General features: G+C 51.8%; 7 protein-coding genes across 8 annotated transcripts in view; all 7 read left to right on the forward strand.

Moving 5' to 3' along the window:
- The window catches only part of KRT15 (keratin 15), a 4,423-nt gene extending 2,465 nt beyond the window's left edge, over window positions 1–1,958 (forward strand). Inside the window, exons 4-8 of one of the 2 annotated variants that reach the window (XM_016215105.2) lie at window positions 1–51; window positions 145–270; window positions 447–667; window positions 1,103–1,128; window positions 1,604–1,958. The exon at window positions 1–51 is cut by the window's left edge and continues 111 nt beyond it. In XM_016215105.2, the coding sequence (XP_016070591.1) occupies window positions 1–51; window positions 145–270; window positions 447–667; window positions 1,103–1,128; window positions 1,604–1,698 (519 nt within the window). In that variant the 3' untranslated portion in view covers window positions 1,699–1,958. Of the gene's footprint in view, window positions 52–144; window positions 271–446; window positions 668–1,102; window positions 1,549–1,603 lie in introns of those variants that run through there. The other variant, XM_016215104.2, reaches the window with a different exon arrangement.
- A 7,202-nt stretch (window positions 1,959–9,160) lies between these two features.
- Window positions 9,161–13,284, forward strand: LOC107538727 (keratin, type I cytoskeletal 13-like). The gene is made up of 8 exons (XM_016215053.2): window positions 9,161–9,628; window positions 10,654–10,736; window positions 10,922–11,078; window positions 11,266–11,427; window positions 11,516–11,641; window positions 11,731–11,951; window positions 12,598–12,623; window positions 12,942–13,284. Exons 1-8 carry the CDS (start codon window positions 9,161–9,163, stop codon window positions 13,016–13,018), a joined length of 1,320 nt encoding a protein of 439 aa, XP_016070539.2. The 3' UTR covers window positions 13,019–13,284.
- Window positions 13,285–19,969: 6,685 nt separating this feature from the next.
- Window positions 19,970–23,248, forward strand: KRT36 (keratin 36). Its single transcript, XM_016215089.2, has 7 exons — window positions 19,970–20,428; window positions 21,066–21,148; window positions 21,387–21,543; window positions 22,092–22,253; window positions 22,357–22,482; window positions 22,659–22,879; window positions 23,212–23,248. The coding sequence occupies exons 1-7, from the start codon at window positions 19,970–19,972 to the stop codon at window positions 23,246–23,248; spliced, it is 1,245 nt and encodes a 414-aa protein (XP_016070575.2).
- Window positions 23,249–29,424: 6,176 nt separating this feature from the next.
- On the forward strand, window positions 29,425–33,511 carry KRT35 (keratin 35). The gene is made up of 7 exons (XM_016215085.2): window positions 29,425–29,919; window positions 30,716–30,798; window positions 30,993–31,149; window positions 31,604–31,765; window positions 31,906–32,031; window positions 32,527–32,747; window positions 33,030–33,511. The coding sequence occupies exons 1-7, from the start codon at window positions 29,449–29,451 to the stop codon at window positions 33,175–33,177; spliced, it is 1,368 nt and encodes a 455-aa protein (XP_016070571.2). The 5' UTR covers window positions 29,425–29,448; the 3' UTR covers window positions 33,178–33,511.
- A 3,094-nt stretch (window positions 33,512–36,605) lies between these two features.
- KRT32 (keratin 32) lies at window positions 36,606–43,064 on the forward strand. The gene is made up of 7 exons (XM_016215042.2): window positions 36,606–37,073; window positions 37,741–37,823; window positions 37,980–38,136; window positions 39,449–39,610; window positions 39,694–39,819; window positions 40,562–40,782; window positions 42,935–43,064. Exons 1-7 carry the CDS (start codon window positions 36,606–36,608, stop codon window positions 43,062–43,064), a joined length of 1,347 nt encoding a protein of 448 aa, XP_016070528.2.
- Window positions 43,065–52,835: 9,771 nt separating this feature from the next.
- Window positions 52,836–56,646, forward strand: LOC107538760 (keratin, type I cuticular Ha7-like). Its single transcript, XM_016215086.2, has 7 exons — window positions 52,836–53,327; window positions 53,510–53,592; window positions 54,378–54,534; window positions 54,905–55,066; window positions 55,155–55,280; window positions 55,767–55,987; window positions 56,514–56,646. Exons 1-7 carry the CDS (start codon window positions 52,836–52,838, stop codon window positions 56,644–56,646), a joined length of 1,374 nt encoding a protein of 457 aa, XP_016070572.2.
- Window positions 56,647–65,004: 8,358 nt separating this feature from the next.
- LOC107538762 (keratin, type I cuticular Ha7-like) overlaps window positions 65,005–67,053 on the forward strand; it is a 3,693-nt gene continuing 1,644 nt past the window's right edge. The window contains exons 1-3 of the mRNA XM_016215087.2: window positions 65,005–65,496; window positions 65,681–65,763; window positions 66,613–66,769. Coding sequence (XP_016070573.2) covers window positions 65,005–65,496; window positions 65,681–65,763; window positions 66,613–66,769 — 732 coding nt within the window. The remainder of the gene's footprint in view (window positions 65,497–65,680; window positions 65,764–66,612; window positions 66,770–67,053) is intronic.

A 67,053-nucleotide genomic window follows, 5' to 3' on the forward strand; every position in this document is an offset into this window, starting at 1 on the left:
GCCATAGCTGAGAAGAACCGCCGAGATGCCGAGGCCTGGTTCTTCAGCAAGGTGAGCCTGACCTCCCAGCCTGCCCCAGCTCCCCAAGTCTCCCAGGAAGCAAGCCCATGCCATGGGGCTCACTTCTATGTGTGCGACCTACAGACCGAGGAGCTGAACAAGGAGGTGGCCTCCAACACAGAGATGATCCAGACCACCAAGACAGAGATCACAGACCTGAGACGCACCATGCAGGGGCTGGAGATCGAGCTGCAGTCCCAGCTCAGCATGGTATGGCCGCCCTACCCCACCCCACCCTGGTCTATCCCACCCTCTGTGGTTGATTAAACCTTGGCCTTCCCAACCCCCACAGAGGGGGTTCTCTGCGTTCATTCAGTGCCTCTCCCGATGCCCCTGGTGCTTCCTTCTAGCCTGACACAGTGTCCATTGATCTGTTGCCCCACTAGAAAGCCGGGCTGGAGAGCTCGCTGGCGGAGACAGAGTGCCGCTACGCCACGCAGCTGCAGCAGATCCAGGGGCTGGTCAGCGGCCTGGAGGCCCAGCTGGGTGAGCTCCGCTGCGAGATGGAGGCTCAGAACCAGGAGTACAAGATCCTGCTGGACATCAAGACGCGGCTGGAGCAGGAGATCACCACCTACCGGAACCTGCTGGAGGGCCAGGATGCCAGGCAGGGCCAGGGTGCCAAGGGAGGAATGAGGAAGAGGCCAGTTGTCGGGGTGGAGAGTCATCTGTGGGGCCGATAGTGCTGCGGTGAAAGAAAACTAGGCGAGGAGGAAGGGCTCTGCGTTCTGCACTCTGGTCTCTGGCTGTTACCTTGGGCAGGTCACGTCACTTCCCTGAACCTATGTGTCTTCGGTAAATGACAGCAGTTGGGCTAATGCTGATTCCATCCCATGCATGAAACAGATGGGTGTTATTGTAGGTCAGAATCTGTCTGTATGTGTGGGTGGCACGTCAGGAGAAGCTCTCAGCCTCTAGAGAAGTCAGGTGTCGGGGTGGTAGGTGTAGGGGGCTGGGGACGACTGCTGAGCTGGCCACAGGGACCTCCCTTAGGGAGACCTGAGCTTCTGCCTTTGCTTACATCTGCTCCCCCCTCTTTCAGGATGCCTGGCGTTGGCACCAGAGAAGGTAAGAAGTGGGGAGGGGTGGTAAAAGCCACCCTTCCCCTTGGAATGGGGAGGCCAATTATTTCAGTAGGGTGGGACACACCCATTCCAGTTGACACCTCTTCCACTCTGGGACCCTCTATCAGCCCCCAGTAGAGTTGGGGTTGAAGATTTATGGAGTCCCTTCCAGGTTGAGCAGGCTCTGTCTAGGGCATAGCCCCTCAGGCCCCACCTTCATGCACTTATGCTAAGATGCCTAGGATGACTCCCTGTTCACGTGCAGTTAAAAACCCTGACATTGTTGCTCACTGCGGGGCATACCAGCCGCGGCCACCACCCTCCCCTGCGATGAGTGATTCAATACCAGCCCTCTGGCAGCTCTGGAAGGATCAGGGGTGCTGTCCGGTTCTCCCGGAGCTCAGCCAAGGTCCTGCCCCCTTGAGAGTGGAGGAGAACAGGGAGGCTCCCCCACTCTGAAGCTTGTTCCTCTTTTCTAGTGTCCCTGGGAGGTGGCCGTGGCGGCAAACTTCACATCAACGTTGAGGAGTCAGTGGATGGGAAGGTGGTTTCTTCCCGCAAGACAGAAATCTGAGTGCCCAGTGCAGAAAAGATGCCCCTCACACGCCCGTCCTCCCCAGGCTGAGCAGGGGACTGGCCGGAGGGGCTGGAAAAGCAAATTCCTTTCTGCCTTCTGAGGGTCCAGCTCAAGAGGGCTCCCTGTCTCCTAGTTCGGAGCTTTGCTAGCTCTCCCTCCCTCTGCCCTCCAGCTCTCCCCGCCTCATTTGTGTAACAGGTTCTTTCGTACCTTTTCTGTCCATGCAATAAAAAAAATTGATTTCCCTTTTTCAAATATCTCTTGGTAGTGTGTCAGTTTTTTGTGTTAGGGCCTCTGAGGAGGCCCAGGGCCCACATCCTGACATCTCCCCCTACCTTGGCTTCTTCCCGGCGTGGTGATAATTCATTCCTTGGGGTACCCAGGGTTCCAGGGACAAACCCACGCTGCTCAGGTGACTTGCTGCCTGACTTACTCCATTTGGTGATCATGGGAGCAGGAGATGGGAGTGGGTGGGTGGGTGGGTGAGGAGGTGGTTCCTCAAAGCAATTTTGCAGACTTGGCACAGAACTTGACATATTAACTAATTATTATTTTTTAATATAAATTATTTTTATTTCTATAGCATGCAAAAGGAATAAATATGATAACTGCTGACTATTTACCGATTGACAGCATGGATTGTATGGGTTCATCACTGTGTGACTGGCACTCTGCTAGGCACACCCACCCATGGGTCTCATTCAATACTCATGACTATGGGTGGTCAGGGTTGATTACTCTCATCTTAGAGATGAGGAAACTTAGAGATGAGGAAGTTGGGGAGATGCAGGGCTTGCCCAGTGGCCTCATGGTTGAATAGGAAGCATGAGGGCTGGGACTGAGCCCCATGTTTGTATAACTCCAAGACCAGGGTTTCTTCTGGGACCTCAGGCCCCAGCCCTTCCCAGTTGTCAGGACCCTCCTCCTTGCTTCTGGCCTTCAGCACATGTGCTATTTGAAATTCTCTCCTTACTAGCCAGGCACACCAGACCTCTAGGGTGGCAGAGTCGGTTCCCATCTCTGCCCCCGTGCAAAGCTGGCCCCCATGCCCCTGAAGCCCCCATCTCCTCTGCACGAAGCACTTAAAGTGCTCAGGAGGAAAAAAACCCTCAGCTCCAGGAAGCCCTCCCTGATTTCCCCAAGCTTAAATCCAAAGCAACACCAACCCCTATTGCCCTCCTCTCTCAAAATCTGGCGGCTCTCCTGACCCCATTGTCTCTGCTCTCAGGCCCATGAAAGCAGCGACATCCATGCACACCTGGTTTGTTGCCTCTGGTCTGGGGCTGGTTCCTCTGGGGTCCTTAGCCCTGGAGAGAGGGCAGGGAACGAGGAAGTGAAAAACTCTGGGTGCTGTGGCTGGGCTGGGTCAGTGGGGAGAGGAAGTACTGGTTTCCTAGCCCTGCTGGAAAGAGCAGATTGAGGGTACCTCTGTTATCCTGAGAATCAGATCATTTTGGGGGAGAGCCAAGCCTTCTGAGAGGGGCCCCTGGGTCTCATTGCGTAAAACTCCTTGCCCAGCCACCCTGGTTGGAGAGAAGCTGGCGCCTGTGCTTTCTGGGGGAGATTTAATCTAGAACTTGTCTCCTGAGTACATACTTTGAGACCAGGTTTCCCTGGGGCTGGAGGAAGGAAATAGAATTTATTAAGTGTCTACACTGTGCCAGGCTCTGGGCAGGGCACTCAACGAATGGCATCTCATTTACTGTCTCCACAGCTTTGCAAAAGCTGGTCAGCCTTTAGGGTCAGTTTTCAGAAGAGGAAACTGAGGCCCAGGGGAGTTAAATAACTTGAACAAAAGCACGAGCTGGGAAACAGTGAAACGAGCCTGGGACCTGTCTCTTTGATTCTAGACCCTGGCTTTTCTCTTGACGTCACGAGGGTGACAGAAGATGGACACACCTTTCTTACCAGGAGGTACTCATCTGAAACCCACTTCTTAGCCTCTCTGAGCAGCCTGTTCAGGTGTCATTCAGCTATTGTACTCAGAAAGATTGTCCTCGAATCTAAGCTCGGTCTCTCACGCTGTGGTTTAAGCTGACACTGAAGCCCAAAGCACCAGATGCCATGCCCCCAACATCCTGGGAACAGCCGGACTCCTTCCTTAGACTCTCAGATCCAATGGCCTGGCTGCTGCTCCTTCTCACCCACCTCCAGGCCTCTGTGGAAAAGTCTTGGGCCTTCTAAATAGCCGGCAAAGGGTTTTCTCAGCTTTTAGTTTGCAAGAATAATAACCTCTGCAAAGGTGCAGAGAGGCGATGTGGGGCGTGGCCTTCACCCCACCGCCCTCTCTCAGGGCTGGACCCTGAGCTGTGGGAGAACAAGGCTGTTTCTCCCTGGAGCGCCCGTCCCTGCTCTCCTGGGACTCCAGGAGCGGCTGTCAGAGAGGTCCTCGGACTTGCCAAGTCCTGACCCCCACCTGACCCTGGAGTGAGATGCCCACACCCAGGGGGAGCTCATGCCAGGCAGAGCCCTTAAATAGTCTGCGGCAGGGATGGCCCGCCTTCTGCCTGCACCTGGCTGCCGGCCTTGGATTCCAGCCAAGCTGAGAAGCAGGCATTGAGCCTCCCTGGGATTAAGGATTAAGGCCGTAGGCGTGTCTTTTGCTAAGGCTGGGCTTCCTAGAGCAAGCACGTGACATGCCCGCCACTTTCCCCCTGAGAAATTTGGCTGGTCCTTGTCCCTCTCTGGGTCTCAGTCTCCCCGTCTTGAAATAAAGGAGTCTGGTCCTTTGGTCTGGAAGGTCTCTGTGAGCTGATCTGTGTCCTGGGAACTCAGAGGGGAACCCTTGGATACCCGTGACAGTGGGGCTGTGTCTACACTGGGCACTGCTGTCTCCTCAGGGTGGGTGCTAAATAAACACTTGAACTAATGCATGCCCTTGCTTCTCTTTGGCTTTTCTGCGTTAGACATGGCTCTGGATGTTCACTAATATCTTGGGTATATGCCCATCTGGTGCTCACCTGTCCCTCCGTGGGCAGCTGGCGGCACAGGGGAAATCAGAAGCTGGCAGCTTTTCCCATTACATTTGGAGCTGGGGTGACCCCATTGGATTCCACTCCTGTTTGCCAATCTCCCTCACTCAAATCAGCAGACAGTGTACCCCTGGGACAGCTTCTCGGGCCTTTGTGGAAGCTTTCCTGTGCCAGGAGCAGTAAGCAGAGGTTTATCAGAGAAAGATCTTCTCCTCAGGGAATGGAAGGCTGAGTGGGGAAATACGGTAGGAATGCCACAGACTATCACTTGTCTGCTTGTGGTGGGTGCCGTGCTGGTTGCAGGGACCAGAGAGGGAGTCAGAGCAATGTGTTGGCACAGGATGGAGGCCCAGAAGAAGTCTCGGCCTGATCATCTAGCAACTATGAGCTGGCATTTCCTCATTTGTAAAGGGAAGTAAGAGCAGCCTTCCACCTGCCCAGCATCCCATGTCAGGTGTTTCTCAAATGTGAACTTGTCTAATGCCTGTTTTTCAGTAGCAGCCATTGAAGCATCGAAAGGTTGAGCAACTTTCCCAAGGTCACACAGCTTGTCAATGGCAGACATAGGGTTGAAACTCAGGCCCACTTAATTCAAAGCCTTCGCTGACCTTGTTGGGTTTCTGGGAAGCCCTGGAGGCATAAAAAGGATTTTAGAAAGCTGAGTACTGTGGAAATGCAAGGGTCTGAGGCATTGAGGCCAGTCTGGAGAAGGCTCCTTGGTACTTTTGTGTTAAGCAGGTGTTTTCGAGGGCAGAGAGTTGCCCAGAGGGCCAGGTCTGTTGTCTGGGAAGGGTCTGTCTTTCAGGAGAAGCCCCTTCCCTGTGGGATCTTGAGACCCTTTGGGAGGTGGGTCAGCCGTCCTGGGCTCCGGGCCCCTGGTGGTCCAGGGAGAGAGGAGCCTGATCTAAGATCCAAGCAAGGTACCGTGGATCCAGAGCTTGGGGACAGGGTGTAAGCCTGGGCTCTGCAGATGAACAATCTGGTGACCATGGACAAACCTTTGAGAACCAGAGACTCAGTAAGGAACTCATTGAAGGAAGCTTGGAGGTCATTTCAATGGGAGGCCCACAATAAGTTGGTGGTTAAGCTGTAAATCCAGGCATTTCTTCTTGTGTCCCACTGTCCTGGGCCTTGGCATTCTGGGCCTCAGTTTCTTCTCATGTGAAATGAGAGGGTTGAGTGGGAAAGTTCCTATGACAATTCTGCCTCTGACATTGTACGTTATGAGCGCCCTCGCAAGCCCCGAGCTTTGAAGCTCACACCGGTGACATACATTAGATAGGCTGACCTGTCAGCTGCATAGGCTTTGCCACCATGGGAAGCAGGACCATCCACCCGCTAGGCCTGGGGCAACGAGGGTCCTGAGAAGGGAGAGGTCAACAGAGATACCCCAGTTTGGATAGGATGGCACTAACACTGGCCTGAAAGGGATCTACCAGGCAGTGGTTAAGGGCATAGATTCTGGAATCAGAGGTTTAAATCTTGGCTCTGAGTTTGGGCAATGTATTTAAACTCTCGGCCTCAGTTTCCTCATCTGAAAAAGGGTATGCTAAAAATAGTCAAGTTGTTTTGAGGACCAAATGAAGTCATGTATATAGAGTGTTTAACACAATGTTCAAGAAATGTTAGCTGGTGTTATTTTATTATCTTTTAACACATAGAATGGAACACCCAGAGATCATACATGGAGTTCATAGCAAGTCTTTAAGACAACACCAAGTGGGGTCAAGAGAGCCACATGCCAAGTTTAAATCTTGACCTTGGCCAAGTGGCTTGGTCTCCCTGGACCTCAGCTGCCTCATGTATAAAATGGGGCCAATAAGCAGCCTCTCTGGTTGTGGTATGGACTCGATGACAATGTGTTAAGTGCAGCCTCATTGACAGGGGTTCTCATGAACACAGCTTTCCCTCTTCTTCCCTGGAAACTTACTGGAGAGGGGATTGAATTTGGTGTGATTTCACCAGGAAGCAAAGCAGAAAGCTCAAGACAAGCGAGCAGTGCCTCAGCCCAGCATTCTGCTGTCCCATTAGAACCGGGACCTCTGCCCAGCTTCCCCCACGAGGGCCTGGCTGTGTCCCCCAGCCCCGCGGGCCCTGGGGTTCACCATGGGTCACAGGCCACATTCCTGTGTTGAGGCACCGAAAGTCCATGCTGGGGACGGGAGGGGATGGGCCGTGCCTTGACCCCGTGAGGGGAGGCATGTTTGTGCTGCTAGGGCTTTGCAGGATCTGTGGTATTGTTCCTCTGAGAGGCGTTGGCCAGAACCTGCTCAGCAGCCCTGGGAAGATCATCAGTCCAGGCCTGGCAGGTTCCATTAATCACCTTTTTGTCAGTTTTGATCCTATACTGAGAGAGCAAGAGCTCCTCTTTGGGCTGAATCAAACCTTCTCAGAGGGAGAGCTGAGCCATCAGTTTGGGGCAGAAGGGCTGGGCCAGGTCAGGGGTCAGCCCGAATCTCTGGGTTCAGGAGGTCTTGGAGCACCCGCAGTACTCCCTGGCTCTCTCCCTGGTGCTGACACCCGCTGGGTGAAACACAGGCTGGCTTCCCTATCTGCAGAAAACAAAGGGCAAGAAAGCCCTGACTCAGAGCCCTCTTTTCTGGTCTTGTTTGCTGAATCAGCCAAGGATAACCTCAAACCTGTGCCAGCCTACCCCAGCCCCTGGCCCAGTCCCATCCAGACCCTCTGGCTGGTGTGGGCTAGAAGGCTGCTCTGGAGAGGTCATTCACGACAACCCTGGCCCCCCTGGTGAGTGGAGCTGGGAGCCAAGCCCAGGGTCCTTCATTCTTAGACCTGGAACCTTCTCCTTCTATCCCGAGCTCTGAGTGGTCACCTTAAGGCCCTTTTCTTCCAGTCTGGGTGGTGAGGGCCCCCTGGCAGGGTTACTGAGCAGCAGCTGAGTTTCAGCCACTTGTCTGGCCTCAGGCCCTGGGTCACATCCTCCAATGTGGCCTCTTGGTCAAATACTCACAAGCTGAGACAGGTGTCATGAGGTTGGGGGGCTGGAGATGGCCCCGCTCAGGTACTGCGAGGCCCTCTTTCCAGGCCTGGCTGTGCAGCTAAGGCAGCTGGTATAAAGGAATCATGAAACACGCGGGCCAGGCTGATCCAGGGCTTCTCAACCTCAACAGCACTGACCTTGTGGGTGAGAGAATTCTTGGTCGTGGAGGCTGCCCTGTGCACAGTAGGATGTTTAACATCATCCCTGCCTTTATTGTCCAGACACCAGGAGCATCCCCCTGTTGTGACAACCAAATGTTTCTAGACCGCGTCAAATGTCTCCTGGGAGCAAAGTAGCCCTGGGGCTGAGGACCTCTGACTTGACCTATGGTGACAGAAGTTGGATTGTGGTTGTCTTCAGGTTGTGGGGTGTGGGTAATTGGGAAAAGGCTCCAGTTGTTTGATGGAGTGCTGGGCATGTTCTGGGTGGTTGTTGCACAGGTGAACACATGCTTACAACTTCATATATAGGTAAAAATGCATTAAGCTGGACACATGATTTGTACATTTTATTATATGAAAGCTATACCTAAGAGATGAGCCTTAGTGTCAGACAGAACCAGACTTGGGTTTCAGTCCTGACTCTGCCCTTTAGACTCAGTTTCCTCATGTGTAAAATGGCGTAAGAGTAGGACCCACCTCACTGGGCTGCTGCAAAGATTAAACTTTATAGTCACCAGTATTAAGTTCTTAGCCCAGTGCCTGCATGTGGCGAGGGGTCTGAGACTATGATCTATTATAATGTACAGGGTCGCTACCTCTTTCTGTGCCTCAATTTCCCCAGCTCTGTTGGATGGTCCCTAAGGTTCCTTGTCACTGTGTCTTTATCTGATGGTCTTGGAGTCATTTTCTTCTCAACCTGAACACTTTCAAGGTAGTTGATTCTACAGGACCAAGCAAAGTCTGTCCTTTGAGTCGCTGGGAGCACTGGGGTAGATGAAATGCTAAGAAGGATGCAGAACATTTGGATCAGAAGTTTTAGGAATAGAAAGAAGGGAGGCCAGGGGCTGCAGTGACCTCTCAAAGCACTGGGCCACCTTGCTGCCACCTCTCCCTTCACAGAGGCTCCCTGAGAAGGCTTTGCAGCTCAGTCCCCATTACAATATCGGGTGGGGCCGAGAGCCTCTGGGAGCAAGTTCCTCAAGTGGAGAGGAAAGCAAATTCAGTTGTCAGAGGGCAGTCTCAAGCAGAACACCGTTCCCTCTGAATCATCCCTTTTGTCAAGGGATGGTTGACAGAAAAAAAAAGCCAGCACCCCCCGCCCCCAAGGCACAACCCACCCTGGAGAGCAGAGGTAACTGGGCTTGTGGGAAACAAAGACGCCCAGCTGGCACGAGTCAGAGGGTGGGGAAGGGAGGAGGAAAGATGGGGTCATTGTCCCACCTCTGTGGAGGGTGTATAAAAGGCATCCACTGCGGGAAGAGCCACAGTCCGGTCCCAGGCCAAGTCAAGCTTCTGCCCACACCCGCTCTCCATCTTCTCTCATCATGAGCTGTCGCCTGCAGAACTCCTCTGCCAGCTATGGAGGTGGTTTCCAGCTGGGAGGGGGCCGTGGCATCTCTACCTGCTCAAGCCGATTTGTCTCTGGGGGATCAGCTGGGGGCTATGGGGGTGGCATGAGCTGCGGCTTCGGTGGAGGAGCTGGTAGTGGTTTTGGAGGTGGCTTCGGAGGTGGCTTCGGAGGTGGCGTTGGAGGTGCCTTCTGTGGGGGTTTCGGTGGTGGCTTCGGTGACTTTGGTGGTGGCGATGGCGGCCTCCTCTCTGGCAATGAGAAGATCACCATGCAGAACCTCAACGACCGCCTGGCCTCCTACCTGGACAAGGTGAGGGCCCTGGAGGAGGCCAACGCTGACCTGGAGGTGAAGATCCGTGACTGGCACCTGAAGCAGAGCCCGGCCAGCCCGGAGCGCGACTACAGCAACTACTATAAGACCATCGAGGAGCTCCGGGAAAAGGTGAGCCCTTGAATGTCAAGGAGGTTCCTCTGTGCAGGGCAGAGTCAAAAAGGCCAGGAAATGTAGTATCCCAGGGGACCAGAAGATGCGGTGTGGATGGAACTCTCACCCTTTCTGCAGGGGAAAATTCTAGTATTTTACTACCAAGCGTCTCTACTCCTGATAGGCTTTCTCAGGCCATAACTCCCCAAATGCATTTTCTCCTAGTCTTCTTTTATTGTTGTTGGTACTCATGGCAATGTTTTTATTGCTTTCCAAACAGTTATGTTATTAGTGACTCAGTCTCTATAGCCCTAACCCATTGTGCTATTTGGAAACCATGACAGTTTTAAAAGCCACTAGGAATGACTAAAATCAATAGAGAAAGGGATACAAGTTCATTCACTGATCTGGAAATACTACTTTGCTTTGTAGGGGCCCCATTTTAAGTTTATTCTCAATTGGTTGCAACCAGGTGGGGAGATGGAGGCAGAGGCTTGGCAGCGCTAAGCCAAGTTCCCGCCAAGCCTGTCCATCACGCTGTGGTGCCAGCCTGTTGGAACATATATCCACCTGCCTGGGCTGAGTCCCAGCTATGTGGGGTGGATTTTAAGTGCTTTGGAATAGAAAAGTTTAGCCAAGGAATTAAAATAGATGGGTATATCTGTTAGATTTCCCCATTGCTCAGCTGGCAGGCCAGCTCCGGTGCAGTTATGAACTGCGTGCAGCCAGGTTGACTCCCTCCTGACCCAGAGGACAGGGTTCTCAAGACAGAGGCCTAGAGAGGTTGCTAGTCCTGACCATCCAAAGATATTTTTGGAGGGGGTGGTTCCCCTGAAGTGCACCTCCTGATTTTCCCCATCGTGACCAGAAAGCAGGACACAAAATGCTAATAAACTGAAGGGACCCGGCCGGCCCTTTATAGAAAAGGAACTGAGGCCAAACTCACATGGAAAAGTCTGATGACAGCTAGTCCTGCCCATGTTTTCTCAGCCCACCTCCCCAAGCTCCTGGAACCTCCAGTGGTTACCTTCTGTGTTTTGCAGATCCTGGCGGCCACCATTGACAACAACCGGGTCATCCTGGAGATTGACAATTCCAGGCTGGCTGCGGATGACTTCAGGCTCAAGTGAGTTTGTTTTTCTCACTCACCCCTCCTAGTGGTCTCTTGTTTTAGAAAATGCTCCTCTAAACAATGAAATTGGAGCCTGCCAGGAGCGAATGTCTTAGAGAAGTAGCAGGGTCCAGTGCAGAGGCTGGGGGAGTGCCTAGTATCACTTATGTGTTGCTTTTTAAATTCAAAAAATCCTTTAGGTATGAAAATGAGCTGACCCTGCGCCAGAGCGTGGAGGCCGACATCAACGGCCTGCGCCGGGTGCTGGACGAGCTGACCCTGGCCAAGACCGACCTGGAGATGCAGATCGAGAGCCTGAATGAGGAGCTGGCCTACATGAAGAAGAACCACGAGGAGGTGAGACGGGGCACGGACCTGCCATGGCTGCAGCACTTCCAGTGAGAAGGGGGAGCCCAATGCTGTGGCCAGACTCAGGCCTCCATTGCGGGACCTGGAAGGACTTTCCAGAACATTCCAGCAGCATCCAGAGCCAAGGAGAGGAAAGATGAGGAGCTTCACACCTCTTCCTTTCCCATCCCCACAGGAGATGAAGGAGTTCAGCAGCCAGGTGGTAGGCCAGGTCAATGTGGAGATGGACGCCACCCCGGGCATTGACCTGACCCGTGTGCTGGTGGAGATGAGGGAGCAGTACGAGGCCATGGCCGAGAAGAACCGCCGAGATGCCGAGGCCTGGTTCAACAGCAAGGTGCCCGGCCCTCTCACCCCATGGGGCCAGGGGGTGCCAAGCTTTCCATCTGGGCTTCCCCATGACCTTCTTCCTGCTTGGATTTCAGAGCGCAGAGCTGAACAAGGAGGTGTCTTCCAACACTGCCATGATTCAGACCAGCAAGACAGAGATCACAGAGCTCAGGCAGACTCTCCAGGGCCTGGAGATCGAGCTGCAGTCCCAGCTTGGCATGGTACGCCTGCTGTCCCCTGCCCAGTGGCCACCGCCTCCAGGCCTCCCCTGGGCCTGGCTCCCCTCATGACTTCTCCGTTGCCTCACCAGAAAGCCGGGCTGGAGAGCACGGTGGCAGAGACGGAGTGCCGCTACGCCACGCAGCTGGTGCAGATCCAGGACCTGATCAGCAGCATGGAGGCCCAGCTGAGCGAGGTGCGCGCTGACACCGAGCGGCAGAACCTGGAGTACGGGCAGCTCATGGACATCAAGACGCGGCTGGAGCAGGAGATCGCCACCTACCGCAGCCTGCTTGAGGGCCAGGACGCCAAGTAGGTCCTCGCCAGCCTCTCCCTTGGGAAAGTGACAGCAGGCCCTCAGGTGTCAGGGCAGGCGGTGTCTTAGGGATCAGGCCCTCATGTCCTGGACAGGAGGGGACCTGACTGAGCTTAAACAGCCTGGACGACGTCCCAGGATCAGAGCTCCTCTATCCTCTTGAATTAGACTGTGGGGGCGTTTCCTCAGCAGGCTGCAGAATAAATACCTTTGGACGTTGTAATTCAGGCCTCTGAATTGGATTGGCAGGAATAGGGACCATGGAGAGACCATCTCATATTGGAAAAATATGCCCAACAAAGCTATTACAATGGTGATTTAACTGCCTTCAGACCATTTGCAGAGACCAGGCCATCCTTGTGGGCTCAGGGTGGGGTGGGGGTGGGACTGAGTGAACCAGAGGGGGCATAAAACTTCCAGCAAATACCCTGCATTTAGGGGCCAATAATATCTTCTCTGGAGACCTGAGACAGACAGACAGACCTGGCAGGCACCTGCTGCCCCTGGGCTGAGGGCACAATTAGATAAAATAGCCCAACTCAGGGGCTCCAAACAATGGTGTGAGTTGTCCCACCTGAGGATAGGTACGCAGCTGTCCCCAGTTGTCTTTCTGCTCACGGCTGCCTCTCTCCTCTCTTCTAGGATGACTGGCTTCCCCTCCTCAGGAGGTAAGGACATCCTGGCGGGAGGGGCTCCTGTTCTCTGCCCCAGGGGGTGGGGAGGGAGGCAGCTGGGCTCCCTGTGTAGGGAGGGAAGGGGCTGAGGCGAACGTGGACATTTGCTCATCAGTTTTCCCTTCAACATAGATGGCTCTGCCCCACAGAGCCACTGGGCTGTCTTGGAGGGAGCCAGCTTTGGGGACAATCATACAGAGTCCCCATTAACTATCCCCTCACCTGGCCAATGGGGAGGGTTGGGGGTCCTCCTAACCTGGCCTAAGGCGAGTCTTCTCCGACCTGAGCATCTCCTGTCTCCTTGTTTCCCAGGAACCACCAGCACCAGCAGCCCCACTACCACTGGCTCAGCGTCCAGTCGCCGTACTTCTGACGCCCGTAGGCCTTAAGTCTGCCTGGCATCCCCTCCCTCTGTCTTCAGCATCCAGAGGAGGAGAGAGCTGACGGTTCCTGCAGGAGAGAGGGAGGGGCTTCGGGAAGCTGTCACTCGGCTCCGAGGCCCCAGCCCCCACGTTCCCTAGGGTGGGCCCTTGGCTCCTTGCTCTTCTCTCTGGGTCAGCTTCCTTTTCTTCCTGACCTGGTTGCTCTGATTCTCAGCTTCTCTGCTAAAAAGAAAAGATAATCCAATAAAATTTCCTGTCTTTTTGCAAACGTATTTTTGACTCTGGCTTGGTTTCTGTGGGTGGCAGCTGCCAAGACCCTGGTTTGGGGCTATGGGTGAGCAGGTCACCCTGACAAGCTCAGCCAAGGGAGCTCCCAGTGGGGAAGGACATAGGCACCTGGGTATGCCAACAGCACACAGGTGCAATGATGACAAACACAGGGGCCACAGGGGGCTCATGGATGACAGCACCCTGCAAACACGGACAACTGGGTCAAACTGAAGACATGTGGGGGCAGTCAGAGCATTCTCCTGGCCTCATTCCCAGTGCCTTGGAGCTCCAGAGTGAAGCACCTCCATCCGGCAGGTGCTGCACAGAGGTGGCTAATTGCTGTGCTGCCTGTGACTCCTGACTGCTCTGTCACCCTCCTTCTCACCCTCAGCAAAAGGCTCCTTCCTCTCCCTGAGGCTCCTCCTGGCTGGACAGGCCAGGGCACTTCTGCACTCCCCATGGGGTTGCTTGTCCTGCCTGGGTCCTGCAGGGGGCAGGCTCACTCCAGAAAGCAAGTCAGTGCCTCTAAGGCCACCTGCTGGGACACAGAGTGAAGGGATAGGGCTCTAGGCCTGGTCTACCCTGGCCTGGTCCCAACATGGCCTCATGTTGGGCAGCTGGGCACTGGGGCTAGCAGGACATGGCTGAGGAGAGAGCTGCAGCCCAGGGACCCTCTTGGGTCCCTGTTGTCCCTCTGTTTTGGGTGATAGTCTTGAGGGTCCACAGAAGACAGAGTATGAGATAAAGGTGTCCAGGTTTGCCAGGCAAGAGGAATCTTGCTGTCCCCCTCCCCCCTCTCCCTACACCCAAGGGAAGCCTGGGAAAGAGAAGAAAGAGATGTCACAGGGGGACTATGGTCGATAACACTCCTCCAACCTCCCCACTGGGCCTTTGTCACCCCCCTTCCCCCCCGCCACCTGGGTTAGTGCATCTCTGGAGCTACTAGGGACTTGCTCCCTGGTGGATGATGTTCCTGAGTCTTTTGGTGGCCGGAGGGGGGCAGGGTATGTGGATTGCTTCCCTTTGAGCAGCTCCTTTGGAAGCCACAGAGTTTGGGAGGAATCAGGTGGGTAGGTGGGTGCTGCTCTCGGGGGTGGAGATTTGGGGGAGTTGGCCAAGAGTTGGTGTTCACTCTTCTGGCCCATTTTTATAGACAGCCATAATAACTGTGTGGCTTCTTTCATCCAAGGATCTCAGGCCAGGTTGAAAGTGGAATCCACAGTATAAAGCATGGCTAATTACAGCCTGGAGCCCACAGTCTGGTTTGCAGACATGCTGTGAGAGCTACCACACACCAGCCCCTGTAAATGCAGATGATGGGACCCAATCAAATGGAGAGATTTGCTTTGTGGTTCAGTTAAGTGGTATCTGAATCAAGGGGACGCGGTACCAGCTTCTTTCTCCCCGTGGGCCTGGCCATGCGTCTCCCACAAACCACAGGTCCTCTAAGCACATCAGGGAGAGCAGTGACAGCTCTGGAATTCTCCATAAAAGCTGGGTGGGGGGAGTTAGGGACTGAATGGATCTGAGCAGGAGGCCCTGGACTCTTCCAGATGGGAGCTGTCAGCTAGCACAGCTGTGCAGGAAGAGCTCCCTGTGGGTGAGAAGGCAGAGCTTGGCGTGAGAAAACCAGAGAGGTACGACTTAAGATTGGGGTCAGGGTGGCTCTCTAGGCCTCCCCCACGGCAAGAGCAGTATGGAGGAGAATCCTGAAGCCCTGGGCACTTGCCAAAGCAATACCCTGGGGGAGAGAAAAATACCTTTGTATTTTGGGGGAGATGAGAGTTTCAGGGCAATTCTGGCCTGGCAAAGGGGGAGTTTTGAGGCCTAATCAGGGTATGGCCAAGGCCCTGTGGGAACTCAGGACCATGCACAGAGCAGCATGTGGGAAGCTGGGTGTCTGGGAGCCCTGCAGATCCTAGAGCCTTGGGAGAAAACATTGTTCAGGGCCGAGGCCTCTCCTGAGGCCCCTGAGCAGGGGCTCTGTGCTCTGTAGAGGGAGTTGTGGAAAGACCTCCTTGGCCACCTAGTGTGTGTCCAGAGTGTCCTGAGCTTGGTGAGGCCTGGGGACAGCAGGGGCAGGCAGAGGTTTGGAGGATAGGCTGGGGGAGTAAGAAATGGAGCAAAGAAGGACTTGCCTAATCTTGCCTAGGAAGCTCTGAGTCACTCTGCTCAAGGCAGCTGCCATCAGGGTGGAATGTCACTGAGGTGGCCAGGACAAGAGTGAGGACAACACAGCACTGTACATCTGAGTCCTGCTCACTGGGCCTGTGATGGCAAAAAAGGGCAGCCACTGAGAATAGGGTACAGATAAGAGAAAGGCACAATTTTCCATGGGAAGCCAGATATGCATGTCCCCAAGACCAGCCAGTCATGGTGATAGGAGGGGAGGAACAGCTGTGCCTTTTTGGGCCAAGGCTCTGAGCTGATGATGCTTCCTTACTTAGGATTGCCAAATAAAATGCAGGATGCCTAGTGAAATTGGAATTGCAGGTAAACAATGAATAACTTTTTAGTATAAGTATGTCCCAAACATTGCCTGGATTTTCATTTGCTAAATCTGGGAATCCTATCCTCAGCAGGTATGTGAATAGCCCTGAGTTTTCAGCCGTCGAAACTAAGTAAGAGAGAACTTTTTCCAGATCTCTGGACAAAGTAAATTGGTGGCTTAAAATGTCCTCATTGAAGTCTTTTCCCCTCCCATAATGCTTCCTTCAACTTTGTGTACCTGTCAATACATGCCTGTACTAGAACCTAACACCAGCTGGTGGTAGCTTTGGCACAAGCTTTTGATGTGGTTATTTGACACAGAACATATAGTAACCATGCTTGTCTGGTAGGGGCCGGGAATCACAGGTGCATTGTCACTTGAACAAATTCTTTGTTATGAAGAAAAAGCAGTTGTGTGTAGGTGAGGGAAAGAGGTCAGTGTGGGTCTCCCCATTTCTAGGTGACTGCTGGGAAGGTTCTAGAGGGGTTAAGACACAGGTCCTGGCTGGGTAGCTTGGTTGGTTAGAGCATCGTCTCCATATGCCAAGGTTGGGGGTTCGATCCTGGATCAGGGCACATACAAGAGTCAACCAATGAATGCATGAATGAGTAGAACAGCAAGTCGACATTTCTCTCTTTCTCTCTCTGTCTCCCCCTTTCTCTCTCTCTCAAATCAATAAAAAATTAATTAAAAAAAATAAAGGGGTTAAGACACGGGATCAGCATTTCTTAGATGCCTGTTATGGTGGGAAATTCTGCAGGATCTGTATGTGTGGGCATCAAAGGTGGAACAGGTGGCAGGAGACAACCAGAAAGATGAAGCCTAAGCCAGCAGGACACTGAGAGAGGCAGCCACGGACTTCTTGAATGATCTTAGTCCCCTTGGTGCCCAGTTCTAGGGGTCTTGGCTGCTCCATGGTCCACTGTCTGCTTCCTCCAATGCCTCTGGGGCACTATGGTGTGGTGGTGGCTGGCGCACTCTGACCACAGCCCAGAGAAGCAGGGAAAGAGGGACCCTGCTCAGAGAACCCATTTCCCCCTTGGGCACACCGTGACAGGCTGTTCCGGGATGCACTGGGATGCCCGCTCCATGTCCTGATGACACTGCACCTTCGAATGGGGCCTTTTGGGGAACAGCCTTGGGAGGTGGTTAATGTCACTTCTGCCTAAGGAGGACAGCCAGGAGGAAGCCCAGGCCATTGCTTTTGCCTGATGTGCAGGCCTGGAGGCCAAGGGAGATCTGAGGTCCATGGTGGTTTACAAAAGAAAAGAAGACTCCATCGTGTCATGGGAAAGAACCTTCGTGTTTCCTCTTTATTTTCTAGGTCAGCGACTGAGATGGTACAGGAACCGTGGGCAATGGTGAATGAGTCACAGACACATCCAGGTGACTCCTGGCTGTCTCCACAGGAAACACTTGGGCCTCCAGTCCTATAATGTCTGAGACGTAATGGCCTGAAGTGCGCCTGTCCAGGCCCTTCCTGTTCAGATCAGGACTCTGGGGCCCAGAGTGGATGGGGCTCACACAGGGAGCTTGGGCAGAGCTCCGCCTGGAGGCCGGGTTTCCTGACTCTCAGCCCAGTGTATTTCTGAATAATGTTAGAAGGAATGGTCTCAGAATAAGTCCTTATTTTGATATAAAACCTCATAAATAGGCAGCCCTGATTTACTAAACATTGAACAGGCGGGTTTTCTCCAGGGTGGGCGGCCACCTGGTGCTATCCTGGGAGACGAGCAGCTCTGCGAGTCCGGGTTCTCTCCTCTGATGCAGGCAGAGCGTCTGTCCCACTTGGGCCTCCCCATTCCACTGTGGTCCAGGCTGCTGGGTAGGAGAGAAAGAGGAATTCTTCCCAAGCGGCTCCCTCCACTCTTGCCTCCAAGAGGTGGCCTTGAAGTCTACAGCATGGGGGAAGGCAGGGGACTGAGGGCGCCTGAAAGACCTTCTCTGGCCTGCTTGTCACCTGCTCCTGGAAAGGTAAGTGACTCTCCCCAGCCCTGGAGACCCCTGCATGGACTCTGGCCCACAGTGGCTCTCCTGATCACAGGCTGAGAGTGGGAACAGCCAGAGCCGCAGACCCTACTTACTGCGGTCCTGAGAGAAACCTAGAATCAGTTAGCTTCAAGTATGGATTTCGCAGTGGAAGGATTAAAAAAAAAAAATTAGGAGATCAGCTTCAGCCGGAGACTCCAAACAGAGAAGAGCCGCCGTGCCAGAGGATTGGTAAGAGCTGCCTGCACAACAAGCACGCCGTGTCACAAATGAGGTAATTTGAGGCATGGGTGCATTGAGGACTTGCCTGAGAGGGCCCCACTGTGACCTCCAGACTCTGCACTAGTTGTCCTAGAAAGCAGAGGGGGTGTTTATCGGAGGCCTGGGCAGAGCCCCAGTCCCTGTACAGATAGTCCAATGGATCTCAACTGGGGGCAATTTTGCTTCCTAGGGGATATTTGGCAATGTCTAGTGACATCTTTGGTTGTCGCATCTGGGGGAGGGGACTGTTACTAGCGCCTGGTCATAGAGTCCAAGGATGCTGCCAACATTTTACAATGCACGAGAAGCCCCCACGACAGAGAACTATGTAGTCTGCAATGCCAGCAGCACCGAGGTAGAGAAACCCTGAGCTGGCCCGGTCCTAGGCCCCCCGGCAGCTCAGGGAGGAGGGCAGCTGTGAGGAAGCGGGGCTGAGGCGGCCGGGGCTCTGGAGGCTGCTGCCCCGCTCTCACCTCCAGCAGGAGCCCACCGGGCTGCTCTGGGGCATCCTGTGAGGGTGCCCACTGCACTGGGCGAGGTGCTGTGCACCACAGCCAACCCACCTGAGTAATTTCAGAGAGAAGCTTATAAAGCGTTTTAAGAGGTTGGTAAATTACAACTCCAGAAGCACATAAATGCTCCATAAATGCCAGCCTTGCGAAGCCCGTCTGTGTGGGAGAGGAGTGAGCAGATGGCCCACGCCTCGGGACAGCCCGCGTGGCGAGGCAGAGGCCGCGTTCACCTTTGCTCCTGAGTTCTCGGGTTCCCCTCCGGGCCTGCTCACTGACCTGGCAGGATTTTGTTTCTCTTGTTCCTCCCCTGTCCAGAGAGTCTGCGTTGAGCATCTTTGTGCCCAGTTCAGGGACTGGGGAGTCAGAGCAGGTTATCTTGGGGTCTTGATTCTACTCTCCTCGGTTTAGAGAACTGGGGGCCACAAAGGGAACTGCCCTCCAAAGCAGCCCCATTTGTAGTCTCACTCCCATGATCCTTTGCTGGCCCCAGCCATACACAACCACCAAAGACTGTTCTCTTAGCCTAACCAACATCTCTACAGCTCCTGATGGTTTTCAAAACACTTTTACTTCTGACTTTTGATGCAGGGTAGGCTGGTGATCTCTCCTGTCATAATGGAGACACCGAGGAGGCCAGAGAGGGGGTGACATGCTCAGCAGATTATCAGCAGAGCCTGGATTTGAACCTAGGTCCCCGGTCCCTAAATTCTGGGTAGTGGCACTTGACCTTGGTTGTGTGGGGAACAAGGGTGTGGGATTTAGGGCCTGAGAACCCTGGTTTCAGATCTAGGTTCTTTATTCACTGTCTGTTTACCTCAAGCAGGCCTTTATTTATTTTCTAACCATACTGAGCCTCAGTTTCCACATTGGTAAAATGGAGACAATATTGGCCATTTCCCAGGACTGTTGTCAGGTGTAGATGAAATAACTGTAGCCTGGCACATAATAGATGCTCCATGAATTTTACTTTGCTTCTTTTTCAGCAGCCCAGTGGCCCAGGCCCAGGTCAGCAGCTATGAGGGGTGGGGTAGTAGATGATGGTGACAAATGGACAGATTGGGCTCCTCAGGGGAAGGCACACAGACAGGGCAGGAACCAAATGTCATTCGTGAGGCCACTCCCGATTTATGGGATCTGGTGCAAAGTCTTTGAAGAGGCAATAAAATTCATATTCTGCTCCAAAGTGACAACAGCTGAGAGTCCTGACTTAGCCAACCAAATTGAACAATTTTTTTTTTTTTTTTTTACAAGGCAGGGAATTCTGGATGGGTGGCAAAAATCACGTTTTAATGAGATTAGCTTTCTGGAATAGGAATAGGCTTTCCCAAGAGTAACACACCAACACCCCACGAAGAGGGTATATAAACGCCCCAGAGAGGCCTTGAGAACCAGAACCCAGCTCCTTGCTAAGCGGGATCTTTCTTTTCCAGCATCATGGCCACGCAGATCTGTTCCTCGATCTTCTCTTCTGGGTCCATCAAGGGCCTCTGTGGCACAACAAGTGGCATGTGTCGGGTGTCCCCTGTTCGCTCTGTGGGCTCCTGCAGGGTCCCCAGTCTTGCTGGTGCTGTGGGCTCTGCCTCCTCCTGCAGGATGGGCCTCTCTGGCCTTGGGAGCTGCTTGCCTGGCTCCTACCTGTCCTCTGGGTGCCACTCCTCTGGCTTTGCTGGCAGTGGGGGCTGGTTCTGCGAGGGCTCCTTCAATGGCAGCGAGAAGGAGACTATGCAGTTCCTGAATGACCGCCTGGCCAACTACCTGGAGAAGGTGCGGCAGCTGGAGCGGGAGAATGCGGAGCTGGAGACAAAGATCCGAGAGTGGTGCGAGTGTCAGATCCCATACATCTGCCCGGACTACCAGTCCTACTTCAAGACCATCGAGGATCTCCAGCAGAAGGTAATGGGGACCTGGCCCCTCTCTAGCCTGGCAGCCCCGCTCCTGGAGGGGGTCTGTCTCATACCAAGGGACTATAGATGGGACTATGGCTCTTAGGGAATTCTCCTATCAAGGCAAGCTTTTCTCTTTGGGGCCTTGATTTCCTGGGGCCCAGACCTCTCTGCTGCTTGTAACCAGTTGCCAGCCATTCCTGCCCTTCCCTCGCTGTCTTGGCTGTAGAAAGGGCAAAAATATGCACCAAGCCCCTACTGGGCGCAGGCACTGTGCCTAACATGCTCCTTTCCATGGCTTATTTATTCCTCACTTGGAGAGATGGGCATTACTGGATCCTATGAACAGATGTGGCAGTTGAAATTAAGGAGGTTCAGCAATTGGCCCAAGATCACAAAGCCTGTCAGTGTTGGATACAGAACTGGACTCCAGCTCAGCCTGGTTATCTCCATTCACCCTAGTGTTGCCCACTGTGCCCCTGTGGGGGTTACAGATGTCAGGACTGATGGCCACTGACATCCCTCCTAGGACTGACACTCCGTTTATACCTGGGCTCAGGGCTGGGGATGCTGAAGGTGCTATCCCTTCCCACCTGCCCCCACCCTGCTGGCCTTCTCCAGCTCATGGGATGCCCCTTGTTCCCCAGATCCTGCTGACCAAGGCTGAGAATACCAGGCTGCTCCTGCAAATTGACAACGCCAAGCTGGCTGCTGACGACTTCCGGACCAAGTGAGTAGGCCTGATCCTGGAGGTCTCTGAGCTGCTCCTTTGCCTCCATCCCCTGCCCTTGGGAGCCAGTGAGGTGGGAGTGAGGCCTGCAGCATTGGCTCTGGATCCCTTCTGGGTCAAGGGAAAGGACCACGTGCTGCTGACCCCAAATCAGCTACTGCAGCTGGATAGCAGGGCAGGGGGCCTTCCCTGTGCGTGGCTCCTTTGCTGCAGACTTGCAGGGTTCTGTGTGTTGCAGGTACGAGACGGAGCTGGGCCTGCGGCAGCTGGTGGAGTCGGACATGAATGGCCTACGCAGGATCTTGGACGAGCTGACCCTGTGCAAGGCCGACCTAGAGGCCCAGCTGGAGTCTCTGAGGGAGGAGCTGCTCTGCCTCAAGAAGAACCACGAGGAGGTGAGGCTGGTGCCACATGACCTCCCAATATTTCCCATCCAGTGGGAAGTCTTGGGCTTAACAATTGTGACAACCACCTCCATGGTAACTCCAGCTGACCTTTATTTATGACTTAGTGTGCCAGGAACTGTGCAAAGCACTTTGTGTTTCATTTTCATTTCGTTTCATCCTCATAACAATCCCAGGAGGATACACTATTACAAGCTCCATTCTACAGATGAGAAAACCGAGGTACAGAGAGGTTAAATCGCTTGCCTAAGGCCACACAGATCCCACACTCCTGCCCATGACACTAAATCTCCATTTGGACTGTAGTGCCTGCTAATGATTCTATTTGCCTGGTCCTTGCATCATCTCACTTCACTCTCCTGAACCCCCTGAGGAGGTAGGCACAAGTCCTTGAGGAGGTGGAGGCTTGGAGAGGTCCAGTATCCTGTTTAATGCCACATAGCTGGCGACCAAGTGAGGAAGGTCTGAATGCAGCTCAGTCGATCCCCCCATCCAGCATCCTTCTCATCATCTTATGCCACCTTGTCTGCTCCCTGCAGGAAGTCAACGCACTCCGTTGCCAACTCGGGGACCGACTGAATGTGGAAGTAGATGCCGCCCCCCCAGTGGATCTCAACAAGATCCTGGATGATATGAGATGCCAGTATGAGGCCCTGGTGGAGAGTAACCGCAGAGACGTGGAGGCCTGGTTCAACACGCAGGTGGGGCTGGGGCAGCCAGGGCAACTAGCTCCTGGGGTGGGGTTACCCTTGACAGCAGCTTCCCTTGGTCTGACCACGCGTTGGGCCCTCTCATGTTTCTCAGACTGAGGAGCTGAACCAGCAGGTGGTGTCCAGCTCAGAGCAGCTTCAGTGCTGCCAGACGGAGATCATTGAGCTGAGACGCACTGTCAACGCCCTGGAGATTGAGCTGCAGGCCCAGCACAGTATGGTGAGTGCCCCCTGCCCGAGTGGCTGGCCACTGCTTGTGGCAAGTGGGCTCCCTGACCCTCCAGCCTCAGCACTTAGATGATCATGGGGCGTGATCACAGTGGCACGCAGAATCCCAGGGCTGTGGGTGTCTGGGTGGGATTCCCTCTGGTTGGCAGCTCTTCTTTCCCACTGCAGCGGAACTCCCTGGAATGTACCCTGGCGGAGACCGAGGCCCGCTACAGCTCCCAGCTGGCCCAGATGCAGTGCCTGATCAGCAACGTGGAGTCCCAGCTGGCCGAGATCCGCTGCGACCTGGAGCGGCAGAACCAGGAGTACCAGGTCCTCCTGGACGTCAAGGCCCGGCTGGAGTCGGAGATCGCCACCTACCGCTGCCTCCTGGAGGGAGAAGACTGCAAGTGAGTGGCCATGGATGGGCCCTGGGGAGTCAGGCTTGGGGAGAGGGTGCACCTAGGCCCACCTTTAGTGCCTCACTGGCAGTAGCAGCCCAGAAGTGGCTAGCACACAGATGAAGGGGGACTGATCCAAAGCCTCTTAATAGAGATTCCTTCCTGTCCTGGACTTTGGTGATTCACAGGGGTCCAACCATTGTCCCTGCAGCCCTCTCACTGTCTGAGGCCGTTGGTTGTTGTCACCCACCTGTCTCACTTGATCCCCTAAATCTGTTTAACATGACGTCAGTGCCATGCCCCAATGCCACACACGATCTGATAGGATTTCATTTTCCCAGGCTGCCTGCCCACCCTTGTGCCACAGAATGCCGTTAGAATTCCCTACAGCTCCAGCGTGTCCTGCTCCCCGGCTTCCCATGTCTGCACCTAGATTCGCACCATCGCCGAGGAGATCAGAGATGGGAAAGTCCTTTCCTCCAGGGAGCACATGTAGTCCTGCCCTGTAACCAGCCACCCAGCCCACCAGGGCAGGCCTGGCCCACAGGAAGGGGGACACCCCTGTGGCTCCCGTTTCCAAATGACCCCCCTTCCCTCTAGGAGCTCCCCGCTCAGCAGGTTTTTCTACCAAAATACTTCTTATATTGTGCTTCTGGACTTCACTGCTTCTATGCATGCAAAACTAGGTTTCCCTGGAAGTTAACTCAATAAAGTGTGTTCTCTTGGCATAGCAAACTCGGCTCTGTTTATTTTCACCTGGTTAGTTAGTGGGGGTGTTTGATCAGGGGTTGCACTAATGTGGGTTTTGGTTTCAGGTCTGTCTTCTCTGGCTTTGAGTGATAAGAAGTGATGGGGTAATAAAATTATTCAATAACACCGATAACTCAGGCCCCAGTCTGTGAGATCAGATACTGACCCAATCAGGGTGGGCGCTGGCCATAATCCACTGGCTTGTGGGCCCTGCCTATGGGTACCCACATGAGTTGACCACAGAAGAGGAAAAGGCTCCCAGGCGAATCTTCTTTAGTAGCCCTACCTGAATCTGGTGGTTATCTCTCCCTTCCCTTTAGCTTCTCCCTTTTCAACTCCCTTTACCCTGCTCACCTACCCTCAGGCCTGACACTGGGGACAGATCAGGAGAGGGGGTTCTAGGACCAACCAGAGAGAGGCAAACTCTAGGCTGCCAGCCTGGGCCAACCACCTCAGGGAGGGGAGCTGGAGTGACCTGGGGTGTGAAGGTGGGAGGTGAATTAATATCTGCCACACTGGCTACAGAGCTGAAGTGAAAGGTGGTGGGGATATTGAAGTGGAGGTGGGGGGGGTTGGACATGGAGCAGGGGGAGGGAAGCTCACAATGGGACAGAGTTCAGAGTGCCCAGATTCTGTTGTTTGAGCCCTGCACAACTGGGCATTGAGCTTAACCATGCCAAGCCCTGCATCCCTCTGATCAGAGGAGCATGGCCTGTGAGAAGCCTGAGGCCCTTATGCTTACTTTGTCTCCTGCCTCATTCTTTTTTTTTTTTTTTTTAATATATCTTTATTGATTTCAGAGAGAGGAAAGGAGAGGGAGAGAGAGAGATAGAAACATCAATGATGATAAAGTCATTGATTGAGCCTGCAACCTGGGCATGTGCCCTGACCGGGAATCGAACCCCGATAGCCTGGATCCTAGGTCGACTCTCAACCGCTGAGCCATGCCCGGCCGGGCTCATTCTTTAGTTGAGAACACAGGCCCAGAGAGGGCAGTGACTTGCCCCAGGCCACACAGTGGTGAGAGAGAAGGCCATTGCTTAGCCTTTCCGACTCTAACTCTGGTGCTCTCCCCAGCACACAGGTTCTCACCCTCTCTCCGTGTCTGTCTCTGAGTCTGTCTCTTCTTTTCTGCATCTGGGTTCTACCTTGAGCCCAAGACCTCCATGGGAAAGACATGGCCTTGAGTGATGTCACCAGGAATTTGGTGCTCAACCAGGGGTGCAGCAAACACATCTCAGACCTTAGGGGAAGATGCACAGGGGCAGGTTGGAGCATCCCGTATTGAACTTAGCTCTGTGTTTGGCAGTGGGTGTCTAGTCATGTCATGTGACCTCTTTAGTATCGGCTGGTTCATCTGTGAAATGGGGCTGCAGGAGGCTCAATGTATGTACAGCACCCGGGAAGTGCTAGCTGTGAGCATTAGTGTTAAATGAAGAGCCCCTGAGCTGAGTGTGGAGAATGGGAATTCCCCCAGGTGGGCCCAAGGTTTTAGCTTGGTTACATGGCAGGACTCTGGTGGAGCCTGCTCTGTTGGCCAGCAGCACCCTTGGAGCTGGACAGTGAACCGAAGGCCTTGGACTCAGAGGACCCACTTGGCATTGCCGCAGGGGGCCCTTCCACATGGTCTCGCTCTCCTCCTGCCCTGCAGCTCTCTGTGCCTCGCACTCCTGCTCTGGGGCCTGTGGTCTGCAATTCCTGGCTCATGCCTGAGGTGCAGGAGATGAGAGGTGGGCAGCCAGGCATGCAGAGCGCGCCGCTCCTGTTTGTTGCTACGTGGAAACAGCCAGGGATGGGACTGAGCTTCCTGTTCTGGCTACAGCTTGAGCTGTCTGGCTACCATGTTGGAGCGGACAGACAGACTGCACAGGGTTGTGACCTGACAATCACATGTCAACTCCTTGCACTGTGCAGTGCATTCCCTTTCTACACACACTCTACAGTTTGCAGAGAACATTCACAGCCTCATCTTCTGCACTCAAACAGGCCCGTGTGTCATGGGCAATTTATTTATGTAGCTTTGTCTAGCTTTTTATTAAATTGTTTAAAGTGTGTTGGTTAAGGAGCTCCCTCCTACTCTCAACTTCACATACTGAGTTACAGTGTAAATCATGAACCAGTGTGCACACCAGAATTCAACACTCTTGTGGACTGGACGTTGACACAGCAAGTGGCAGACTTCAGTCAACAGACAGGCACTGAGCACCTGGTGCATGGAAAACCCAGTGCTGATGCAGGGGCTCATTACGGAGAAGCAGGCTTGGAGGACAATTGACCAAACAGTGGAGAACAGGCACAGTTCCCAAGGGGCCAACGGTCCAGGTTAGGAGACCACCCAAGTACCACCCCAGGGCACCAGGGATGGCAGGTGTGGGTGTGGGCAGGCTGTCAGGTCCCCAAGAGGGGCACAGATCTCTAAGAGCTGGGACAACCAGGAAAGGCTGAGGGGATATTTAGTACTGATGGAAACCTTGATGGATGGGCAGAAGAGGGAGGAAGGAAGGCAAAGGGAATTTGAGAGCATGGCCAAGTATATTCGTGGCATGTTCTGGGGACAGTGCAGGCCCCAACTGAGCAGAGTGCGAAGGTCCTGTAGGGAAAGTTATTAGGATACTTGCCAATGACTTTAGTTCTTGCTGGTAATGGGTTCTAGGCATTTATTTTGTTCTATTAAAAAGAATGTTAAGAAAGAATGGAAAGGGACCAGATCAGTTTACAGGATAACCCATAGCTTTAAAAATATTACTTACATGTTTTATAAAATTATCTAAAAAAACTTATCAAAAATTTTTAGCCACACTTTTTCACACTGAATTGGCTTATGATCTTGTCTCCCTTTGGGCAGAATGGCTTTTGGCCCAGAGAACATGTTTTTCTCTGCCAAAGAGGCTAGTTGGTCTGAGCAGGTGCTGCTCACCTACACGGAGAAGCCTTATCTCCTTTATCACTCAGCCTCAGCTCCCTCATCTATAAGAGTAAGGACAGTAAGGCTGGCTTTGGAAGTACCGTGTCTTTCTCTCTCAGTTCTCTACCCACTTTCTCTCCTTCTTTCCTCATTCCCATCATTTCTATGCTCCCTTCCTCTCAAAATCTTTTCTTTGCTTCTGTACTTAGCACAACTCACCATGGGCAAAGCATTCATTCATTCATTCATTCATTCATTCAATTCATTCATTCATTCATTCATGTGAGACATTTAGAAGCCCAACACTGTGCTTGACACTGCAGAGGTTTCAAAAGAAGTACCAGGTGAGTCCTTGCCCCCAAGAACTTACAGTCTCCATGGGAAGATAGGGCTGAAACACAAGACAATTTGAGGATATCAGTGAATGGGGGGCCAACAGATCAACCACCAGTCACTGCCATGAGTGTTTGGAGCTGGTAGGGCACAGCAGGGCTGGAGCAGGGGGCAGGCTCCTGAAACACCCCAAGCCTCAGTTTATTAATCTATTAAATGAGGATACTGGCAATGCCAGTCTCATGAGGTTGTTGTAAGGAGTGAATGGGAGAATGCCTGGAGAGAGCTCAGCATGGAGCCCAGCAGGTGCTAAGTGCTCAGTGAATGATGGCCGTACCATTAACCTTGTTATTAATAGGTCTGTGTGGGGGAGAGAAATCGCTTGCAGGTAGCACAGGTTCGGAGCCCTGCCTGGGAAACCATGTGACCCCCAGGGCTGTATAAACAGCATGTGGCTTCCTGGCCTCTACTGGTGTATCTTCTCTGGGCTCCTGGGTGGTTCCAGGAGGCTTCGGCTTAGCAGGGCTTGGGTGGAGCTCTGTACCCACCTGGGTGGGAAGCACAAACACCTAAGGAGGTACAGCCAGGTTCTCAGCTCAGCTGAATCCTTGCACTGGGGCGTGGATTTCCAGGGAGGAGAGGCTGAGGCAGCCAATGGGGGCCTGGGCTGGCGCTGGGTGGGTGCTGGTCACACAGTCCCCCAGGTGTGGGAAGGGCACGGTGACTCATGGAAACTGTGTATCTGAGGGCCCCAAACACATGCACCTGGCCCGTGGGATGGTGGCCTGTGTGCTCAGAGACTGTCCACACTCCCTAGTGACAGCTGTTTAGTATCGACGGTGTGACTACAACAAGACTCCACAAGCGTGGGGACCAGCGATCTTAGCGGCTGCCCTTACTGAGCACGTACCATGAGCAGGTGCTGTTCTAGAGACTTCACACTCATGGAATCCTCAAAGCAGCCTTAGGAAGCAGGGGCTATTACCTTCTCTCCAGTTTACAGAGGAGGGAATAGAGAGAGATGGAGAGAAGTTTAGCCACACAATTGGTACGTGGCGGGGCTGGAATTCGAACCCACGGAATCCACAGGTAACCATGATGCTGTGCTGCTTCTCCTGAGACACCAGAGGCTGCCGGCCATCCCTTTGTGGAGTCCACTCTATTCCGTCCTTTCAGTTGTCCCAGAGCCCGACCACATCCAGCAGCCTGGGGCTGGATTCTGCAGCCGCAGTGGAGGCTGGTGGTGTGGTGGAGAGAGCCAGGCCAGTCTCAGGTTGGCATATTGGTTGTACCTGTCACTAGCTGGTGGCACTTTAGCAAGCTTTGATCATCCCTGAGTCTTGGTTTCCTCAGCTTTGAGATGGGAATAACGAGCTCGGGCTCACAGGGCAACATGTGGATTAAGTGAGACTACGCAAGAGAAAGCACTGAGCACCCCGCCTGCAAGGCTGCTGGTGCTCAGCTCACGGTCATTCTCCTGATGGGAAAGAGAATGCATCTTCCTAGAAGAGTAAGCAGGACCCCAGGCCACAGGGCAGAGCAGAAGGCAAGTCCCACCTGCCTCTCATTCAGCTCCCAGCCCCTCTTCCAGGTCCCACTTGCTTGACAGATTGGATTTTCTGAGCAAATAACCCACCCTTGTCAAGCTTTCTGGGCATTAGTCCAGAGAACTCCTGTAGCAGAGATAAAACTCCGAAGGCCAGGCTCTTTGTGTCTTCTGAGGAGGCCTGTTAGTCATGACCACTCTGCCTGGCCCCAGGCAACCAGAGGCTTCTCCATTTTACAACCAGGGCCTAGGAAGACACCTTCCTACACATGAGGTGTCACCACAGGCAGGTGCCCAGTTAGCCGACCTCTAGTCATTTTGGCTGGAGCTGAGGCTCACAACCAGAACGGACTTCCTGGCATGGGTGGGAGTGGGGCTGTGTCCACCAAGGCTCTGCTGTGTCCAGGGTGACCAACTGAACCATTTGCCCAGGACTAAGGGGTTTCCAAGGATCTGAGGCTTTCAGCACCAAAACCAGAACAATCCTAGGGAAACTGTAATAGAGGTTATCATAGTCATATTTCCTGAGCCGCTCTTGAGCCTGTCTGTCTCCTTGGGCTTGAGGCCGTACCTTCATGCAACAACCAGACTTGCCCTTCCAAAGCCCAGGAGCCAGCCCAGAGGCCTCCTCTACTCCCCCGGGCCCATAAAAGAAGACAATACTGGAGAAAGTCAAGGCTGCACTGGACTCCCACACCTCTTAATGAGGAGGCTGAGGTCTGGGCTCTGATGACAGGCCCCTTTGAAGAACTGATGGAGACTTGGTCTTCCCAGCAACACTGGGTGGTGGAGATGAGTCTCAACGTGGCCGCCAGTCCAACGGGGCTCCTTTTTTACGAGGCCAAGAAATGTTCACAGGAAACTGAATAGCAGGTTAATGAGGGGTTCGGATAGAAAGTGGTATGAACTTTACAAGGAGAAAACACTTTGTAAGGGCCGACGCCCACTGGGGCCCAGATATAAACCCAGGAGAGGAGCTGCATCTCCGCAGCAGGGGGTGTCCAGCCACAAAGATCTGTCACTTGTGTCCCGGCTGCTGAGGCCATGGCTTCCAAATGTCTCAAGGCCAGCTTTTCTTCAGGGTCTCTCAAGGGCCTTGGAGGTGCCCATGGGGGCTTGCCTCGCATGTCCACCGTGTACTCCAGCAGCTCTTGCAAGCTCCCGAGCCTCTCCCGGGGGGCCCGGAGTTTCTCTACGAGCTCAGTTGGGCTGGGCAGGAGCAGCTGCAGGGCTGCCAGCTGCCTCCCTGCTCTCTGCCTCCCATCTGGAGGCTTTGCCACCAGCTACAGCGTGGGTGGGGGCTGGTTTGGGGAGGGCATCCTCACTGGCAGCGAGAAGGAGACCATGCAGTTCCTAAACGACCGCCTGGCCAGCTACCTGGAGAAGGTGCGCCAGCTGGAGCAGGAGAACGCCAGCCTGGAGAGCCGCATCCGCGAGTGGTGTGAACAGCAGGTGCCCTACATGTGCCCTGACTACCAGTCCCACTTCCGGACCATCGAGGAGCTCCAGAAGAAGGTAAGGGGTTTAGAGTGGTGTTGGCTGCTCAGGAGGCTGGTGTCACCAGCACTGGACTGGAAGCCAGAACATCTGTGGTGGTGGCCCTGCTCCCGTGGGGCACTTCAGAGGTCACAGAGCATATGGCCTCATTTGCTTCTCCCAGTAATCTATGAGGGAGGTATCATCAGCTCATTTAACAGACGAGAACACTGAGGCTCAGGCTGGTTAAGTGACTTATTCAAAGTGGTCCAGCTGGCAGTTAGTAGAGCCAGAGCTTGAACATGGCTCTGTGAACTAATTGGTTGTGTGACTTGTGGTGCCATAGGCCCACTCTTCCCCCTACCCCTTCAAGGGAAGGGGATTGAATTCATGTGTTTGTGCAGGTCAGGTTTCCTAGAACTAATTCAGGAAAGGAAAAGCCTGTTGGAAGTTTCATTCTTGCCCAGCCCACATCCTCTGAAAGTCACAGCTGGCTCCTGAGAAGGCCCATTTATGACCAAGGAATCACAGAGTATGCTGTTGGTAATAACCTGCCCAGAGACCCCAGTGCCTGGATGATAGGAAGGCAAGAGGAAGCCACCTGTAGCATTTCCACACCTCCCTTTCTCTATTCCAGGTTACAGGTCACACATGCACTGTACTGGAAAGGACCTTAGTGGTCTCCTACTCTGATCCATGCAGCATGCCCATGAGCCTCCATGGAGCCTCAGCTGCCAAGAGTCCAGGGATTCTCCAAAGGCAGCTCATGCCAGCTTTGGGGCACTCCAGCCGGCAGACTGTCCTTTCTTTCACTGAAGTAACTATTTTCCCCCAGACCCTGTGCACCAAGGCAGAGAACGCCAGGCTGGTGGTTCAGATCGACAATGCCAAGCTGGCGGCGGATGATTTCAGGACCAAGTGAGTTGTCTTGTTTACCCCTTGGTTGGAGGCTGGTAGAACTGGATGCTGGAGATGCCCAGACTTAGGGTTCTGGCCGCACTAAGTCACTGAGACATTAAGATGGACATTCAGTACCAGGCCAGTCTGGGTGGGATCTGACTTAGATATAAAAAGGAAATGCAGCTTCAGGTGCCCTGTTATGTGCCTTCCAGGTATGAGATGGAGGTGTCCATGAGGCAGCTGGTGGAATCAGACATGAACGGCTTGCGCAGGATCCTGGATGATCTGACTCTGTGCAAGGCCGACCTGGAGGCCCAGGTGGAGTCCCTGAAGGAGGAGCTGCTCTGCCTCAAGAAGAACCATGAGGAGGTAAGTATGGGGAGGTGAGCATGGGGGTGAATATAGGTGAGCATGGGGGTGAATATAGGAGTGAGCATGGGGGAGGTGAGCATGGGGGTGAGTGTAGGGGAGTAGGTGAGCATGGGGAGCAGGTGAGCATGGGGGAGTAGGTGAGCATGGGGAGCAGGTGAGCATGGGGAGTAGGTGAGCATGGGGAGCAGGTGAGCATGGGGAGCAGGTGAGCATGGGGAGCAGGTGAGCATGGGGGAGTAGGTGAGCATGGGGAGCAGGTGAGCATGGGGAGCAGGTGAGCATGGGGAGCAGGTGAGCATGGGGAGCAGGTGAGCATGGGGGAGTAGGTGAGCATGGGGAGCAGGTGAGCATGGGGGAGCAGGTGAGCATGGGGAGCAGGTAGGTGTGAGGGAGGAGGGTGAGTGAGGCAGCCAGCTGGGAAAGTTAGTGCTGACCCTGGTCTATGCCACAGGAAGTAAACTCACTGCGCTGCCAGCTTGGTGACCGGCTCAACGTCGAGGTGGACGCTGCCCCACCTGTTGACCTGAACCGCGTTCTGGATGAGATGAGGTGCCAGTATGAGACCCTGGTAGAGAATAACCGCCGGGATGCTGAAGACTGGTTCAACACCCAGGTAGGTACCTGGAAATAGTCAATAGAGACACACCGTGGGTCACACAGAAGTGACCTTGGGGCTTCCAATCAAGAAACCCGAGTTTGAATCCCAGTGCGTCCCCAGTGATCCTGACCGGGTCCCGTGTGTGAATGTTTCAGACCGAGGAGCTGAACCAGCAGGTGGTGTCCAGCTCAGAGCAGCTGCAGACCTGCCAGGCAGAGATCATCGAGCTGAGACGCACAGTCAATTCCCTGGAGATCGAGCTGCAGGCCCAACAGAGCATGGTGAGTCCTGAGGCTGCTGGGGAACAAGCCTAGCTGCGCATGAGCCCCCAACTTCCATGCTTTGACCACACAGGCAGGCTCTAGTGGTTCAAGTTCTTGAGCATCAGAGATTTTCTGTGCAGAGAAGAGGGAACGAGGGCCCAGCCCCATTCACAAATGTCCCAGTGGTAAAAGACAGGAGGCCTGTAGCGACTGACATGTCCAGGCAGCAGCTCCTGTATTTGTGTAGGCAGAATCATTCTGCGTAATTATCAGTTACTCAGAAATACTATATTTAGGGTTAGACTCTCTAGACCGAGATGGCTACAGGAGCTAATTGGCTCATCTCAAATGAGATGTCTGGTTGTGGTTCATTCTGGCTCAAAGTGATTCTCTGAGCTCTGTTCTCAGAGGATTCTGAGACCTCAGTGAGACCCAGATGGATTAGCTGCATCTTCTTTGCTCCTTCTCTGATCTCGAACCTTCTTCCTCCCTACACAATCCTTGCCCTCATAGAGAGATGCTTTGGAATCGACCCTGGCGGAAACCGAGGCCCGCTACAGTTCCCAGCTGGCCCAGATGCAGTGCATGATCACCAACGTGGAGGCCCAGCTGGCCGAGATCCGGGGTGACCTGGAGCGGCAGAACCAGGAGTACCAGGTGCTGCTGGACGTCCGGGCCCGGCTGGAGTGTGAGATCAACACGTACCGGGGCCTGCTGGAGAGCGAGGACTGCAAGTGAGTGTCACTGCGTGCTCTTCTCTTCTGAATGCAATCTACAAAGTTCTGGGGGGACAGCATGCTGCCTGGGAAGAGCCCAGCTAGGAGCCCTGGGTTTTCATTCTGGTCTTGTTTCAAATTCATCACATGACCCTGGCAAATCTCTTTTCTCCCTGGGCCTCTGTTGTTTCCCTTTTGGTAAAACAATGGGGGCAGGACTAGGTGATTTTTAAGGTGCTCTGAGTTATTGCAAACAGCAACTGGAAAATCATACTAATCTGATTTTTTTCTTTCTTCTAGGCTGCCCTGTAACCCATGTGCTCCTGAACCCTCGCCCTCGAAGTCATGCGTCCCCTGTCTTCCAATGGCCTCCTGTGGTCCTGGCGCAGCCCGGACAACCTGCAGCCCCCGCCCCATTTGTGTGCCCTGCCCGGGAGGCAGGTTCTGAGATGGCCTGGTCCAGAAAGTCAAGGCCATTGTCTCTAGGGCTTGGAGTTGGCCTCTACTTAACCCTAACCCTAAAGCCCAGTCCCTTCACTTCATGCAGAGCCCAGGGCCTGGGCCTGAGAGGCCTCACTGCAGATACATGCCATAAAGTTTCTCAAAGCCTGTCACTAAGGCTGGCTGCTCCTGAAGGCCTCAACTCCTCATCATTTCAAAGGGCGCCAGGGTCTCTGCTCTCAGGCTGCCTCTTGGGTCACGGCTTTCTTCTGAGTGCTGTTTCAGTGGGTTCTGAAATGTGACAGAGGGCTTCTATTAGCAGAACAATAAAGCGCATTTGCTCTGGCTCTTGATGCCTAAGTAGTCCCTTCTGGATTGTTGGTCTGTATCTCTGCTATGTGAAGAGGGGTGACCCAGATGAATGGGGGATGTTTGACCACATATGATGCCGGGGATGACAGGGTCCCTGTGCTCCTTTTTGGGGTGGGTAGAGGTCTACAGTGGGGCTTTTCTGCTCAGCTTTTCTGATGAAGACCTTTCTCTGAGAGTCCAGTGTAGTGACAGATGTTACCAGACCCCTTCTACTATTTAGTGCACATGGTCACCCCGGGATCCCAGAGAGGGATGAATAAATCTGGGGCCAGTACAGTGGGAAGCATCTTAGGCTTCTTTATTAGCTCATGTCTGTGGTTCTCATAAGAGCAGCCACAGGAAGTTCCACACCAGGGAACCTTTAAGAGTGTGTTTACATCAACCCCACTCTTCCACTGCAGCCCTCTCACACAGGCCTCCCCGTTCAGCAGCCCTCCTGAAAACCCACACTCCGTCAAAAGCAGGAGATCGGAGAGTGAGCCGGCCACCGTGGCTTCTACTCACAATTCAGAGATTCTTGTCCTTAAGAGGCTCACATCATGTTCTCGTGTGCCCTTGACATCCGATAGGGCACACAGTGACTTTGGGTAACAAAGCACTTCCACATGAAAGTGGGAGCTCCCGGCATCTTGACCCAAAGGCTCTCATTCGTGTCCAGAATGTCCTCCCCCAACAGACCAGGCACATACTGAGCTCCATCAATCCCATTAGGAAGGGGGGAAGGAAGGAGGAAGACTTTCTAGGTGGGAAAGAAGGTGGGTTGTCCCCAGATGACCACGTGCTCTTTATAAGATGCCAAGAGCTCGTGCTAAGGAGCTTCAGTGGCAGTAAGAGAGTTATAACAACAGTCAAGGTAGAAAACAGATTGGGGAAGATGCTGACTAAGGTAACCCCAAGACTCCCACCTCTTAAGGGTGCCCAGTGTAGTTCACCCTGATTCGATGTTAGAATCCCCCCTTTCCAATCCCCTATAAAGGAGGGCCTGGGGCTTTGGTTTCTCCCAGCCCCTCCACTCTTGGCACTCCGTACCACCTCAGCTTTGGGCTTCTTGGAACCCCTGGGCTGGTTTAGTTGAGGCTCAGCCACCCAAGGAGGAAGATGGTCTCAGGGTCATTCGGTTCATTCAACAAACCCTCACTGAGCACCTTCCTGGGCCAGGCAGTGTGTTAGGTGCCAGGGAGGCCTTGGGCTGGGACAGGAAGAAGCCCACTCTCTGCCTCTTTTCCTTACTAACTCAGTGGTAGGAGGAGGCCAGCTAAAGGGGGCCATGGTGTTAGAATGGTGAACGTGGGCTCCAAACATGAGTCAGATTGACCTGTCAAACAAGGGTGGCTGGGCCCACCCTCAGAGTTTCAGATGGTCTGGCATGGACCTGAGAAACTGCATTTCTAACACATTTCTGAGTGATGTCGATGCTGCTGGTCTGGAGACCACACTTTGAGAACCACTGCCACACCTTATTACAATACTAATTATCTTATAGTTTTTTAATGTGAGGATTAAATAGGCAAATTAATGCCAAGCACCCAGCATAGTGCCTAGTACTTGTATACTTTCAATATCTGTTGGTTATGATTTTGAAGCCTGGTCTAATGAGACTCAGTCCATGGAGCTGGGCTTGTCATCACACCTCTTCCTATCTGATTTCACCGTCTTCTCTAAATAGTCAATCCAGTCAATCCAGACTGGAAATCAACTGTGAGATGATCTAATCTAACCTTTTCAATCTGCATGAGGAAATGAAGGGCCAGAGAGGTAAAGCGACTTTCCCAAGGTCACACAGCAAGTTAGAAAATAATAGCTCTATCTTGACTTTTCTTAAGCAATGAATTTCTGGGAATAGGGCTGGGTGAAGTTTTCTCTTCGCTGCCTCTTCACCAACACTTCTAGAAGTATGTGAGAAACAAGACAAGTGCTTATACTCCAATATTATGTTGAGAAGATTAATAAATAAGACGCGGCTATATAACACACACATTAACATGAAGTGTGTGAGCTGGCCGGTATTGCAGTCAAGGACTGAAAACCACCGGTCTCGCCTGCTGCTTTCTTAAGGAATTCCCAAGGCTCCTACAACTGGAGATACCCGCTCCCCATCTCCTGGCTTAGCTTGTCCAGGGCTGCCAAGGGAGCTGATTCACACTGCTCCCTGCCTCTGAGGTCCCAAAGTGAGCCCTCCCTGTCCACCCTTGCAGAAAATGAAAGTAGAGTCTATTCCAGCCTGTCCAACCTTGGTCTCAACAAACAATAGTTGAACTTGACTACTCTGTATGTGGAGCAGTGAGACATGAAGGGAGGATCCAGACAAGGCCAAGACAGAGCATCTGCCTCATGGAGATGTTCATGACATTGAACATTTTTTCCAGCGGTGGGGGTCTCTCATATTTCTTTCTCGATAGTATGTGGTTGAAAAGATGTCCCTGGTTTGTAGGCTTTCTGTCTGTGTCTTGAGTTTGTTCTCTTTTCCCAGGTATGACTTCTTCCCCTGGGTAGGAAGATGATTCATGCTCAGAAGCCTCAGAGGTTCTCTTTCCTATCTCCCTGGATTTCTACCACTGCCAGTATCGATGCAGCTTCTGTCACCCACACACTTCCTCCTTAAGGGGCCAGGCCCCTTCCCATAGGGAATGCTCTCATTAAAAGGAGCGGCTGCTGCCCCACAGGCGGGGGCACAGTGGGCAAGGCTGTTGGCAGCACAGGGCCAGGCCACCATGGTCTCCTGGTACTCCGCCCTGTTAATGAGGGCCCAGGCATGGAGTTGATTCTTTGAAGATGTGTCTGGAAGCTCTCCCCTGGTGATCAATGACAGGAGCCCAGAGTCCTGCTTTAGCCAAATGACAAGGTTGGTCTCTTTTATGAGGAAAGGAACTCCTTATTGGAAACTAAATTACAAATTAATTAGCAGCTTCCTCTGAGGCTGAGTATAAACATCAACACCAGCCCACAATGACTTTCTAGTGTGAGCCCCCTCACTCCAAGGGTATAAAAAGGCCTGAGCAGGATGGGGGCTGTAGTTGTTGGCAATCCAGGTAGCTGCAGGTGGGGAGAAAGGGCCTCCCCAAAATGACATCCAACTGCTCTCCCGGCTCCACCAAGAGCTGCCCCCGGCCCTCCTCTGTCTGCTCCAGCAGCATGAGCTGCCGGCCTGAGCTGTGCCTGGGTTATGTCTGCCAGCCCATGACCTGCGTGCCTTCTGTCTGCATGCCCAACACCTACCGGCCGGGCAGCTGCGTCTCCAAGACCTACCTATCCAGCTCCTGCCGACCCAGCAGCTGCCGGCCAACCAGTGGCATCTCCAGCTCCCTGGGTACCTGCAACTGGTACTGTGAAGGGACCTTCAATGGCAATGAGAAGGAGACCATGCAATTCCTAAATGACCGGCTGGCCAACTACCTGGAGAAGGTGCGCCAGCTGGAGCAGGAGAATGCCAACCTGGAAAGCAAGATTCAAGAGGCCTGCCAGACTCAAGTGCCCACCCTGTGTCCTGACTACCAGTCTTATTTCAGGACCATTGAGGAGCTCCAGCAGAAGGTGAGGGCAAGCAGTGAACAGTCTCACTGGGAAGGCAACTGGAATGGCTGGCATTCTAGATTTGAATTTCATAATTTACTAAGCTATGTTTAGGGAAAAGAGACTTCCCTAGGGCATAGAATTATCTCATAATTGGAGCACTCAGCTGGAGCCCTTAATGTGGAAAGAGGCCTGGGATATAGTCTTCATTGCATGACTTTGGGAGGCCTCTTCCCTTCCCTAGGTCTCAGTTTCCTTATCTGTAGAATGGGGGTAATAAGAGTCCTTACCTAATGGGGCTGCCAAAAGGATTCCATGAGTTGATGCAGGTAAAGTGGTTAGCGCAGCCTCTGGAAAGTGGTGCGTTTCCAGTAAATGTTAGCGCTTATTAAGGACCCTTCTAACTGTTACGTGAATGACTCCAGGCTTGATGAGATTCTCTTCTTCCATGCTGTTCATTGTATCCAAAATGGGGCATTTGGATTTATGAAGACCCAGGTGCTTACAAAATAAATATGTCTCCGAGGTCTAGCAGTTCACTCTGTATCCCCAGAGTTCCAGGGAGGAAGGGTTTTGCAGCGATGGCTGCATGGCTGCTGAGCCCCACCAGTACTGTCTTCTCCTCACTTGGGTTCTTTACCTTTCATCTTATCCTGGCCTGACCCCCTCTGCGCGCTCTGGCCACCAGGTTCTGTGCACCAAGGCAGAGAACGCCAGGATGGTCGTGCACATTGATAATGCCAAACTGGCTGCCGACGACTTCAGGACCAAGTGAGTTTGGCCAGGGGATGGGGCGCCTTCTCTCCTTGCACGTGCTTGGGGCGGCTTTCTCTGAATTTCATAGCTGGAAAAGTGCCAGCAGGTCAAAGTCTCCCCTAAGTTCTGTATTCAGCCTCACCCCTCACTGCTCACCCTGTCCTTGTGCAGGTACGAGACGGAGCTGGGCCTGCGGCAGCTGGTGGAGGCCGACACCAACAGCCTGCGCAGGGTCCTGGACGAGCTGACCCTGTGCAAGGCCAACCTGGAGGCCCAGGTGGAGTCCCTGAAGGAGGAGCTGCTCTGCCTCAAGAAGAACCACGAGGAGGTGAGCCCTGAAGTCAGGCTGAGGAGGCCCCGGAAGGCAGAACATGGGAAGAATGTGGGGTTTTGGGTTGGGTAGACGTGGGTTGGAATTCCCAGGCCTGCCACATATTGTTTCTGTGACTGTGCCCAATTTATTTGACCTCACTGAGCCTCCTTATCTGTAAAATGGGAACAATACTATCAGGCAGGGTTGCTTTGAGAATTAAATGAGGCCTGGGGTTTGAAACACCTGTCCCTTGGTCAGTGCTCAGAAATGCTAGCCATCCTCTCTCTGTATTTCTTGGACTTGCATGGCTGCCAAATGCTTTCCCACTGCATTTGTTTTTCTCATGAGAGCCGAGTTCCAGGGGGAGGGCGGTGCACTAGAGCCACAGGGGTTGTGCTCTGGAACTCACGCCTCCAAGAACTCTGGAACTCTGGAACTCTGCCAGGTGAGACTGCTGGGGGGCCCTGGTCACCTAAGGGAAAGTTGAACTGCAGTGGTTTCCTTCTTTTTTCTGTACCCATCCTTGTCTCTTTTGCTTGCATATAATATACTTAATCCAAAAGACAAAGGTCAACCCTTTACTTCCTCACTTTTCTGCCCTCCTGCAGGTCCCTGGAGGGAAACACCTCCCCCGGGCACCTGTGGGCTGCACCGCCCACCTGAGCTCTGGTGTTTTTCCCCTCCTTCCCTGGGTTGACTCTCAACCTCTTGATTTGGCATTTGAAAGAACAAGTGTCTCTGAATCCTGGCTGGGCTTCCTTGGGCTAACGTGTTAAGTAACAATCAATCAGTCACCACCTGTTTGCCAAGTGCCCTAAGGTGCCTGACTCATCCCACCTAATCAGAGAAATGGGACCTGAACAGAGAAACCACTAATGAGGTGTTATCGCACACTCCAGGGCCTCGGTGACAACTTTCTCTTTGGCAGCCAAGACTGTGGAGGTGCCTGCTCTGACTTGGCCCTGAACCCAGTGGAGCCAGGCTTCTGCTCCCTTCCTTCCCAGATGGACACAGGCAGGGAGGGTGGCCGGGGAGACAGGGGCCCAGGTTTCCCATCTTAGCTTAAATGGATGAAGCAAACCCTGACACTGCCTTTGGACTCTGCCAAAGTGATAGGAAGTGTTTAGCTGGAGTGCCTCTCCCATCGTGAGGGTGTCCAGTTGGGGCTGGAAGACCACTGGGATACAACAGAGCAGATGCAGCCCTCAAAGGGCCCTTTTAATGGAGAGATCTTGAGCATCTTTGTTCCATCTTTTCACATTGCCTGGGGAGGTGAACCCCGAATTGTGCAACTTCATACTTGCCTGGGGGCCTTGTTCCTTTTCAGGAAGTCAGTGCCCTGCGCTGCCAGCTTGGGGACCGCCTTAACATTGAGGTGGACGCTGCGCCCCCCGTGGACCTGAACAGGATGCTGGAAGAGATGCGGTGTCAGTACGAGACGGTGGTGGAGACCAACCGCAGGGACGTGGAGGAGTGGTTCAACACGCAGGTGGGCCTCTCGAAGGTGGGCCAGCCTCCCCATGTCCCTGAGAAGGCGCTCCCAGCCTCTCCTGTCTCCCCCCCACCCCGCAGATGGAGGAGCTTAACCAGCAGGTGGCCACGAGCTCTGAGCAACTGCAGACCTACCAGTCGGACATCATTGATCTGAGGCGAACAGTCAACACGCTGGAGATCGAGCTGCAGGCCCAGCACAGCCTGGTGAGTGCCATGGGGTGGGCACCTCTTCCGCAGCTCTGGCTCCCAGGGGGCATTGAGGGTAGGTGCAGGCATCCTAGAAGGAGGAGGGGGCCCAGATTCAGCCATCATGGATGCTCACCCAGCTGACCTCTCTTGGGGGAGGTTTCTTTGAAGACCCAGCTCAGAGATAGAACAGATTTCAGATGGCGTGGGTTAGGTGGCCACTGTCAAACATCACTCCACTCCCAAGAATGCCTGTTCTCTGCTTAGCCTGCCCTTCCAAACCCATGCTTTTCCATCCTACCTGTAGAGATTTAAAAGACCTCTTGTACAGATTCCTCCCAGAAGAATGAAATCAGAGTCTTTGGAGGTAGGGCATAGGCCCCGGGTGGTTTTTAAAGGCACCCACATGACTCTAACATGCAGCCGGGGTTAAAGACCACTGTTCCCAATAGGGAAGGAGCTGTAGGGAAGGAGCCTCATGAAGCTCAGATCCAAAACTCGAAGCCAGACGAAGGTTGGAGAAGGAATAGAAATTTAGGATCACACGGCCTGTGTTCAAACCCCGGTCTGTTGCTTACCAGCTGCTTAACCTTCAATAAGTTACTTGACTTTTCTGGGCTTTGTTTCCATAGTGACTTAGGCAGAGAGGGGTCATTTTCAACCCCAAAGAGAGACTTGGCACTTTCTGGTTCTTTGTGAATCAGGCCATGGAAAATAGAGCTGTTCCTCATAGTTACATTGTCTTTTCCTTTTGCCTTAGAGGGATTCACTGGAGAACATGCTGACGGAGACGGAGGCCCGCTACAGCTCCCAGCTGGCCCAGATACAGTGCATGATCACCAACGTGGAGGCCCAGCTCGCTGAGATCAGGGGCGACCTGGCGCGGCAGAACCAGGAGTACCAGGTGCTGCTGGACGTCCGGGCCCGGCTGGAGTGTGAGATCAACACGTACCGGGGCCTGCTGGAGAGCGAGGACTGCAAGTATGTGGGCGCAGCTGAGGCTGATGCAGGGAGATGTGTGGGAGGGTTGGGGAAGCCACATGAAGCAACTGGATCTACTTATAAGGTAGAACCCTGGCGTAATTAAGAAGGGATTAGGAAGCTGATAGAATCTGAAGAAAGTCAGGCAGGTATCCATGCTGCCATCCCTAAACATGGCCCATTGAAGATAATTCTGTTCCATCCCAAGCCAACAAACTCCTTCCAGGTGCCCAGCATGTGCCAGGCGCCGGGGGGGAAGGCCAATGATGAGGCATCTGCTCTCAGGTTGTTCCCATCTGTTTAGAGAGGCAGGCGGACAGGCAACTGGAGATGGTGCCGGGGGAAATGTTTGCAGCGTTGGGAGGACACTAAGCAGCTTCATGTGCTAATCGGGGGTGGGGAGGAAGACAGGAAGGTCAGCTGGGGCCCATTCATGGAGACCCACAATGACTGTGCTGGAGAGGGAGGGCTTTATTTTACAGGCAATTGGGAGGCCTTGCCTTTTTTTTGGGGGGGGAGGGATGATAGGATTTGCTTAACTGTCAATCTCCCCCACTAGAGGGTAAATAAATACCTGGAGCTCAGAGACAATAGAAAATATTTTTATCCCTTGCACCTGGCACATAGTAGATGCTCAGTAAACATCTTTTGATTGAGTCAGTGAGAGCTCAAAGCTGCTCCTCAGGGAGATGACACAGATGCCAGTAAGAAGGGCTGAGTAGAGGGAGGAGGGACCGGGCAGGAACACTGTTCAGGAGGCCCTGGCCATGGTCTAGGTTATAAGCAACAGGGAGGGTCTGAATCAGGTCAGTGGAGGCATCAGCCCCCAGCCTCAGTGCAGGTAGAATCAGCAGGATTTGGTGGTGGCCGTGTGCAGGACACCTCTGGGCTGGGGGCTCCTGGGGGCTGATTACTGCTCTGGGTAGTTCCTTACTCTACACCCAGCCTTGCTTCTCTGTCAGTTAGAATCTCGCCTTCCAGGGCAAGAGTTGCAAAGTCAAATGTTTTTTAAGGACCAGGCTGTTAGCATACATGAGGGATGCGGCTCATGTAGGACTGTGGAGAACCAGGAGGTAGACCTTGTCCAGTGAGGGTGTCGCGGGCTCCTCAGGGCCGTTTCTATCACATGAGAGCGACAGCATTGCTGGATCTTTTGATTGTTAGAGGGAAGCCGGGAGTCTGGATTTCATTTTAAAATCCTCACTCAAGGATATGTTTTTATTGATTTTAGAGAGAAAGGAATGGGGAGAGAGAGATCAATGTGAGAGAGAAACAACGATTAATTGTCTCCTGTATGCACCCCGACTGGGGATGGAAGCTGCAACCTTTTGGTGTATGGGGAGACGCTCCAGTGAACTGAGCCACCAGGCCAGGGCAGGATTTCTTTTAAATGTTAAATTCTTTGGAATTTTAAATATTTTCAACAAATTAAAAAAACAATACAGTGCCAGCCAAATGAAACACATTTCAAGCTGGATGTGGTCTTGGGGCTGCCTGTCTAGTGTCTGGGTTACTTGATGTCCATCTGACATCTAGCGTGTCATTTCTGGTTTTGAGCCCACACCTGTCAGTCTCTGAGACCATCCTTTCCCCTTTTCCCATGTGCATCGTCTATATTAATTGATTAATTCATCTTTTTTCATACACTCTCTTTAAGAGTCTGCCCTAGGCCAGGTGTGCGGGTGGGCATGTATCCATGGCTGCCGCTCTCACCTCCCAGTGGGGAGAGAGGTCGTAGTGGAATAACCACAAGTCCCTCTGGAAGGAGGTACATGGTACCATAGGGCAATTTGACACAGAGAGATTCAGGGGGGCTTCCAGGGGGATGTGACAGTTGAGTTGGAGGAAGCTGCTCTTTATCCTGAGTACGAATGGGGGCCACGAAGGTCTTAGGCAGGGCAGGGAGATGATTAGATATGTTTGTAGAAGATCACTCTGGCCACCAAGTTGACGAAGGTTAGGAGGGGCAAGAGCAGAGTTGGGAGACCAGTTAGGAGGTTATTGGGGTCACACGGGCGATGGATGTTGGGACTAGGGAAGTAAGTGGAGAAGGTGAGCAGTGGGTGAATTTGGGAGGCATTGGAGGCAGAACTGGCTGACCTTGTTGCCCACTCCGGCTTCTTTAATCCCTTCATGTGTCTTTCTTCTGCAGGTTGCCCTGTAACCCATGTTCCACTCCTTTGTGTCCCCCCTGTGTGCCTTCCCCCGGTGTGCCCCGCACTGTCTGTGTGCCCCACACTGTCTGTGTGCCTTGCGTGCCCTGTCCCCCAGGCCGCTTCTGAAGTCCCTCAGTGCTGATGGATGGATCCTGGAGGCACCAGAGCTGGGCAGCTGGTGCCTCCTCAGGTCGAGCCTGACCTTGGTTCAGTGGCCACCAACAGAGCAGGGCCAGCAAGGAAGACTGTGAGCAGTGCCAGGTGGGCGGTCTGTCCACAAGCCCCTCTGACACTGTGGGGGTCACCCTGGGCCCCATCTCTTAGAAATGGCTTCTCATTTCCATGGGTTAATTGTCTTTGCCAGTGTTTCTAATTGTCTTTGCTGTCTCAAGAGCATGTGTTCTTAGCCAACTGGCAAATAAAGCCTCGTTCAGTGGCCCTGCAAACATGTTTTTCTCTCTTTGTCACTTGTGATACTGTAACCACCAGCCAATACCACTACTCAGTTTGCATAAAGAGAATTCTAGATTTGTTTTGTGCCCCTCTGCTTCCATAGAGGCTCGAGAGGCATTTGCCACATGCCAGAAACCAGTTAAAACCAGAGTCAAGTAATGAAAACATAAAAAGAGGAGGGAGATAATTATGCCAGAAACCTAGGCCAAACATCTATAAATGAGAATATTACTGTGATAATCCCACCCCTAAACTTCATTGCAGCTGGTACAAAGAAGTCATTCATTCATAATATCCTGATTGCCTAGGAGATGTAGGTTCTACATCATGGGCTGGTTAACCCAGGAGATATGTCCCCAGACACCTTGGTATTGCCCCATTAAATCCTTGTAACAATCTATTAAAAAGGGACCATTATTTTCTCCACTTTACATATAAAGAAACTGAGGCCCAGAGAGGTTAAGAAACTTGCTCAAGATCACAGTTAGTAAGTGGTGGGCCCAGGACTCAAATATAGGCCTTTAGGCTCCAGAGATGCTCAACCAATTCATATTCTGAATGCTCACTATTTGCAAACTACAGCTGGTTGCAAGGGAGTAGCAAAAATGCAAGTAACCTCACCATCCAGACACTTCTAAGTAGAGAGGGGGCTAGGACCAGTGTGTCTAAGGCCTCATTTCTGCCTCAACAAGGGCCTAATAATAAAACAATAATAATAACAACTTCTGCCACTTACTGAGCACTTGTGATGCACCTGGTATTGTGTTGAGCCCATTTCATAAATTAACTTACGCAGTTTTCATGACCACCTTGTAAGGTAGGAGGTGTGCCCATCTTAGAGGTGCAGAGAATGGTTTAGTTGGTTGCCCAAAGTTATACGCAAGGACAAAGATTTGGACCCAGGTCTAGCTGCTTCCACTGTAGCATTATTCTAACCACTTTGTGACACTGCCAAATTCCAGAGAGTACACAAACTGACAAAGACTGGGAGAAAGTGCTGACTTGGGGAGAACAGCGACAGCTTCATGGAGCTGGTGGCATCTGAGACTGACCTGGAAGGTTAAATAGGATGTCTACAGAGCAAAAGAGGGGAATAGGTGTGGGGGGTCTGCAGGAAAGCAGAGGTCCTGCCTGGGGGGCCTTGAGTGGCCCTGCAGGAGGGAGCAGCACATTCCTGGGACAGACTGGTGGAAATAAAGCTGAAGTGGTAAGTAGGTGTCAGGCCGAGGGGGGCCTTGGTTACCCCACAAAGAGCCTGGACTCCATCCTGAAGGAAGTGAGAGGGCAGCTACAGGACCTGAGCCCAAGGATGACATGACTGGCGGGGGATTTTAGAAAGTTTCACAGAGGAGCGTGCACAGGGTGGCTGAGAGGCAGGGAGAAAGCTGGTGAACAGCGTGGAAGGAGATGACAGGGTCTCAACTAAGGCAGTGACAGTGGGCATGGGAAATAAGGCATCAATCTGAGGGACTCAGTGAAGGCCCGCCTTGGCCATGGCACATAAAGAGGAGAAAGCCGGGAGCAGGAACCTTGAACACCTTTTGCAGCTCACCCTCCGAATGCGTAATTCTTCCTTAATGAGCTGAGGTGCTGTTTCTGTTAAGGAGCTGCCCTCTGGACCTGCCAAGAAATGATGAGAAGTGGACTGGATCCTGGAGCTGCCTGCGGCTGTTCAGACGTGATTCCACACGCCTGGCAGACAGGGTCATGAGCCTGACTGGAGACACAAACACACTGCTTATGTGTGTGTGTGTGTGTGTGTGTGTGTAAAATTTCAATGAGCTGAAATGCCATGGGGGAGGAGGGCTTCTGGCTAACTAGGTGTTCTAATAACTGACTGCAAACCAGCAGTCCTTAATTTCAGTCCCTGTGCAAAATTTGTCTAGAATGTGCTCAGCTTGATAAACACAATAGACTAAACAGAAACAAAATCTTTGGTTCTAGAAACCTAGGCCCATTCTGTCCAATATGGCAGTCACTACTACATAGGGCTATTTAATTTTTAATTAAATATAATTAAGTAAAATTGAAAATTTTGGTTCCTCGGTTGCACTAGCCATGTTTCAAGTGCTCAAGGCCTTTGTGTGGCTAGTGGTACCACCTGGGACAGTGTAGATAGGGAACATTTCCATTACTGTAGAAAGTTCATTGCATGGTGCTGTCCTAAGCTGTCAGAATCAAAAGGAGCCCTACAGAAAGTCTGGCCCAGCCTCTCTATTTACAGACGAGGAGTCTCAGGCCCAGGCTAATGGAAAGATGTGCTCACAGACACACAACCAACAGGTGGGAATTGGAGCCAAGTGTCCTGACGCCAAGCCTAGCGGGTCTCCAAGCATGTTATGCTTTCTCCAAGCACCAAGGGTTGTTACTCTTTCAGGCTAATAAATATTTCCCCTTTCCTTTCTTTTGTGTCCCTAAGAATAGAGACGAGACGTTTTCTCTGCGATGCTGAAACTCTTTCCTGGGAAGATAGCTTCCCTTTAAATAACAATTAGCAACCTCCAAACTCAGAATCTCCTCATCTTTCGAGCATTTGGCTCAGTAAGAGCACAGACCTCAGGCTGTGGCCAGAGCTTGCGGGCCAGGCGTCCCAGCCCCTGGATCTTATGCAGACTTCCATGGGCTCCTTTTCCTCCAGCACATATTGTCCAGTCCAACCTGGCCCTTGTTCCCACACCTGTGTGTCACTCCGACTTGCCAAGACCTGTCTGACCACCCAAATGCCCGTTAAAGCTTTTTATGTGAAACCAAGCCGCACAGCCCAGCCCCAGGAGTGTCGCCCCCTGCTGGGCACAGGTGGCCACCTTCTATGGTGTTCCACACTAGAGGCCTCTTCAGCTATCCTCCTGCCCAGCCCATCTCTCTTATTTGGTAGATGAGGAAGCCGTGGGCATAGCCTTTGGGAAATATGTCCACCAGCACAAGGACCTCCTGGAAACTGGACCCAGTGCTACACACAAGGGGGATTCTCAAAGGAACCGTTTCCTTATATCAAAGCATTTGGCTTTAATTAACTCCGGTTTATAGGAAGACTTAGGCAGGGCCACGGTAAAGTAATAAAACCTCTGGCATATTTGATGTTTGGGAGAAACGCCCACAGATAGCAGGATTCTCTCCAAGTGGGACTGGGAAAGAAAGAACCTGGGCTTCAAAGGCGCAACTTTCCCTGAGGCCATGAAAGAGTCTGGGACTCGTGCCTGCCCCTCACGGTCCAGGAGAGAGGCCCCCTTCTGAGACAGGAGTGAGGATCCGCTGGGCAGAGCTGCCTCCTGGAAGCCTGGCCAAAGGGCGACGATGCCCAGAGAGAAAGGCCCAGGAGTAGGACACAGTGACTGGGAAACGGGGTGAACTGTGGGCTGAAATGCACTGAATGAATTAGCACCCCCCCCTCCCCACTGGTAACACTTTTACAGCATGTCCACAAAAGGATATGCCAGGAGGTAACTGGGAAAATCATCAACAATGAAATAATTCTCTTTTCAGGTTTCATAAGCTTTAGCACATGAATACAATAATCTCGATTTTGCTGAACAGAAGGTTCCTAGGATCCTTTGATGACTTTATCTTTTTGAACCATTGGTTGAGATAAGTTTATTTCCAAATAGTCCTCTCCTTCAGCCGTAAGCAACCAAGCACACTGAAGAACATCCTGCCTTAATGGGAACCATTGGTGCTGTTGGCTTCAGAAACCCTGGGCTGGAACCCCAGCTCTCCTGCGAACATGCTGTGTGGTTTGGGCATCCCCTAACCTCTGTGCATCTCACTCTCCCTCTCCCCTTTGGGAATGGGGATATTTCTACCTCCCTCCCAGAGTCGCTGGACAGGATGCCTCTGAAATGCCTACCATGATGCCAGTAAATGCTCGATATAAGGTTGGTTAAGGAGAATCTGCTTTGGCAACAAGTGCCTCCATCTTCTGAGTTTCCCCAATGACTGTGGCAGCTGGGTCACTTTTCTGAGACATCTGAAACTTAAGTTTCAGAAATAACAGCGGTGGCAACAACCACCCAACAAAACACAGGCAGCTCTGCTTTGCTCCAAGGTTCTAGAACATCTGGATAGACTAGCGGTCTCAGCCTAAATGCCTCGGTAAAGTGGGGGTCCAGGATCAGAGGCCCAGAGGCCAGGACTGGAGCCCACCTGGGTGCTGCCCTCCCCTCCCTCTGGCTCCAGAGCAGACTAAAGCTCTCCCCGTGTGCTCTGAGGGATCCAGTTTTCAGGCCTTGTTTATTGTGCTGTGCAGAGTGGTGGTCAGCACAGCACCGCTCACAGGTCAAACCAGCGGCTGCCTGTTTTGGTAAATAAAGTTTCCTGGGGCCCAGCCACACCCATCGCTTCCATACTGTCTACGCCTGCTCTGTGCCACGGGCAGAGGGGAGCAGCTGTAGGGCAAAGAGACTGTCTGGCCCGCAAAGCCTAAAATATTGACCGTTTGGTGTTTTAATAGAAAATGTTGGATGCAGAGGAGAGAGGGTGTGCTGCAGTTAGGAGCCCCGGGCCCCAGTCCTGGCCTTGGGGCTGACTTGCTCTGTGCCCCGAGGAGTTCACAGCCCTCTCCTCTCCAGCTGAAGCAGGATGGGGTGGAATGAGCTCTCGGAGTTCAGTTCTAACGCCTTAGCACCTTTTCACTATGTCCAGTCTCTCTGGGGCTCCTGCCCTGAGACTAGAGGACCGCACGCTCAGTGAACTCTACCTCTTCGAGAGGACCACTGTTTCTTTAAGGCCATGCCACCCCAGAGAGACACCAGATGAAGAGAACTTCTCAATGGGGTATCTTTAAAGAGATAAAACATCCCTTTTAGCAACAGAGGGCAGCGACAAGGAGTCCAAAGGCAGTTACCTCTCTCTTATGAGGCAGGGAGCTGCTTATGGAGACCGAATAACTGACTAATGGCTGTTCTGATGGCAGTGGACATGAGGACATCATGGGAGAAACCTGCAGATTGCACCCGCACCCACAGTGGGTGGATAAAAGGCCTGGCAAGGAAGCACTCTCACGCTTGGGTGCTTGGTCCTGGTAACCAACCTGCAACTCAGCTTTCCAGGGCCATGGCTTCTAGTGGTAGCAAAAACTGCTGCTCTTCAAGTGCTGTGAAGTCTGTCTGAAGGCTCCTAGCTCCAGGCAGGCTGTGGCAAGCAGCTGCCACAGGGACTCTGTGCCCAGGGGCTGCCCAGCCTCCAGCCCCGCACGGGGGCCCACCCGAAAGAGAGCAGCCAATCTAGCAGCCGTCTTCCCAGAGCCTGTGGCTCACAGGTAGGCCAGCCTGGCCCTTCCAGCGGCTGGTCCTCAGCTTGTCATCTGCTAGGGACCAACAGCTTCCCCACCAGCATAGACACCTGTAGCTGGTTTGGCCAAAGTTCCTCACTGGCAGCAAGAAAGAAACCAGGCAGCTCCTAAATGATCGCCTGGCCGCCTACCTGCGGAAGGGGCAGCAGGCGGAGCAGGGGAATGAGGAGCTGGGGGGCGGGGACCCAGCAGGGCAGCAAATGGCAAGTCCCCAACATGTGCTCAAATCACTGCCTACAACTTTGAGGCCATTAAAGAGCTGCCACAAAAGGTAAGGTGAGGCCAGGGGCTCTGGCATCAATGGCAGGGAAAGAAGGGTGAGTGTTGGTGCATCTTTTGTTCCAATTTTTGGTCTCTAACCCTGGTTCCTGACTCAGAGCTCCTAAATTCCTTGGCATTTCCTCAGTGACAGGAGTGTCTTTTGTTCAAAGTAGGCCACTCTTGGTGGGCTTCTAGATGGGAGCTGGCCACCAGAAAGACCAGGCTATAATTAGAAGTTTGGAACTTTCCATTTCTCCCCCAACCCTGACCCCCGTCCTCCAGGAATGGGAGAGGGACCAGAGGCTGAGTTAATGATCGATCCTGCCTATGTGATGAAGCCTCCATAAAAATCCCAGTACCTTCCCACATATCTTGCCCTATGTGGCTCTTTATCTGGCTGTTCTTTTATTATATCATTTTTAATAAACCAGTAAATGTAAGTAAGTGATTCCTTGAGTTGTGTGAGCCCTTCTCCCAAATTATCAGTTTCAAGGGGGGGATTGTGGAACCCTAATTTATAGCCAGTCAGTCAGAAGTACAGGTAGCAATCTGGGCATTGCAATAGGTGTCTGAAGTGGGGACAGTTTTGTGGGACTTAGCCCTTAACTTGTGGGATCTGACACTGACTCCAGGAAGATGGTGTCACAGAGAATTGCTTGGTGTGCCGAAAGCTCATACATCTGGCATCTGAAGTACTGTGGGTGTAAGAGTAAAGAAAAAAACAGGACTACTTTTTCTAGACAGTTGCAAAGGAAAACTAATTTCAACTATGATCACGCTTGGGCCACCAACCGGGTAATGGGAAGGAAGATGGTGACAAGTCTAAAGACCTCAGAGTGAGTGTGGCACCCTCCTCACAGGTCCAGTGTGGAGCTTTGTCACAAAAGTCTCCCCCACTCTAAGGCAGGGACTGTGTCTTTTCTAGATGTACCCCTAATGTCTAGAGTATGTCATGGAAGGTAGAAAAATAACACTGATACTGAATGAACTTTATGGATTGTGAGGCTGGATCTAAGAAATCAGATGGTAAAATCCTATCTAATTTGAAAGAAAAGGTGCCTTTTCCATTCATCACAGCTTCAAGAGTTGCATACCTAGAATAATAAATTGATATGCTCAGTCTCTTCTCTTAAGAGCCTTTATGGTTTTCCAGGCCTAGCTTTTCTTTGGCACCATTTCCTAACACCTAAGACATGGCAGCAGGAGGCTCCATACACAGGAGTGCTTTCAATCTTTGCATCCACTGCAATGGGTGATGGGTGATGCCCACACACAGGGCACAAACCCCCAGATGCTCCCATGCATCGTCCCGCAGCACAGAAAAGGTAGGCTGTGGGTTAGGCACGATTTTCAGGTGCTAACCTGCAACCCCACACCCTTCTCTCCCACTGATTGAAAGACGCTCATAGTTAAAACACCATGCTCGAAAATAGCATCCCAAGACCACCACTCCCTGCTTCCATTTGCAGTAGGCTTCCCGCTTCTGGAGACCCGTGTTTCTAAAGTCAGAATCAGCCCAGAGAACTTTGTGCATACCATCAAATCAAGGAGGGCTAAAGGGTCCCATCCATCCCTCACCCTGTCCTCACCACTTCTTGTCGCAGAACCTGGCTTATATTCGTTCACTAAGAGCCACAGGAGCTCTTTAAAGAGTTAGGAAAGACGGCAGTCTTAAGTATGTGGGTGAGGATCTCCACCCTGCACTCACCTGCTTTGAGAAAAATGCAAATCAGTAGAAACAAGCGACCTTACAAAGGGACAGGCAACATCAGTGTCATTATGCAAAACAGCATGCTCAGGAGAAGCCCAAGCCAGGACCATAATCGAGCTTAAGTGGACAGGAGCATCACCCAAACATATAAAGCTTCCTCAGTGATGTTATAAAGTAACAAGTGTTATTTATGGTGAGATGGAAGAAATCATGGCCTTTAGCCAATGAATGAATCCTGCCAGAGAAATAAGGTCAGAAGATGAGTTCTATTTAGCAAGTCAAAAGAAACGACTTCAGAAGTCAAGTTCTCTAGCTCACAGAGAAGCTCGCTGCTATTGCACCCAGAAGCCTCTGAAGGATGGGATGGCCTAGCCTGGTAATGACTTCTAATTATGGTGTCTGTAAAGGGCTGTTCATTGGTGAGCTCTGAGTAACCCTAGGCCTTTCCTTGAAAAGCCCAATTGAATAGAATTCTCAAATTCTGTATTTCTTCTGTTAGAACTCCAAAGCCTGTGTTTCACATACACATAGCTGGTCCCTATTGAGATGTCTATTCAGCGTTTGCTCAATGCTCAAAGCACTGGCAAATGTTCGTTGTTTTTTTCAAAGATCTTGTTATAACCACTTTGTATGTGAGAGGGTCTTACTGCACATTAGGTGTTGTTCAGCCTTAGGGGCCTATCTACCTCCTGCCATACATTTTGAGAGAAGACTTTCAGGACCAGTCAGCTGTCTCGGTTCCCTGGTATCAAGAGCTAGTAGGGTGTGGGATGTAGTATAACATTTTTGGAACTAGAACTTCCTCCTGGGCATCTTCCTGCTGGTTCTTGGAGAAACCCCGCCCTATTGCTTTGGTACCCTTTACATCTGTATTTTCTGAGTCACAAAGAGCAATAATGTAGAATGTCAGATTCTTGTTTTATCTCTTAATTTCAACTCCTCGCTCAGTCTGTAGGCATTTAGTCATTCTGAGTTCTGGTGATGACATGGCTGTTCTCTCGTTGGGGGGCGGGGGGTGGGGGATGGGCTGGTGGTGCAGTTGAAGAAAGAGAACAGGAATTGGCTCTGGAATGGAAAGAAACTGAAGATGAGATCAGGCGTTGCCAGTTCATAATGGGGTTCCTCTTAGAAAAATGACTTCACTTCTCTGGTTCTCAGTGCCTATTTCTTTCTTTTATAAAATTAAGATAAGAATACACACCCCGCAGGATGGTAAGAAGGCTTAAACAATATTATTGATCAATTCCCTAACACATACTGTAGGTGCTTGATAACAGAGTTTAGAATCAAGGAGATAAGGCAGGAAGAGGACCCATCGTGGCTCTGATAACTCAGTGTCCTTTGAATTGCACGGCCAAGTTCTTATTTGAGATTAAAAAGATTATTGTTCATTTTTATTTGGTTTTGGCTTCTTGAGCTCACCTTTCTTGGTCCAGATCAACACGGCTTTCAGGGTCACTCTCATACTGATGAGCCTCTCAGACACCCACGGTTACCCAGTTGTGGCTGTTTCCTGATGGACTTTACCTCCGGTGTGCGGCACAGTGCCAAGCATGTAGGACAGGCCAGGAGATGCATGTTGAATGAGTGGACTTCCTGAAGTCTTACTGTCTCTCAAGTGAGTCTGAAAGGCAAACAACTGAAGAAAGAAGAAATGTAGGACTTATTACTAACCAAAATCAAAACATCTACTAAACAAGAGTCAGTACAGGGAAGGCTGGTTGAGTCTTAACCCAGCGAGTGCCACCATAGACATAGGGGTTTGTCTCTCCTGCTACTCTAGTGACCAACAGGAACAGTCATGCCTTAGAGTGGGCAAAACAACAGGGAGGCCAGCCCTGGTCAAGGTATACATATCCGATGGCTAAGAGGACTTCTGTTTTTTGAAATATACTAAAAACTTCTGACCTTCCACCAACAGACAACCTGATATCAAAGAGCCAAGAGGCACCTCAGATCATCAACATTCCTTTAATGAGGTGAGGAACTCTTAATGGTAAACTCAACAGCTGAGTAACAGGACGGTGGTACAACAGGTCGGGAACCAAGGCAGTGAGGTCAAAGCCCTGAGCCAACACCCACCTGCGAAGGGGTATAAAAGGCCTAGGAGGGAAGGGGGTGCTCAGACTCAGTGTCTTGGCCTTCCCAGCTGCTCTGAACCTCCTGTGTAGCCTCAGCCCACACCATGACTTCCTTCTACATCAGCCCATGCCAGTCTCTGGGCAGCGCCCAGGCTCCTGGAGAAAGAAATGTCTGCGTGTCCTCCCTTGACCTTGGGGGCCAGCCTGCGATAGAGGAAAAGGCTGCCTGTATGGGCCTCTTGGCCAACCTGGCACACGCCAACCGAGTTCGTGTGGGGTCGACCCCTCTGGGCAGACCCAACCTCTGCCTACCCCACAGCTGCCACACTGCTTGCCCCTTGCCAGGGACGCGCAACATTCCTGGCAACATTGGAAGCTGTGGGGCCTATGGGGAAGGCACCCTGAATGGCCATGAGAAGGTGACCATGCAGTTCCTGAACGACCGCTTGGCCAACTACCTGGAGAAGGTGCGGCAGCTGGAGCGGGAGAATGCGGAGCTGGAGACCGGCATCCGAGAGTTGAGCAAATGCCATGAGACCACCGTGTGCCCCAACTACCAGTGCTACTTCAAAACCATTGAGGAGCTCCAGCAGAAGGTGAGGCCTGGAGTAGCCTGGGGTGTGCTGGGTCTGAGGGAGGCAGAGGGCACGTCAGACCAAACCACTGAAGGCTCAGAGCTTTGGGTTCTTGAGCTTTCTTGAGCAGGAGTGTAGACACCACATGTTGGGTTGGAGCCCAGTGTGGTTTGTGTGTGAACAGTCATCCTGGTTTTTCTCAGATCCTGTGCAGCAAGGCTGAGAATGCCAGGCTGGTTAGCCAAATCGACAACGCCAAGCTGGCTGCCGATGACTTTAGGATCAAGTAAGTAAGGGCAGAAGAGGGCCGAGAGTGACTCCTTCCTCCACCTAAGTCCCAATGTTCAAATGTTTATTGAATGAGTGAATTACTGTTCTGGTTCTTCCTTCCTAAATTCCCAAATTAAAAACAACTAATAGAAGGTAGAGGAGAAAAAATAGCATTAAGTCAAGCATGTATGGCATAGCCTTGTATTAGTCCTACATCATTTATTTCCATAAAATGTAAGATAAGGTTGCCTGAGCTCATTACCCAAGAGCAAAATAAGGTGATTTCAGGAATTAACTGAGTAAGGATAGCTATTGAATTTCATATAACAGTTGGAAGAGCCACTTACAGATGGGTCAGGGTGCAGATTTACCTATGAAGCATTCAGGTACCAGGCATTTCCACTAAATAAAGGTGAGGGATGAACAAATAGCATGACACAAAGATTAAGAGAACAAATCAAGGGCCAGGCCCCTGGCTGTCGCTTATCCCATTTAACACAATAGCCCAACGCAGCCGTGTGAGCCTTGTATTGGGTCCTAAGATACATGTTCTTAGGCAAGTCAATGACTCTTTCTGAACAAGAGTTGCTTCAATGCACAAAGATAAAAATATAACTGCAGTGACTGCCTCACTAGACCACGAGCCCTTTGAGAGGAGGGGCCGTGCCTATTCATCTCTGAGGCCAGAGGCTGGGCACAGTGAACAAATGAGGATCCGAGGTGGTGAGGTGGTGGGCCCGGGGTCAGCCGAGAGGGGCTCTCCTTGGCATCTTGCTGACCTGGCATCTCCTGTGATGGAAGGCACGAGAGCGAGCACTCCCTGCGCCTGCTGGTGGAGGCGGACATGTGTGGGATGCACAAGCTCCTGGACGACCTGAGCCTGGCCAAGGCTGACCTGGAGGCCCAGCAGGAGTCCCTGAAGGAGGAGCAGCTCTCCCTCAAGAGCAACCATGAGCAGGTCTGGCCCTGTAGCTGCAAACTCGTGGGGGAGGGAGTGTTGGGCAGAGAAGGGAGCACCTCCCACCCTGTGGCTCTAGGATTGGAACCTGGGCTCAGTTGGCATCAGGATAATGGGTTGACCTGAGTCTGAGACAGGTTGATTCTGTGGGATGTGGCAGAGTGGAAATTTCTTCTCTAAAGGTTTGCCTTGTGAGTTTAGGAAAGTCTCCAGATGGGCTCTTCCTATTGGCCCCAGAAACAAGACCTTTCACATCAGTGTGTATGTGGGGTTTCCCCTCGCACTGCTTGTCAGGAGAGGGGTTCAGGTGCCGTCTGCTCTGTCAGAAGGCCCTTTCTCACTTGGGGTTTTGGTTCTTCTGTCCCTGCAGGAAGTGAACATTCTGAAGGGCCAGCTGGGAGACAGGCTCCGCATTGAGCTGGACACTGAGCCCACCGTGGACCTGAGCAGGGTGCTGGAGGAGATGCGGTGCCAGTACGAGGCCATGGTGGAGACCAACCGCCGTGATGTGGAGCAGTGGTTTGAAGCTCAGGTGAGGCGGTGCTGCAGAGCAGGGGCAGGGGGAGCCTGGCCCCCATGTGGGCAGGGAGGCGATTACATCTCTGTGCCCTGTGCTTCAGTCTGAAGGCATCAGCCTGCAGGCCATGTCCTGCTCTGAGGAGCTGCAGTGCTGCCAGTCGGAGATCCTGGAGCTGAGATGCACGGTGAACGCCCTGGAGGTGGAGCGCCAAGCCCAGCACCAGCTGGTATGGGTCCCCCTTCACCCTCACCGCACTGCAAATGCCACAGCCATGGGCTGGTAGCACCCAATGTGGAGGTCTCACTACTCAGGTCCTTTCACCTGCATACCCATTACCATCATTTCTTCTTTTTTAATATTTATTGTCAAGGTCAGCTCAAACTCAGGAACATACCTTAAAAAGTCAACGTCTCCCTTAAAAAAAGAAACTTGGGCATTCATTGCACAAAATTTATTAATTTCCAACTTTGTCAGTTACTGGAGATCTAGGGATGAACAACATGCAGCAGTTAAGCTCTGGGCCAGCGCTATTTTGGCAAAAGTCTTGCTCACGATTTGATTTTTGAGAGCTCTGGGGTGTGAGTTTCTGAAATTTTTCTTGTGCCTGGTTTGTGCCCATATTGGGGCAGTGCTGGCCATAGTTGCTCTGCTAAGATTTGGTGCTTGTACAGTTTCCCTGGTGCCTTACTGACCCTGTCATTTCCCATGACAGAAAGACTGTCTGCAGAACTCGCTGTGTGAGTCTGAGGCCCGCTTCGGCACCGAGCTGGCCCAGATGCAGAGCCTGATCAGCACCGTGGAGGCCCAGCTGGCCGAGATCCGGGCCGACCTGGAGCGGCAGAACCAGGAGTATCAGGTGCTGCTGGACACGAAGGCCCGGCTGGAGTGTGAGATCAACACGTACCGGAGCCTGCTGGAGAGCGAGGACTGCAAGTACGTGTCATCTAAGCAATTCCTGGCCAGATCGTGTAGCCATTTCTCATAAGCTCCTCCGGGTAGCAGAACTGCTGTCTTCACAGCACAAGGCTCTCCATGCTCCTGCTGAGTGACAGGTTGCCTGTCCCCCACACACTCTCTCACAGATTGAGTGTGCAGGGCATGACCATCCATGCAGAGGTGGCTGTCAGCTACCAGGTCTTCACTGGGGCTTCCTGGCATAGATTTGATCCAACAGCTTTCTGAACTTGATTTTTCTTTTCAAAATCTTTCCTAGTATTTTACATCCTGTAGGATAGAACCTGACTCTCGTGTACAAAACCCGAATTCTGGCAGGCATTTGAGAGAACACCCAGTCGAACCCTAGGGGTGCACAGTACGGGTCAATGGCCAGAGGGCTTCGGTGGCACCCATGCCCTGTGGCTTTGGAGCAAGGACTCCTTCCTCATGCTCCACATAGACATCAGCGAGCCCTCTACTCGTTTCCTTTCCCTAACTGCTCACCTTTTCCATCTCTCTGCAGACTCCCCTGCAATCCGTGCGCCACGCCCGCCTCCTGTGTGCCTCCCCCCTGTGCTCCTCGTCCGAGCTGTGTCCCTTGTACCCCTCGCGGGACTGGTTCCGCCTGTGCAGCCAGCACTGGGAGCCGGTACTGAATGCCTGTGGACCAGCAGAGGCGGTTAAGGCGAGGGGATACCCATATAGAAATGCTCACTAGACGTTTGGGAAATCTGGCTTCTAGCTATCACTGACTCTCCGCGTGCATAGGCCTGTTCAAAGATACCAGGACAAGTGGAATCTGGATGGGGACCCTTCCATCCCAGCTCCTGATTTTCCCAGATGAGCTCCACACCTTGCTGGCTGGATCCCAATGACCAGAAGTGGCTCAGAATATCTCCACTGGGGACACTCAGGGATGGGATCTGGGTGAAGGAGTATGTCAGGGTGAGTCTAGGGCATGACTTGAAGTTGCATTTGTGTTTCAAGGGCACCAATTTTAACTTGAAAAATTTACCAACTAAAATGATTTTGTTTGTGACTAAGGAAGTGAAGAACAAATTTCACTATTTAAGATTCCCCCCAACTTACTGTTTCTAACATCTCCAGCTCCGGATAATGGCCCCGGAGGGAAATAAGGACCTAGAGGCTGCATATTTGACCAGTTCCTCTTAGCGTCCTTTCTCCTGCCCGTTGCCGAGGAAGCTGGCCCCATTTCCTCACTAAGTTAGGTGGGAATGTCCTTGCATTAAATCTGAGTTCTCGCCACTCAGGATTCCTGCCTTTGACAAAGGACCAGGATTGCCTCTTGATATGTAAAGGGAGCATTCACATGAAGAGATCTCTCTTCTCTCGCTATAAATACTGACTCTCACAACTATTGTGTGACTATACCCCTCTCTTCATCTAATTTTACAGTAAAATTTCAACAATGACTTTATTTTTTCTAGCACATCCCCCTGAAGTACAGCAGTACCTCGGTTTTCCAATGTAATCCATTCCGGAAAACCGTTCGAGTTCTGAGACATTCAAAAACCGAGGTACCACTGTATTAAAACCTAGTGATCCAACCAGGAGAGGGCTCCTGGCCATAATGGCTTAAGGGCAGTGGAAAATATCTCTCTACAATATTTTCAAAATGTTTATGTTTGCTTACCTTCTGTGCTTCCACTCGTGGCTCCCACTCTTCCCTGTCCTTACCACGATCCAGCCACAGTGGCCTTTCTGTTCGGGACATGCCAGGAGACCTGTCCCTGCTCTTCCTGCCCCAGGAATGCTGTCCCCTCTTTCTGGTTTTCAGGTGTCAGCTGAAACATCACTGCCTCCAAAAGCTCCTGCCTGATCGTCAATCTTCAGTACTCTCAACCCCGTCACTCTGTGTTTTCATCATAGTATCTCAGCAGCTGACATTGCTCTCTTACCTATTATTTTCTCATTAAAATGCTCACTTGAGATCAGCATTTGTCTACTGCTTCCCCAGGGCCTAGCCCACTGTCCCGCACAGAGGAGATGCTCAATAAACATATGTTGAAAGAGTGAATGCTCTAGGCCTGACTTTGTCATTGACTTGGGACTGGGCTGGAGAATCATCGCTTAACACATCTGAGCCTCAGTGTTTTTTTCCCCCTGCTATAAAATAGGGCTAAAGTTATCTTTGCTGCTTACATCCTAGATCTGTCATGGGTTCTAAGTGAGATGCCAGAATTACAACACTCGGAAAGGGAGGAAGCACCATACAAACCTCCTCCAGGGCTAATATCCTACAATGACTAGGCATGTGGGTACTGAGACAGACTGGTCGGGTTCAAAGCTCACCCATGGCCTCAGGCAGCAAACATTAATTTCCTTTAGCAGCTAAATTCAACCAGAAACAAAATGATACACTTAATAACTTGCTTTCCAGAGCACTTAAAATATGAAGCGGTGGGGCTCACAGGGTTACACGGCGCCACGAAGGCTGAGCCAGGACCTGCACGCAGGCTGCTCTGGCTGCAGAGCAGTTGTGTCATGGTGCTGTGTATTTATTCTCTGTTCCTTCTGGTGATTCTGCCTTTTAAAAGGACACCCTGTGACATAAGCCGTGGGTGCCCGTTTCCCACACTCAGGGTCACCGACACAGTGTCATTTGGAACGTGGCTAGACCTTGATTTACTGAGCACAAATCTCACAGGACAGTGGATTAGTCAGTTCCCTGAACCAGCTGGTCTGCACCCAGCTCACCGCTGTCTACAGCCTTTTAAATGCCTTGTCCATGTGGAACATTTCATGGGTCGGTATCAGTATCTGACAAGGGGTAGAGGGTGACTCTTGAGGAGAGAGTATGTCATTGGCAGAAGAGGGCTAGTCCCAGGGATGTAAACCCAAACCAGTTATTTTCCATTAAATAATTACATTCTTTTCACAAAAGAACATGGGTTAAATGCATAATTCAATCCTCTATAGGACTTTTCATATAAATATGATCCTAAATAAAGACAAATCTTATCCTGATTTGATCTGAGTTAGGACCACAGGGTTTAGAAGTCCAGGATTTTCTTTCCTCGGCATAACATGCTATCATTTGGCCTTATGCTATGTCTCTTCATTCATTCATTCATTCATTCATTCATTCATTCATTCAGTGCACATTTACTGAGCATCACCACACACCAGGCACCGTGGAAGGTAATACTGAATACAATTTGCTTCAGGGTTGAGCTCATTTGGTCATTTCTTTAATCTTTTCACTGATTGAGTTTCCTATATGTCAGGTCTACGCTGGGAATTATACAGATGAGCAAGACAACAGTAGTAAGATGAAAACCCCCCTTCCAAGGGCCTTCCAAGGGAACTGACAGCAGAGTGTGCCAGGAGGGCTGCACTCAAGGAAACCTGGGACTCAGTGGCAGTGGGGGAGGGGAACTGACCGAGCGCCAGGCGAGGCTGGGGAAGCTCCCACCTGAAGGCAACTCTTGAGCTGAGAAATATGAACTCTTAGGGACAGACCTGACCTCCAGAAATCAGGGTATTTAATGAGAGGTTGCTAATGTGCAAAACGAAGTGGAGTTGTCAATCTTTCCCTCTTTCTACCGCAAAAAAATTGTGAAGTGGACCAAAGAGATAGTTCTGCAATGACTTACTCAGTTCATATTTTCCTAAATCATTCTAAACTTCCTAAATCGTTCACTCTCTAAGTTCCCACAATTTTTCTTTTTTCCATTAATGCATCTTTGCCCCAGGACTATCTCCAACCAGGTCGGTGAGTTTTATTAGCTTAACACGCATAGGAAATGGTCCCTGAGAAACCCAGAGTAATGGACCGATAACATCCAGAGGCTTATGGGGACACGAGACAGCAGAGGTGGTTCCTGGTCCAGTGCCCCAGGGACCACATCAGCCAGGATCGTCTCTCAAAGATGAGGGTGTGGAGGGCAAAGGGGTTCTGAATGCCGGGAAGGGCAGCACTTTAACTCAACTGATTCAGCACAAAATCGGACTCATGAAATGGGAAATGGAGCCCAAGGGTGTCCAGACGCTAACAAAATACCAAGCATTTTTTTGTTTGTATGAGGGCCTCTTAAAAAAACCCAAAAAACCTTACAAAAAAACGATACAAGTAGAAATACTCTAAAAACTTGAAGCATAACAAAAGGCTACTGCATGCAAATAATCCTCCTCTTCAAGTTAGTTTCTATACATATGCTGGTGGGGTGGGGTATTTGATGTACTGATAGATGCGGCCCATTGCGTTCCCTTGTCCCACAGGGCCCTTCTAATGAAAGCTGTCACCTGGGCAGCATTCAGTGCTTCGGGGAAAGCATGGCACAGCAGACCGAAGGGAATAGGCTTTTGAGGTTCAAAGACCAAGCCCTGAGTGGACAAGAGCATGGATTTGCCTGGCACGAGTAAAGGCGAGTGGCCTGCTCTCCAGTTAGACGAAGGCATGTTGGGAGCCGGGCATGAAGAGGAGGGGAAGGGAAGAGAACTGACATGCTGGTAGGTCCCCTGCTTGTCCGGCCCCTTCTCCCAGACAGGGAGGTAGTCAAGGTCTGGTGGATCAAAGAAACCCCAAATGGATCTGGGGATTTAGGAGCAGGGGAGATCTGTTCCCCTTTCCCCAGGTGGAACCTGGAGAGGCACCAAGACCCCAGAGGAGGGAGGTTCAGGGGAGCCTGGGAAGAACCTTCACAGAGAAGCCTGAGGCTGAGGGTGGCCCAGCAGCTGAAAAGTGATCCTGTGTATCAGAGAGTTGCGTGGATGTAACAAAGGGAGCCCTGAGAGCTCATGGGGCTGTGGATGAGATGACCTGGCAAACCTGGGTGTCCTGAGGGCCAAGAGCTAGGCGGGGGGACCCACGTGGGCCGCCTTCGCTGCAGTGCGGATGAATGAAAACACCGAAGACACATCCCTGCCTTCCTCCTTGCCCCCAACGCCCTGGAAAACAGGCCTCCGGAACTTGGGGCAGCCCCTTGAAAAGGGGTCCTTAGGATAACTGAGATGGAGGTTCTGCCCTTTGGTGTAGCGGGGAATGAAGGTTAAAAGTGGAATTTAGTTAAAGTATCAGAAAAGCTATATATTTTTCACACCCAACTTCACGGTCTGAGAGTTAGTCTCGCTATAAATTTTAAGTCTACATAGATGTCCCTTTTGGTAATTATAAAAAGTAGCACACTGGGTATCTTGTGTACTTGGATTTTTTCCCCCTTAAACTTGCATTGTAGGGGCTATTTCTGTGTTAACATATGCAGATCTGCCTCATTATTTGTGATAGCTGCAAGCTTTTTGCTACATGGGTAACAACTCATTTAACCAGGCTTCTGTTGGGTGCATTTGGTTTCTTCCTGGTGTGTTATGACTCCCAAGCTGTTGCTGTGAATGTCCTTGTTACCCTTGCGCACGTGTCTATGTAAGTGTGTCTGTGGCATAAATTCCTGGAGGTGGAATCATGGGGTCATAGGATATGTGCAGCTGTACTTTTAATAGATGTTGCTGAACGGCCTCCCAAAGAGGTTGCGTAACTTACTCTCCCCTCCAGTGTGTGACAGTGCCGAGATTGTGACATTAACCTTTTGATCTTTGCTAACTTAAATAGCTACAAAATGGTGATTTAATAGGCATTTTTGAATTATAAATGATGCGAACATCTTAACTATGATTAAAAGCCATCTGAAAAAAATAATAGCTCACACTTTTTAGTGCTTCCTGTGCCTTGTGCCAGACATTACTTTAAATGATTTATAGATATCAACTTCTTTAATGCTTAAATCTATGACCTGGGTGCTATTGCTGCTTCCATTTCTCGTATGCAGAAACCACGGCATAGACAGGTCAAGTCACCAGGCCAAGTTGATGCAGCTGGTTAATGGTAGGACCAGAATCTGAACCCAAGCAGGCTGGCCCCAGAGTCCTTGGCCTTAACCACTCTACTATGCCGCCTTAAAACACTTTGTAATGGGCCCTAGTTGAAGATAAATGTTAAAGCGAAAGGTCTGCGCTAGAATGTAGATAAAGGAACCCTGGGACCAAGGGGGAAAAGGGGAAGCAAAGAGAATTATTTTCGTAAGAATTAGTCTCTGATGAACTGAAGATCTGGGACAATAATAAAGCAGAATAATAATTTTGAAAACCCTTAAAAGTCAAACTAAAGGTTCCCAAGTAACACAGTATAAAATCTCATGTAAGAGAAAAGAAAATGGCAACATTCTCTCTGTTTCAAAGCCTCTCAAGATGGACTTTTGAAATCCAGAAGATCTCTCAGGTGTCTCCCTCAAACGCTGACCTTGACCAGCATGCCTGAGAGCACTGCAGGCACAGCTGTGTCCGAATGCACCGCTTGTGGTGTTTCTCAGACTTCTTTCCAGTGTAACACACAGTGGGTGCCGCCTGTGGACAGCACGTGTCTCCTTAAGTATCCCCGGAATCCACCCCCAGCAACCGACAAGGTAGCTGCAGGTGAGACCCAGGCCCTGTGGGCTGCTCCAACTCCACTGCTTTCTCTCCCTCAGCGATGCGCTGGTATCGTCCTACCACCGCTGCACTGAAGGATGCTGTTCTGGACCCACTGTCCCACCTCCCCCGGAAGATATATGGTAGCTCAAAAAATTTTACCCTTGAAAGAGAAGAGGTGGCCCCTGTGGATGAAGGAGGGCTGCAGGACTACCCCTCTCTTCACTCTTCATTGCCAGCACTTCCTTTCCTGTAACCCTGCTCATATGTTGTTCTTAGGGGCCGGGGGCTGTTTTTACAGGGGAATGGAAGGGGTAGTCTGTGGTGTCCGGGGTGGGATCTTCCTCTCCTACACTGCTGAGTGCAACTCAAACACTTCCACTGCGTCACACCTTCCACTCATGGCCAGTTCCTTTGAGACAAAAGCAAAGCAGCAGAATCCACTGCTCTACAGAGGACGCCACTGTGCAACACTGACCACGCAGAGCCCACACCGGGGGCACAGGTTGAGCTTTAGAGAGGGGAGTCGGCCAGGGGTGCAAAACTTCAGCTGTGAGGCCTAGGAGTAGCAAGCGGCGTGTGTTCTGAGATGGAAGGAACCATGATGTTTGTCAATGGTACGAATCCTGTCTGGGGACAGGGTCAAAAGATGGAGCCTATTTAGCAAATCAAAGGAAACAATTGTAAAGGTCCAATTCTCTGGATTATAGTGATGCTACACGATGAGACGGAAGAAACAAAAAGGTGTTTGAAGATGGAACATATGCAGATTGAGCTCAGAGGCCTCTGAAGGGCAACCTGGCTGGGGGAGTTCTTCTAAGGATTGCCTCAGTAAAGAGTTATTCATTGATGACCTCAGGGTAACCGGGAGAGGCACAGCTGACCCACAGCAGTCTTCCTTTTGGGGAGAATTCCAGTTCTCTTTATTTTATTTCTTCTTGAGAGAATTCTAAGAGCTCAGATTTCACCAATACTCACACCCACTGCCTCCCATTTGGTTTCCATGGAGATGCTTGCTCCTGAACTTTGCTCAGAGAAGAGACAGATTTATACTCTTTTAGGGTCTTATCTCATTGGATCTTCCTCAGTCCTTAGGTCCTTCTACTTTCCCTTGTCCACTTTGGAGGGGCAACTCCTGGCCCTACAGCAGTTGGTTGCATTGGCTCCTCGGCTCTGATGAAACTCTTCGGGATCTGAGATATGTTACAGACTCTTATTTTTAAGTATAACTTTTCTATGTGCATGGTCTTGAATGCCCTGCCTCAGTATCTACACATCTTCCTGTGCTGGAACACAAGGACACTCAATAATTTTATTTCTTTGCACTCCAACTTCCTGCCCAATAACTAAGCCCAATACTTTCCCGAGCCATGACATGGGCAATGGCACAGGTTGTTCCCCTGGGGGGCTGTGGTGAGGTGGAGAGAGAATGAGCTCTACAGACATGAGACTGAATTGAGCCCCTGTCCGATTGTCAACTCTGTGAATCAGAAAATGAACTTTATTCCACTTTTCTCTTTTGCATGTCGAGGCTGAGAACAACCACCTCACAGGTTAGGACTCAATAGGAAGGAATACAGTAGAACAGCTAGCCCACCAGGGTCCTCTATAAATGATAGTTCTTGAACTTCTGTCTCATCAGCCCTTGAACTCTGTGCTCAATTTCCCTCTTCTGGATTAAATAAGGTTGTTGTTGTTTTTTGTTAGTAGCTTCTCTCTAGATACATCGTTGGACAGAACCATGAATTCTCTGTCTTTCACTAACTCTCATTGATGTATGGTTCTCATTCACGTTTGTTTAAGACATCCTATGACTTCTGTGACACTGTGTTCTCCTGAAGAACAGGGACCACTGTGTGTCCAGGAACCAGCACACTGCCTGAGTTACGGGGAGTGTTCAGGAAAGATGCTGAACAAGGGAATGAATGAGCGCTGATGCTGACTGGTCAACCAAGACTAAAGTAGCACCAGTGTTTCTGGGTGCACTGATGTTTTGTTGCTCCTCAAAGGCAGTGTGTAATGTAAAAGAGAAAAGAAAAAAGAAGAAATGGGAGCCTCTCAACATTCAAATATCAGTAGACTTGCTAGTTTTATAAAATGGCCTTTCTCTTGAAAGGAAAGCTTGGCTGAGTCCAGCCACAGGTGGGAGAGCCACTGGATCTTACAGATGTGCTGTTTCTCCTGCCGAGCAAATCCCTTACTGAAAGATTTGATTCTGCAGTGTGGCCGCACCCACAGGGAGACCAGTACAGCCCTGGGAGAGGACATCTGGGGCTGCCTTAACTGTTGGTGGTGGTTGAATAGGAATATAAGTCTCCCATCAACAGACAACCTGATATCAAAGAGCCAAGAGGCACCTCAGATCATCAACATTCCTTTAATGAGGTGAGGAACTCTTAATGGTAAACTCAACAGCTGAGTAACAGGACGGCGGTACAACAGGTCGGGAATCAAGGCAGTGAGGTCAAAGCCCTGAGCCAACACCCACCTGCGAAGGGGTATAAAAGGCCTAGGAGGGAAGGGGGTGCTCAGACTCAGTGTCTTGGCCTTCCCAGCTGCTCTGAACCTCCTGTGTAGCCTCAGCCCACACCATGACTTCCTTCTACATCAGCCCATGCCAGTCTCTGGGCAGCGCTCAGGCTCCTGGAGAAAGAAATGTCTGCGTGTCCTCCCTTGACCTTGGGGGCCAGCCTGCGATAGAGGAAAAGGCTGCCTGTATGGGCCTCTTGGCCAACCTGGCACACGCCAACCGAGTTCGTGTGGGGTCGACCCCTCTGGGCAGACCCAACCTCTGCCTACCCCACAGCTGCCACACTGCTTGCCCCTTGCCAGGGACGCGCAACATTCCTGGCAACATTGGAAGCTGTGGGGCCTATGGGGAAGGCACCCTGAATGGCCACGAGAAGGTGACCATGCAGTTCCTGAACGACCGCCTGGCCAACTACCTGGAGAAGGTGCGGCAGCTGGAGCGGGAGAATGCGGAGCTGGAGACCGGCATCCGAGAGTTGAGCAAATGCCATGAGACCACCGTGTGCCCCAACTACCAGTGCTACTTCAAAACCATTGAGGAGCTCCAGCAGAAGGTGAGGCCTGGAGTAGCCTGGGGTGTGCTGGGTCTGAGGGAGGCAGAGGGCACGTCAGACCAAACCACTGAAGGCTCAGAGCTTTGGGTTCTTGAGTTTTCTTGAGCAGGAGTGTAGACACCACATGTAGGGTTGGAGCCCAGTGTGATGTTAGTGCGTGAACAGTCCTCTTGGTTTTTCTCAGATCCTGTGCAGCAAGGCTGAGAATGCCAGGCTGGTTAGCCAAATCGACAACGCCAAGCTGGCTGCCGATGACTTCAGGATCAAGTAAGTAAGGCCAGAAGAGGGCCGAGAGTGACTCCTCTCTTCTGTTCTATTTCTAAGTGCCCGTCAGAGTCTTTGCTCAAAGTAGGTGTTCAAAACTAGTTATTGACTAGGAGAATGAATGAATCAATGAATAAGTGTCCCCTTTCTTCCTCTCCAAACCATAATTTAACCTGTTACTAGAAATGGTCATTATACAGGGTGGGAGAGAAACAAATGCAAAAAAAAAAAAAAGAAGGTAGGGTTTAGATTGGTTAGATCCTGTCATCTTCTTCCCATATCTAGAAAACAAGAGGGTTTTGTGTTATAACCGGAAGCAAAATCTAGCCATTCCAAGAACAGACTTTCAATGCATAGGTTGTTGATAGACTCACTGACCCTTGGCCTAATCCATCAGTGGGAAGAATTGTCATTGTAGCCTCTTGTGTCAAGAATTGCAGTTGAATGAATGATAAAAACAATGCAAAACAATTAATCCAAAGGATGACGCAGTGAACTGTAGGCCCAGAAGGCTTATTTTTAAGCCACTCTTTTTCCTGACTCAATGACTCCTTTATGGCAGAATGGATGCTGCATTTCATCTGAACACTTAGGCTGAGTCCAGTATTTGCAATTAACCAAGGTATATAATCCTAGACATCTAGTTATTCTTTCCGAGACTCAGTTTCCATCTAGTCAATGGGCATAATGATACATGTCCTGACCATGATCTCTGTAGCTACAGAGACCAACACAGTCATTGCAGATCAGGTGAGCAAATGAGGATCTGAGGTGGTGAGGAGGTGGGCCCGGGGTCAGCCGAGAGGGGCTCTCCTTGGCATCTTGCTGACCTGGCATCTCCTGTGATGGAAGGCACGAGAGCGAGCACTCCCTGCGCCTGCTGGTGGAGGCGGACATGTGTGGGATGCACAAGCTCCTGGACGACCTGAGCCTGGCCAAGGCTGACCTGGAGGCCCAGCAGGAGTCCCTGAAGGAGGAGCAGCTCTCCCTCAAGAGCAACCATGAGCAGGTCTGGCCCTGTAGCTGCAGACTCGTGGGGGAGGGAGTGTTGGGCAGAGAAGGGAGCACCTCCCACCCTGTGGCTCTAGGATTGGAACATGGGCTCAGTTGGCATCAGGATAATGGGTTGACCTGAGTCTGAGACAGGTTGATTCTGTGGGATGTGGCAGAGTGGAAATTTCTTCTCTAAAGATTTGCCTTGTGAGTTTAGGAAAGTCTCCAGATGGGCTCTTCCTATTGGCCCCAGAAACAAGACCTTTCACATCAGTGTGTATGTGGGGGTTTCCCCTCGCA

This window comes from Miniopterus natalensis, chromosome 17 (assembly GCF_054644295.1).
Source record: "Miniopterus natalensis isolate mMinNat1 chromosome 17, mMinNat1.hap1, whole genome shotgun sequence".
In the NCBI taxonomy this organism is placed as follows: domain Eukaryota; kingdom Metazoa; phylum Chordata; class Mammalia; order Chiroptera; family Miniopteridae; genus Miniopterus; species Miniopterus natalensis.

Bases quoted from the DNA above. Each gene is read 5' to 3' on its own strand.
- KRT32 (XM_016215042.2), top strand. From the start codon at position 36,606: ATGACATCCAACTGCTCTCCCGGCTCCACCAAGAGCTGCCCCCGGCCC. The intron at 39,820-40,561 runs GTGAGTGCCATG...CTTTTGCCTTAG, and splicing joins TGCAGGCCCAGCACAGCCTG to AGGGATTCACTGGAGAACAT. The intron at 40,783-42,934 runs GTATGTGGGCGC...TTTCTTCTGCAG, and splicing joins CTGGAGAGCGAGGACTGCAA to GTTGCCCTGTAACCCATGTT.
- KRT35 (XM_016215085.2), top strand. From the start codon at position 29,449: ATGGCTTCCAAATGTCTCAAGGCCAGCTTTTCTTCAGGGTCTCTCAAG. The intron at 31,766-31,905 runs GTAGGTACCTGG...TGAATGTTTCAG, and splicing joins AAGACTGGTTCAACACCCAG to ACCGAGGAGCTGAACCAGCA. The intron at 32,032-32,526 runs GTGAGTCCTGAG...TTGCCCTCATAG, and splicing joins TGCAGGCCCAACAGAGCATG to AGAGATGCTTTGGAATCGAC.
- KRT36 (XM_016215089.2), top strand. From the start codon at position 19,970: ATGGCCACGCAGATCTGTTCCTCGATCTTCTCTTCTGGGTCCATCAAG. The intron at 21,149-21,386 runs GTGAGTAGGCCT...TGTGTGTTGCAG, and splicing joins GCTGACGACTTCCGGACCAA to GTACGAGACGGAGCTGGGCC. The intron at 22,880-23,211 runs GTGAGTGGCCAT...TCATTTTCCCAG, and splicing joins CTGGAGGGAGAAGACTGCAA to GCTGCCTGCCCACCCTTGTG.
- LOC107538760 (XM_016215086.2), top strand. From the start codon at position 52,836: ATGACTTCCTTCTACATCAGCCCATGCCAGTCTCTGGGCAGCGCCCAG. The intron at 53,593-54,377 runs GTAAGTAAGGGC...CTGTGATGGAAG, and splicing joins GCCGATGACTTTAGGATCAA to GCACGAGAGCGAGCACTCCC. The intron at 55,067-55,154 runs GTGAGGCGGTGC...CCTGTGCTTCAG, and splicing joins AGCAGTGGTTTGAAGCTCAG to TCTGAAGGCATCAGCCTGCA.
- LOC107538727 (XM_016215053.2), top strand. From the start codon at position 9,161: ATGAGCTGTCGCCTGCAGAACTCCTCTGCCAGCTATGGAGGTGGTTTC. The intron at 11,428-11,515 runs GTGCCCGGCCCT...CTTGGATTTCAG, and splicing joins AGGCCTGGTTCAACAGCAAG to AGCGCAGAGCTGAACAAGGA. The intron at 12,624-12,941 runs GTAAGGACATCC...CTTGTTTCCCAG, and splicing joins TGGCTTCCCCTCCTCAGGAG to GAACCACCAGCACCAGCAGC.